The 72,089-nt window shown below is 40.2% G+C and overlaps 1 protein-coding gene and 2 long non-coding RNA genes across 4 annotated transcripts; all 3 read right to left on the reverse strand.

The window, feature by feature from the left end:
• Nucleotides 1–3,018: 3,018 nt before the first annotated feature.
• LOC144581202 (uncharacterized) lies at nucleotides 3,019–7,483 on the reverse strand. The gene is made up of 3 exons (XR_013531758.1): nucleotides 7,295–7,483; nucleotides 6,993–7,093; nucleotides 3,019–3,172 (listed from the first exon to the last, which is right to left on the reverse strand). It is a non-coding gene; the product is annotated as an uncharacterized LOC144581202 (long non-coding RNA).
• A 3,773-nt stretch (nucleotides 7,484–11,256) lies between these two features.
• Nucleotides 11,257–16,399, reverse strand: LOC144580974 (uncharacterized). The gene is made up of 3 exons (XR_013531384.1): nucleotides 15,599–16,399; nucleotides 14,929–15,080; nucleotides 11,257–12,528 (listed from the first exon to the last, which is right to left on the reverse strand). It is a non-coding gene; the product is annotated as an uncharacterized LOC144580974 (long non-coding RNA).
• A 17,407-nt stretch (nucleotides 16,400–33,806) lies between these two features.
• VCF2 (VCP nuclear cofactor family member 2) lies at nucleotides 33,807–53,312 on the reverse strand. Of its 2 annotated transcripts, none has more exons than XM_003735742.5 (3): nucleotides 53,262–53,312; nucleotides 49,925–50,021; nucleotides 33,807–37,614 (listed from the first exon to the last, which is right to left on the reverse strand). In XM_003735742.5, exons 1-3 carry the CDS (start codon nucleotides 53,279–53,281, stop codon nucleotides 37,387–37,389), a joined length of 345 nt encoding a protein of 114 aa, XP_003735790.1. In that variant the 5' UTR covers nucleotides 53,282–53,312; the 3' UTR covers nucleotides 33,807–37,386. The 2 variants fall into 2 exon arrangements, with proteins under 2 accessions (XP_003735790.1, XP_035144432.1); XM_035288541.3 differs by having other exon boundaries at nucleotides 50,370–53,312.
• Between the last annotated feature and the right edge of the window lie 18,777 nt (nucleotides 53,313–72,089).

A 72,089-nucleotide genomic window follows, 5' to 3' on the forward strand; every position in this document is an offset into this window, starting at 1 on the left:
CCTAGGGCTGTGGTGCAGCCAGCTGGGTCACTAGGCCTGCTCAGGGAAAGAGAACCCAGAAGCCTGGCATGCCAGCAAAGGATCAGAAGTTCTTATCAGTCAGATTTCTGGTGTCTCTTTCTCTCTCTCTCTCTCTCTGTGTGTGTGTGTGTGTGTGTGTGTGTGTGTAAACTGGATGTTTCCCTCTGGTCAGTTATGCCTTTGGAAGCTTGACCTTGTAACCATGTGGGGCCCTTTCTCTTTTCACAATGGCGGCCTGGGCTCAGGGTTCAATTCCCGGCTTAGAGGATGATACTTTATCTTCTGTCTATGCATTTATATGTATTATGTGTGTGATTTTTATATATGAATGAGCTTTAATTAGTTAGTTTGAAAATAATAAGAGCTTAAATCAAATATTTTATCAGAAAAGTAAAAAGTATAAAGCGTTCAAGTTACATTTCAAGAATTGTGGTACACTTGTTATTAAATTCTAGTGTCAGTTGTTTTTCAGTTTGTTTATGCAATTTAGGCTAACCCTGCTTATTCCTATAAACCAACGTGATCTCTGACTGCTGCTCAGAAGAAAGAAGAGGGATGGGTAATGTAAAAATCTAGATCAGTATTCTAATTTTGGGCACATTAAATCAGCTAACAATCCCATATCAGCTTAGTTCCAACAGTTGCCCAGTTCATGAAAAACCTTCTAATTTAGTTTAATTGGAATAATTTTACTGATTTTGCTTTACTCTCGTGGAATATATTGCTGTTATACTCTTTGTGTAGGAATACAGGATAAGCTTGCTGAATGTTTTCTTAAATGAAATACTTGTTAATCTTCCAGATATCACCTCTTGTCAAAACTCAAGAGTAAATGGCCCTCACCATACTGATGCTTTCTAACTGAGTCCCTCTTTACCCCGAACACAAGAGACCCTAGTGTCTAGGCAGGAGTGTCATCGCCCCTATTCAGCCTGAAGAAGTTACAGAAGATGCATCTTCATTCCTCTGCAACTCTCAGGATAAAGGGTTCTCTTATAAGAGGGAGCGGGGAATGTCAGAGGCATGTGAACCAGAACAATTCCATCTTGAATAGGAGCTGGGTAAAATGAGGCTGAAATCTACTGGGCTGCATTCCCAGATGGTTAAGGCATTCTAAGTCACAGGATGAGATAGGAGGTTGGCACAAAATACAGGTCATAAAGACCCTGCTGATAAAACAGGTTGCAGTAAAGAAGTCGGCCAAAACCCACCAAAACCAAGACAGCAATGAGAGTGACCTCTGGTTGTCCTCACTGCTACAATCCCAGTGTCATGACAGTTTGCAAATGCCATGGCAATGTCAGGAAGTTACCCTATATGATCTAAAAAGGGGAGGCATGAATAAGCCACCCTAGTTTAGCACGTCATCAAGAAATAACCATAAAAATGGGCCACCAGCAGCCGTTGAGGCTGCTCTGTCTGTGGCGTAGCTGTTCTTTTATTCTTTTACTTTCTTAATAAACTGGCTTTCACTTTGAAGAAAAAGAGATGTATTGTACATCATGTTGACTATAATAATGACAATGTGTTGTATTCTTGAAAATTGCTAGAAGATTTTGTGTTCTCTCCACATACAAAAAATGCTAAGTATGTGAAGTAATGCTTATGTTAATTAGCTTGATTGAGCCATTCCACAGTGAATACATATCTCAAAACATCATGTAAGCCAGGCATGGTAGTGTTCGTCTATAATCCTAGCTACTCAGAAGGCTGAGGTGGGAGAGCTGCTTGAGCCCAAAAGTTTGAGACCAGCCTGGGCAGCAGAGTGATACTCCATCTCATAAAAAATCATGTTGTACTTGATAAATATATACAATTGTTCTGTGTGCATTAAAATATATAAATAATTTTAAAAAATAACAAAACAAGAAGTTCTGATGATACCAATACTGGAGATTTAAGTTTAAATAATTTCTTGGGTGGAGTGGTAGTGGCAGAATGATGTGAGGAGAATGATACCAAGAAAAATTATTTACGGTTTATGAGCCACAGGTGGCATCAAACACCACTGCAGAAGTAGCAACACATCTAATAGTATGGACTATTCTAAGCACTTCATATATCTTCTCTGACCTACTGTAATTCAACCCATAAAGAATCAATTAAGTGTTTTGTAATTCTTTTGTGCATTGATTTTCTGCCCCTGAATAGAATATCTATGCTTCAAAGACAGGGATTGTGTTGTCTTCTGGTTCTGGCTTTGCCCCAACAAATATCTAGCAGAATAGGTACAAAAGCGTTTGAGCTTGTCGAAGAGAAGGGATAAAAGATTGGCTGACTCAATGTGGCTTCTAGAACGAGGCAGTAGATCCCTTCAGAAGTGCCGGATGGTAGAGAAAACACCCATAAAATCCAGAGCCTCAGTCTCAGCTTCCCCATGATTCTATCATGAGATCTCTCTGAAATGTAAACATATTTATACACTCGCACCTCTTGTGTTGAGGATTATGATATAAGGAATATAAACATTGGTGCTTGCAAGTATAACCTCGACTCATGAAACTGTCTCTTAGCCCTTAGTGTCCATTCGTTAGAGGCAGTGGGGAAAGCCATCAGGAATGCAAGCTCTGGAGCCACAGCCTGGGTTTATAACCCAGATCACAACATTCACAAACTGTGTCTTTGAGCAAGTTGTGTGACCACTCTGGGCTCCGGAATCTCATTTGTCAACTAGGGATAATGATTGAACCTACCTTTTAGAATTGGAGATTATTAAATGAGGTAAAGCATGTGAAATACTCTGTGCAGTGCCTGGCACACAGGACAAAATTGCTACACTTCCGCTTAGGGCAGCATATCATGATCAATAACATCTCCCCACAGCATACATGCAGCCTCAGTCCTCTGCTCAAATTTAGGCCTATGAGTTAGGAGTAGATATATTATTATCCTTCCCCATCTCTCCATGAGACAAGGGAAAAACCATTCAGGGTCACTTTAATTCCCAAACTGTCTGTTAAGCTCCCAACAGAGGAACTGAGTTCACATGAACTTACCTGTTCAGATGTCTTTTCTGGGTACACAATAAGTTATTTTTTTGCTGCCACAGACTCCTGGATATATGTCATCACAAACAGATTTTCCCAGAGTAGTAATTATTTTCTAATGGGGAGTCTGTCGTTGTGACTGGCTGGGTACTTTCCAGAGGGCTCTATGAGGAAAACAGATTTAATCCTTTACAGGTCCTAAAAAGCAGGACCCACATCTTAAATTTCATACCATTTTGAAATGGCACAGTGGTGCTCTGGACACCCTGCTAGAGTCATAACAGTGCTGTTTATAGTCATCACATAGTAGGCACTGAACAGAGAAAGAAACATGGAACATCTAATTGAAGGACACCAGCACTAATATGAAGGTGAAAGGTTCACGTGCCTCCAATGCTGTTTCTTCTTCAGTATCCGAACTTCTGACCTGTTAACTCCATTCACATTTGGAATCCCCCCTTGAGTTACTGTGTACTTTCACAGCTCTCTTTTCCTATGCCTCTTTAGTATTTGCTTGGGATGTCTCAGTCAATCTGATTCAGGAATTGCCCATAACTTCTCAGGTCTAAGGCTCCTCTTCCTTATTTTGCAGTATAATTATGATTCAAAGGTAAATCTCTATTCTGGCATGTTCTGAGAGTTATCCCTGGAGCCAAAGGGTAGAACCTCTTCTCAGGCCACCGTCTGGATTCACATCCAGGTGGCATGGGAACAGGGCATTTCTGAAAACCATTGCTAGAATGGCTATGTTATGTTGCACTTTTGTATTTTTAGCACCACTGATGATCATCAGGAGCATGACCCAATTGATACACTGTAAGGTAAGACCTCTAGAGAATACTGTAACATCTAATCTGACTCTTTCTCTCTCTCTATATGTATGTGTACACACACACACACACACACACACACACAGACGTAATGGCAGGGGGAGGAGTTCAAGGAAACAGACTGTGAAGGAGTGGCCGAAGAGGCCCGAAGAAAGTAAGCAGAGTGGCCTTTCTGTAGAAGTGGAAAAGGTTACCTGGACTTTACAAGTCCCTTAATTACTGGGTTCACGTTCTTGAACCTGCTGAGATAAGCCTAAATTGGATATATGTCTCCCATCTACAAAATAAAAATAACAGACTTAGGAATGTTGCATTCTTCCAACAAGTATTTATTGGAGTCCCACTCTGCTATATCAATTCACTGCATGCAGGAAAGCTCCAAAGAAGTACTACAGCAGCTCTAACCTGCACTGTCCAGGATGCACTATGAAAGGGAAAATGTGTTTTTTATACTGGTATGATAAGTTTCTGAACAAAGTGTGGGGATAAAAGACACATAAACCCTCTGGATTAATAGAAAATTGAGCTAAGAGATTTGCTGTATTCAGTCATGCATAGTATATTATTTCCAGTACACAAACTGATTTTCGTTAGTTGTATAACAATAGCTATACTGTACTGAATGAGTAGCATGGGTCGTCATCACTCATACATAAATGTGTCAGAGCATCTGTGAGCACTAGGCTCCAGGATCTGTGCTTTGGTGGACTTTTCTCACACATCCATGTTTTCCGCATGATAACAGACCTCAAAGAGCTCATAGTTGGTGGGGACAGGGAGCCACACTGACGATAATGACAAAACAAGGAATGAAAACTATGGTGGGCATGAGACAGGGGAGGCTTGGAACACAGAAGCTGTTCCTGACCCCTTAGCCCGAGTGGTCAGGAAGAGCTTCTCTCAGGACACGCTATGATACATAATATTATCATCCCCACTTGCAGATGAGGTAACTGAGGATCAGAGAGGCTAAGGAACTCAAGTGGTGGAACACATTTTCAGCCTAAGTCTCTTGAAATGCAAAGTCCTTTGCATTGTGAATGTTATACTAATCTTCCCATCATGATGTGGTCATCTGTTTTTATTCACATTCGCCACCCATACTTCCTCCTTATCTTGATTCACTCCTTTACATTCTTTGAATCTGCTAAGTATAATAAAGACAACTTTTAGTTACATGAGGCTTTTCTTCTTTTATAGCCTGGATTGTTACTAAAACGTTAATCACACGGCCACGTGTGTACCTACGCAACTGTCTTGCATGTTCTGCACATGTACCCCAAAACCTAAAATGCAATAAAAACAAAACAAAACAAAATAAAACAAAAAAACCGTTAAGCTTTAATTCATTCTCCATCCACAGAGTGGGTTAATGAAACATGAATGGATCACTGCTGCCAAAGTATTAACCAGCCTGCTACGCTGAGTATCAAACACAAATTAAAAATGCTATCCATATGCAGGGATCAATTGGAAACCCACTGCTCCCCTCCAAAGCTATTGACAACATCCTGCAATACTGGATTTTATCAAAGGCCAGGAGTTCCCATGCAGGAGATAACACCTCTTGGATTTTCCATATTCACGCACACTTATTCCATATTCACGTTATTGGGCATTGTTAATAAATACTGCTCATTGCCATGTGGAAATTCTTTCTTATTTTTCTTGGAGCAATAGAGCCAAGCAAAGCCATGAACACTTGATTGTTTCACATATTAGTCATATGACCAAATTTCCAATAACAGTACAACTCTGATGCCCAGTATCTGCTCCCCACAGGCACACTGGTTATCCAAGGAATCATCCGCTCACTAGATATTCCTGACAAACTTGTTTAAAGAAGTATAAGCTAATGCAGGAGACCAAAAACATTAAAAATATGTCTAATGATACCTCATATATTCCAGAATGAGATTATCTGCTTACTTCAATATGAGAAATGTTTCCATATTAACCTTCCATTGCTGCCATAACAATTTTTCACAAACTCCATGGCTTTAAATGACAGAAATTTACTATCTCACAGTTTCTGTATGTCAGAAGTCTGGGTAGGGTTGATTGGGTCCTCTGCTAAGGGTCTTAAAAGGCCAAAGTCAGGATGTCCCCAGAGCTGCATTCCTTAATGGAGGCTCTGAGGAAGAACCTGTTTTAGATTGTTTGCAGAATTCAGTTTCTTGCAGCCTTAGCAGTGAGGTCCCCAGGTTCCATTCCCTTGCTGCCTCTCAGCTGAGGGTGGGTTTTTGCTCGTAGAGGCTGCCTAAATTCCTTTTCATGTTCTCTCTATGACCTTCTCCAGCAACAACAGCTTGATCCTCTCTCCCTCTCATGCAGATGTCTCTCTGACTTCCGCTTCTGCTCTTTTTTTTTGAGACAGAGTTTTGCTCTTCTTGCCCAGGCTGGAGTGAAATGGTGCAATCTCGGCTCACCACAACTTCCGCTGCCTGGATTCAAGCAATTCTCCTTCCTCAGCCTCCCGAGTAGCTGGGACTTCAGGTTTGCGCCACCACGCCCAGCTCATTTTTGTATTTTTAGTAGAGACGGGGTTTCACCATGTTGACCAGGATGGTCTCGATCTCCTGAACTCGTGATCCGCCCGCCTTGGCCTCCCAAAGTTCTGGGATTACAGGCATGAGCCACCGCACCCGGCCCCTCCTCTGCTTTTAAGAGCTCATACGATTACAATGAACCCACTCACATAATCCAGGATAATCTCCATAATTCAGTCAACTGAATTATGGCAGAAAGTTCCTTCCCAGCAGTATACCTAGATATGTACTTAATGGAATAGCCAGGGTATGGGAATCTGGGCAGAATATCTGTAGAATTCTACCTACACCACACATAAACACTTAAATTATTCTTATCTTTTCTGTAAGGTGGTGGCAAGTTGTCCAGCAAGGAGCCAAGGAAAGAATGATCTCTGACACTGATTCAAGCCCAATTAGCTCTTCAGTGCCATATAAATTCTAAAGATTCTGTTTCATCCAACCAGAAAAAGACAAAACATTCCATACACAGAGTCATAAAAGCTGTGACACTTGAGATAGGGCATCTGAGGAATACAATTGTTTAGTTAGGAAGTCCCACTTACGGTTAGCAATAAAGGTTACATTTGTGCATGGTATTATAGAAACAGTAACTCATACCTGACCTGTGTTTAGGAGATGCTGTTTCTCTGTCTGGATCACCTCTGTGCCGTGTCAATACCAAGTGGTGCCTCAAACCTTCTGGCCACAAGATGAAGAGCTGCCCCTAGAAAAGATAGGCATTAGATCACCCAGAGAAGAAGTCCTTCTGAGATCCTAGAGAAGCTGCGTCCTCCAGCAGCTGTCCCTCAGGGAGTAGTGATTGAATGTGGCAAGCGATTCTTGAGAAAAGCAGGACTCCCTAGAAGAATGGAATTTTCCTTACAGAGATGGGACAAATCAGATAAATGATGTCCTAAATTCTCACCTTATAGGTCTAGAGAGACTGAAGGAGGAAGGTCCAGCAGGTAAATGGTGAATAGCTTCATGGTGTGACAAGCTGGTTAGATTTTTTTTTTTCATTTTCATGTGAAATAAAGCACTACTCCCTGATTGAGACCCCAGAAACAAACACACTCCCCACGCCCCACCCCTCACAGGACAGTGTGGCAGCACTAGATGGAGCCTCTTCCAGGTTCTGGTTGTTTGCTGGGACACATGACTCCTGATGACAAAAAAAAGTTTCCAAGGCCCCAGAGGTGATGTAACAGTGGAGTGATAGAGAAATAGGTCATGAACTCCAACCTTCTAGTGGTGGGTGTGGGTGTGGTGGGGGGAAGGTCCAGGCAGGAGGAAATCATGTGAGATTTAAAAGAGGTGGGCATTTTTGTGTGACTGGCTGGAGATTTTATTTCTTTTAGAGTATACATCGAAGAATAAATTTATTCTCTATTGTTTACATCTGTTTCTAATAGGAACATACATCTGTGTTAAAATACTCAATGCATCTTGTATGCATACTCGAGCAGATACATAAAAGGGAAATTCCCCTTTTGCCAAGGGAATTGAACAGCCATTTGAATTTGACAAAATGGAACATTATTTTATGCTAAATGATTACAACAGACAAAAGCGATTCTTACAAATTATCATCATCCTCATTGATTAGATTATGAAACCGAGATACAGAAGGCATATGTGTGCTGCACAAAGTAACACATGTCGTAAGGGTTAGAGCCTAAAGTCAAACCCAGGCATTCTGGATCTTACCCACTACACTGTGCTGTCATTTGCTGATGACTCCCAGACCCACATCTTCAGCTTATTCTCTCTCCTTGGTGACAATACCTAGGTACCCACTCACCTCCTAGACACTTCTTTCTGATGGTCCCATAGACACTTGACACTCTATGTGCACAAACTTGAATTCACTGATGCTCTCCAGCAACTTGGAGAAGCATGCCTTCTCTGGTGTCAGCAATTCTGTGAAAGACATCTATCTACCTGTATGCACTGTCTCAAAGTCCTCTACTGCTTTCACCATCCCAACATATCCAATCAATCACAGGAACCTGCCAATTAAACATTACTCCACTCTCCCCTCTTTTTTCACCTGCCAAACTTTTACTGGCCTTGGGTGAGTTTCCCTGGCTATGAGCTCTCAGAACCCACTGAATGAATGACCCTGTGATAGAGACCTCTTCTCAGGTTGTTGTCATTGCTACCTTTATTGAACCACACGTGTGCATGCAAACAAATGCACGTGTGTGCGTGCGCGCGCGCGCGCACACACACACACACACTCTCACACACATTCTCCAACAGTTTGTGAGCTCCATGAGTGAAAAAGCCCTAAATTCCAAGAGACTGGCACAATACCTGGCACCTGGTTTTGAATAAACTATATCGCAGTTGAAAATCAGATGTTAACATGGGGACAGTGGGCAGATGTGAAAACAAACATCAATTTTCTAACCTTCCAGTGATGGTTATACCTAAACGAGAAAGCAAAGGGGAAGGATATGAAAATTTAACTGAATAAAATCTATGCATTGCACCACTGGACTAAGATATTATTCAATTTCAGAATTAGCTCAGTGGAAAAAGAGTCTGGCTGTTTCTAGGAAAAGACTCTTTGCTCTTAGTAGGAAACATGATTAAGAGTCAGCTCCATATTTTCCACTTCACATTACTGTTTTTTGACAATGTATCCTGGAACTGTGCAGTGAAAAAGAACAGCAATGATTGTGATGTCATCGAAACCATGATTTAAAGTCTTAGAAACTCTATTCGTGGATGTGCTGTTACATGAGATAGTATTTGCCATAATTATTTAAACTGTTTTCATCAAGATGTCCTATTCTGGCAAAAGAAAGTGGCCTATCTGAGATTCTTACTGTGCCAGGGGGACTTGTTTTCTTTTCACTCTGAGTTACCAATCAGCTGCCTGCTGGCTTCTCAGATGCCATTCAGAACTTTAAAGAGGCCTCACCCATACCATGGGCACTTACAAAAGGTCCTACAAACCCACAGAAGAAATGGCGCCAGTTTCTCCGGACATATCTGTGAAATCTGTCCGTGAGGTCTTCACTTACAGTTATTGTCATTTTAATTCCTCTTAGCACAGCACAATTAAGAGTGGTAGCATCTGCAGAAAAAAAGGAAATGAAAAAATGACATAAATCTTGCCCCTACACTCAATGCCCTTTTTCTGGATGGAGGATAGACTAGAAACCCAGGTGTCCTGGCATAGTTCTTCATGCTGATGTGTGGATTACCCAGGCACAGTGTGAATGACTTTTCCCAGGCCATAGCTGGGCTGTTTGGGTCTCCATGTTTCCCGCCTTCAGGAGAGCAGGAGAAATGGAATTAGGTCTCAGGGCCTCACCCAGACAAGACTCATGGAGGCTATAACCAGGGCTGGCCTCCCACAAGTCATCCTGCAGAGAAAAGCTTGTACCTTCCCTGATCAAGGAGGAGTGGAAGAGGGTGATACGGATCTAGAATTGATGACATATTTCAGGCAGACAAGAGGAGATTCAAATTGCTTTTGGCTAAAAAATGCTTATATAATTAAAACAATACCTAGAATATATTGGGCATTTAATAAATCACAATACTGCTGCTGCCACTGCTACTACTACTAATAATACTGATAACAATAACAGTTCTCATTTACTTACTCCTTCTTATGTAGGAGACACAGCATGAAAAGATGTGCCTTCACTTATCTTTTAACTGTTCCTATCATTCCAGTTAATCAGGAAATGGAGGCCCACAGAATCATAGTAACTTGCCGAAGTTCACACAAGTAGTAAGTGCTGGAGCTCATATTCGAACTCAGATCAGCTTCATTCCAAAGCCAGTTTTATCAACCCTGTGCTCTAATGTCTTACCTCAAGGAGTAGTAAAATATGTTAGAAGGTTTTACTGTTTGGTCCTGAGGTTCTAGACAATGACACCTTCTGAATTAAACAAGGGCATAAAAGATATTCTACATATGGGTAAAATATGATCATCTTCCTTATACCTACTCACAGTGTAAGATAACTAAAGAGACAAAGTGATGGTGAATGATCCAGTTATCTGTTGCTACATTTTAAAAAATGCTCCACCACTTGGCGGCTTAAAGCAAGAAAATGTGCCTGTGTCCTACACAGTTCCATGGGTTGGCAGGTATCAGCTCACTTGGGGTCTTTCGTGCAGTTGTAGTCAGTTATGAGTGGCAACTATGGTGTTCCAAAGGCTCTACTGTCTGGACTTCCAAGTAGACTCACTTACATGACTGGCTTTTCATGCTGACTGTTGGCTTATTTGAGGTTTACAGCTTTGTAGCCTCCACCTTGCCTCTCCCTATCTTTTGGGATTCTCTTAGCATGATGTTTGTGTTCTCAGAGGGAAAACCCCAAGAGTGAGAGTTTTAGGAGACATGGGTGGAATTAAGTTTTCTTATCACCTAGACTTGAAAGAAACATGCATCACTTCTGCCATGTCCTATTGCTCCAACACAGTCCATATTCAAGGGGAAGAGAGTTAGTCTCCATCTCATAGCATGACAATCAATGAGTGCAGAGAGGGAAGGAAGTTCTTGATAGTGGCCATCTTTAGAGAATACCTACCACAGTGAGGACGTGGTGAGCCAGCATTAGCTTCCTTGCAGGTAGGATTGTACAGGCTGGGAATAAGCACCAACAGTATAAACACAAAAACCCTCAGATAGAGTAACTTTCCTTCAAATTATTTATTCCTACCTGGAGCAGTGGGTTATGACCATAATCCCAGTACTTTGGGAGGCCTAGGCAGGTGTGTAACTGGGTGATGGGATGCAGGGGTTCAGCTCCCTCCCCAACTGGATGTGCTCAGTTTCTTGGCCTCACTTGCCCCAGGAGTGGGGAAAGGGCCCTGGAGGTGCAGTGAGCCTACCATTCAAATAAATATTGGACCCAAAGAGTTTAGCAGAAAATGATTTATTAGGCAAAGAGTTTGCAGACAGTGATTTATTAGGCAGAGAGAGAGAGAGAGAGAGAGAGAGAGAGAGAGAGAGAGAGAGAGAGAGAGAGAGAGAGACATAGAGAGAGAGAGAGAGAGAGAGAGAGAGAGAGAGAGAGAGAGAGAGAGAGACAGAGAGAGAAAGAGAGAGCTCCCAGGCTGCTGTGGGAGAGGATCCAGAGAAGGAGTCCCTATATATAGAGAGGGACAGACAGCTCCCACACTGTTGTCGGAGGGGATCCCAGAGAGGAAAATCCATATAGGTAAGGGAGCAGGGGGATTTTAACCCTGGAGTTACCCCTACCCCATTCATGTTCTTGTCCAATGAGAGGAGTTCTTTCAGACTTCCTCTGGAGTGATTGATTTTTGACTCTGATCCTGAATTGGTTGCTTGGGCATAAAAGATGGGCAGGTCACCTGGAACCTGCAGGAGTCAGAGAGCAACGCCCCCGTCGAGGACAGAGCCCCCCGGGCACCACTTCACAGGCCACAGAAGCCCCAAGAAGAAGCCTGGGATGTGGAGGACGTGGCCCCCACAGGGGTCAGGCAGGTGTTCGCTGAGCCGCCCTATCCTGGTCATGTGCTTCCAGAGCCTCGGTTTCCAGACACAGACCCCTCTCAGGTTTATAGCCCCAGCCTGCCCCAGCCCTCAAGCATCCCACCCTGCGTGCTGGTCAGCCAGCCCATGGTCCAGTTCATCCTGCAGGGGAGCCTGACCCTGGTGGGCTGCAGGGCAGCATAGACCCTGGCCCCAGTGCCCACTGCTCTGACCCCAGCCTCAGAGCCAGGCGGTCAAGCCACTGAAGCCAGCAACAGCCCCTCCTCCCAGAGCATTTGGTGGGCTGTCTGAACAAAAGAAGCTCACTTGGAATTTTACCTAGCCTGTGCATGGGAAACTTAGACAAAGAACTTTACATTCCTGGATGGGGGTGTGGATGGAGGTATGGTGCTGGGAAATTCCTGCCTTTGTAACACAGGCAGTTTTCCTTAATACAGTTCCTCAGTCCCCACTCTGAACAGGAAAGTCCAACTGCTGTTGTGACAAGGGCATCGATCACTCTTTAATTGCTTCCTGCTGAATTGGGGCATAGAAGGGGCCCTGCAGTTGAGGTTTCCTCCAGAGGGAAGTCTTCCAGGGGTGCAGGTTGATCCAGAGGTCCACGATAGGACTTATCAGCCAAGGACATCCAGAATTCCATTTGCAGGATCATTTGTGGCCTTACGGCTTTAATTCTAGAAGAAATGAATGTGACAAGAAGGTTAAAGATGAGAGGCCCGAAGGCTAGCAATAATAGAATGGTTATAAACAGACCTAGAAGAGGGTAGGGCCAGGACAGCCAGTTGTTAAACAAGCTTTAGGATCCTGTTTCTTGAAGGTACTGTCTCTCTCTCTCTCTCTCTCTCTCTCTCTCTCTCTCTCTCTCTCCCTATATGGACTCCTTCTCTGGATCCCCTCCCAAGGCAATGTGGGATCTCTCTCTCTTTCTCTCTCTGCCTAATAAATTGCTCTCTGCAAACTCTTTGCCTAATAAATAATTTTCTGCTAAACTCTTTGGGTCTCATACTTATTTGAACAGTAAGCTCACCTTGCTGCCAGGGCCCTTTCCCCATTCTTGGGGCAAGTGAGGTCAAGAACCTAAGCACATCTGATTGGGGAGAGGGCTGAGCCCCTGCTTCCTGTCACTTGGTTTACATCTTGATTGCTTGAGTCCAGAAATTTGAGACCAGCCTGGGCAACATGGTCTCAAATATAAAATGGTCTCAACAAAAAATATAAAAATTAACTAGGAATGGTGGCATGTGCCTGTAGTCCCAGCTACCCAGGAGGCTGAAGGGAGAGGATAATTTAAACCTGGGAGGTGGAGGTTGCAGTGAGTTGAGATTGTGCCACTGTACTCCAGCCTGAGGGACAGAGCAAGACCTTGTCTCAAAAAATTTATTTATTCCTAGGAAATAATAACACAGGCATACAAAGATTTTTGAACAATGTTATCACCCTAGTTTTCTTGACAGGAACAGAAAACTTCAAATGACCTAAATACCCATCGGAAGGAAGTTGCTTGAAAACATTGATACACATCCATACACTGGAATGTATTGAAAACTCTACGTAGGCCATGAGATCTTCAGGTCATATCCAGGAAATAGAATGTGGCCCCTGTAGAGAAGGGGTTGAGGCAATCAAGGCCATCAGGTTATCTGTGTTGTCTTTGGCTCATAAAACCTTAGCCATGTTGTTCCCTCTTTCTTTAATATTCCCGCCAAACACACTCTGCCTTCCTCTGAGGATCTCCTGTTATTTCAGCTTGCAGAGCACTTCCTCAGGCAAGCTTTCTTTGCCACCCCTCCATTAGGGTAGTTTTCCCTGCCAAATTCTCTTTTAGCCTACCCTTATTCTCCTGAAGTGTTAGATAGAGCACATCAGTTTGTTGTAATTACTTGCATAATTATCTGTTTCTGCACTCCTATTAACTGGAAGCTCACCCTTTTGCTATTTTATCCAGGGCTAGAGTAGTTTTTGAAGAGTCTGGGACTTACACATTAGAAACACGTTATCCCCATAGAGTCTGCAGCAGTAGACTCTACTACTTGGAGCATTACTCCGCAGATATCCTCCCAAATAAAGTATTTCATATCTTTCAGCAAAATGTATCTTTTGAGTCTTGAGATACTTAGTGTTTAAAAAAAATTTCAGCTGTGTAGGTTTCTGCGGCTATGATTATATGATTATTGTAGGCTTCCTGTTTACAGCTTAAAAGCAGTTAGAAAAGAATAAAATATTCCTGGGAATTTTCAAAGAAAATGAGAATGAATTGAGAGACAAGCTAGTATAGCTTAAGGGTAGTTGTGGGGGTTTGCTGCTCACTGGAGGAAGCTACTGCAAGGGCTCCCCCAAATAACAAATTCTCCACATCCCAGCCTCATCATGTAACATGTACAGAGCTGTTGTGTTCTCTTGTCCCATCAGGGGTGCTTTTTGGTGGTTATGTAATCACAGTCGCATCATGGTGTGTCCCACTCACCTCAGTGACTCTGGTGTGGGCATGTGAGAGTAGGGAATAATGAAAATGGAGCATAATGGAATTTGTAGCATTTGAGACTTCTCAAAGCTACTTACAGAGACAGAATCAAGTTTGGATTAGCAGAGCCATTGCTTATTAATAACTTTCAATGCTTGTAAATTGTCAGTCACTCCCCTAAAGCTACTACTCAGAAAAGGTACACTCCTTGAGGGTTGATTCCTCTGTCTCTTTTGATCACTGTTGTATGCACCACAGCTAGCACAGTGCCCAGCATACCATAGTCCATCACAGGTAACTCTTGATTGAATTAATGGGGCTCTGCCCCCAGGAGACTGCGAGACCCTTTGAAGCAGCCTCATTGTCTGGGCTAAATACCAAGGTTCTTCGTCTCATGGCCAAGGAGATGGAGGTTGTGGACACACACACAGACAGGGAAAGTCTCGAGCAGGAGTTTAATAGGCAAAAGGAAAGAACAGCTTTCCATCACAGAGAGGAGTCCCAAGCGGGTTGCCAAATTGTAGTAAAAATGTGGTGTATACAATATCCAGTATTTCTCCCCATGTTATCCCTCTCCACCCTCCCCACAACCTGCTATCCCTCCCCTACTCACCCACAACTGCCCCCAGTGTGTGAGGCTCCTCTTCTTGAGTCCACGTGTTCTCATTTTTCAACACCCACCTATGAGTGAGAACATGTGGTGTTTGGTTTTCTGTTCTTGTGTCAGTTTGCTGAGAATGATGGTTTCTAGATTCATCCAGGTCCCTACAAAGGACAAGAACTCATAATTTTTTATGGCTACATAGTATTCCATGGTGTATATGTGCCACATTTTCTTAGTCCAGTCTATCACTGATGGGCATTTGGATCGGTTCCAGGTCTTTGCTATTGTACAGAGGGCTGCAACGAACATACGTGTGCATATGTCTTTATAGTAGAATGATTTATAATCCTTTGGGTATATACCCAGTAATGGGATTGCTGGGTCAAATGGAATTTCTATTTCTAGATCCTTGAGAAATTGCCATACTGTCTTCCACAATGTCGGGGTTTTTATAAATGGGCTAGTGAGGAGGGGAGTTGGGAGGAGGGGCTGTCTTATACGCCTAGGGCCTGATGGTTTAGTTGGGACCAGGTGTGCTATCTGTACAGAGCAGAGTTTTTTTTTTTTTTTTTAATCAGCTCTTATCCCATTCCCTGACCACATAAGCCGACTGTTAGTGTTTTTGTGTTTCGTTGTCCTACTTATCTGGGAGGGAGAGTTTCTGTGTTTGTTCCCGTACCTCTTCTTGCAGCTGCAGGCATCCCCCGGAGTGTGTTTTTAGCGCCCTTATTTTAGTGTGCCTAAAAGGAAAGGAATGTGCTTATTAAGGCCCACTGTTTTACTGGGGTCCATTGTATAAGTGTGAAGTTTGGTAATTACATAGCAGACTACCCCTACCTCCTTCTGTGTCTGAGCTGTCTTATCTGTGTTTTACTGTCTGCTCTTTCAGGCTGCTTGTTGTTAGAAGTGACTTCTTTGAACTGCAGGAGGTTAGAAAGGAAGCTATTTTTGAGCTGTTTTTTGTTAAAAGGAGTTTCCTGCCAGAGACTCACTTTATCTTGTCTACCTAAATAATTTCTTTCTGCCTCCTATAACACCTTGAGAGCAAGAACTATATTTAATTGGTCTTTGCAGATCCAGCATCAGTTGGCTGGATGGTAAATGTCATCGAATTCTTGCTTCTTGAATTAACTAACTTCACTTGGAAGTAAGACTGACAGAAACCTCCCTTCAATCTTCCCGTTCCAATCCAGAGTTTGTATATTTATGTTATCCTGCAAACACTTCTAGCCAGCTGTAAGATTCAAGGATGAAGATGAGAACCTGATTCACTTTTCCATGAACTCTACACAAAAACTGACATAATTCTTAGCAGAGAGTATGACTTATGATAGCATTTCCTAGAACCCTGCAATTCAAGAGTCACTTTTACAGTTGCTGCTTACCCTACACTTCAGCTGTACTGTTTTATGATGATGCCATACTTAATTTTAGAAAAATCTCTTGGCATAAAGCAAAATGATACTATAAAATATTTTAAAATAAAGTGCCAAATAAGCATAAGTTATGGGATGTTTAATTATTTGTGCTGTCTAAACCTGTCATGTATCTTCTGCTGGTACCCTCCAGACAAAGAACATGAGGAACACCTCTGTAACTGAACAAAATCTCAAGGAGGGAGAAAACATACACTGTGAAACACATTGGGCATCTCATTAATATGATGCTAGAACGTACTTCTTAGAGGCTTTTCTATAGGACTTGGGTTTATGTTAGGTGATTTGCAGGAGGACTCAAAAAGTGGGGCTTTTCTCTAATTGAACACTGTCAGGAAGTGGGGGATAATTCTGTGATTAAGTATTGCTAATGTAAAAAAAAATCACAGGATTATAAATTTGGAAAAATGAGATTATTTCTTATAAGCGGTTACAGCCTGCAAGGTGGCCTTCTCACAGGCTGGGAAGCACAGCATCTGGCAAAGATCAGAGAGAGGCACTTCAAAGGAGGAGGGGTTGGGGTAAGGTGCTTTATTCTGAACAAGTTGGCTAAATATACGTATTCGTCAGGTTACAGGAGAAACTATGAATATTCATTAAGGTGGTCCTGATGCATGCTTACTGAACAAACATGTATAACATATGACACATGTTCACCATGGGGTGGAGACTTAACATTTAAACAATCACAATTAAGCCCTATATGTCAAAAGGTCTTTTCAGGATGCAAAAGCACTCAAGGGTGAAGCCTCTGTAAACTGACCAGAACCAGTCCATGATTGGTGGTCTTATCTGGAGAAAGTTACTGAAGTCAGTCTCTTTTCCAATCAAAGTTGTTGTTATGGCTTGTTGAACAGAAGGTCAGTAGTGTCTGGTGATGAGCTACAATTGTTTCAGTATTGCTTATCACTAGGCCAATGTTCCTTTAGCTGCTAGAGAAAAATCAACACCTTGTAGCAGTTAGAACAGTTTATTACTCTTGTCTGGCATGGCCTTAGGTCTTGTTTATAGTTTGGTATCTTGTTGCTACAAAGAGTCCATTCTGTCAATCTTATGATCTCTGTTTTAACATTAATGCTGGGAAGCTACTGTGTCTTAACCATAAAAGGGAGAGGGGTTTAACGGGGCATATCTGACTTCCCTTCCCTTCATGGCCAGGAACTCAGCTTTGTAACTGAGTACCTTCATTTTTCTAGAGGTTGTTTAATTTTTTTCCCCTCTCTCTCTTTTCCCATTTCCCCAGCTCTCCTTTTCCTACTTAGTCCTTCAGAACTACAAATATAACCTTTCACCTCCCTCTCACCAGACATTCCCTACAGGACAAGGTCTTCTAACTATGTGCTCCAAGACAGATCTCTCCTCCAGAGCTGATGGTTGGTTTGCAGACCAAAGCATGATGGAACTTTTACCTCCAGGGGGTAGCCTTGGAACTTCCATCTTCCAGGGATTGCCTTGGAATTTTCATCCACCAGGAGGGCTTATTGCAAGCATGCCCACTTAGCTACTTTTATGACTTCTGCCCAGGAAGGCATCAGCTCACTTGTTCCATATATCTATGGCCAAGCTAGCGGGGGGACCACTGCCCTTGCTCACTCCCCCCTCATAAAAATGCCCACTTTCTGCTCCAAAGGTGAAGTGGCACATTTAAAGGCAGGATGATTTGTGCCCCTTCCCCCAAGCTAGCTTCAGAATAAATTCACTTTTTTTTTTTTTTGGTATTAGGCCTCGCTCTTGTTAATTAAACTCTACATGCAGCAAGCAAATAACCAGCTTTTCAGTTACAGTTTTAAAGTTTTTTTAGGGTCCCCTTGGCCAAGAAGGGGTCCATTTAGGTGGGGGCTGGGTTGGGATTTTAATTTTAGTTTACCTCATCTTTAAAATTTTTATCTCCAAGGTGCAAAGATAAAACTATGGTCAAAGATTTAGTTGGAAAAAAAAGCTGCAGTCACTTATTTTTACCATTGCTGCTAGCAGTGAATCTGTATGGATCTGCAGCAACTTGATCCTTGCCTCCTCAGAGGAAAGAATTCGGCTGAGGGGCAGAAGTAGGTATGAGGCAGAGGGAGAGACCAAAGCAAGTTTTAGAGCAGGAGTGAGCAGGAATGAGCAGGAATAAAAGGAAGCAGAGTACATTTGGAAGAGGGCCAAGTGGATGACTTGAGAGATCCAAGTGCCCTGTTCAGCCCTTGACTTGGGCTTATACATTGGCATGGCTGTGGGTTTGCATTTCTTCTCCTTTGATTTTTCCCTTCTGGAGGACTGTCCACATGCACAGTGGCCTGCCAGCACTTGGGAGGGACCGTATGCACAGTGTGTTTACTGAAATTGTGTGCATACTCACTTGAGGCATTATTCCCTTACCAGTCCAGCGTTCACAGAGGAAGGTCATATAGTGGCAACATTTTGCCATTTTGCTTCTTAGTGCACATGCTTGAGCCCACTCACCCAACTCCTGAGATCTTATCTGGAAGCTGCTGATCACCAGTTCCAGGTGTTTTCTATCTATTAGGAGAGACTGTCTTTCCCTGGCACCAGCTGTGCCCAATTATTATTTTATAAAAATAGTTTAACTGCCTGACCATCACCTGATCGTTGCTCGACATTCCTGGGGGGTGGGGGGCTCTTCTGCCCTGCTCATGTCTGCCTAACTGCCTACTCTAACACCAGAATAAACAATTTTAATTGTTAAAGGGAAAAAATAGGTGCCAATGAATTGGACAACTGATGGTGTCTTGAACAGAAATTGTCTTCCTTTGGACAAAACGGTGCTGTTAACAGTACCTGATAAGGTCTTTTCCACTGAGGCCTAAGGGCAGTGCTTCCTCAATAATGTTTTTCCAGAAGACCAGATCTCCAGCTATTAGGTCATGCAGAGGCTGCTTAGGTGTGTGTTTTGGAAATGCAGCTTGTATATGTTGGTAGCAAAGCTGGAGGCATCATCTGAGTGTGTGTGGCAATAATTATAAAATTATCCCATCAATGTTGATTCTATTAATTGCCAAATCATCTTTGCTATTGTAATACATAAAATAATTTTTCTAGACTCCACTTTTATGATGGCAATCTCTTTAAGTTAATTAGCAAGCATATCTAGTTTCTTTATCTCACTAATGTATATAGAGATAAAACTCTGTTTTTAAAACATTTCAAAGTTACAGACTAACCCTAAACCACACTTGTGACCAGCATAAATATTTGCTCATTCATATTTTGTCACATGGCAGGACCAGACAAGGGCAAGTAACTTAACCAAATGAACAGATTTAATTTATTAGAGATACTTACATTTTAAGGGTAAATTCCAGTCTGGGATAGCAGAACCCACTTGCCAGTTACTAGCTTTTCTTTTTCAGTACGAACCACCAACAGAATAAAACCAAGGATATCTTTAGAAGGTCTGTGCAGGATACGATTAATTGCCTAACACAGTTAAGAAACCATATACTTCTCTTCGTCAGGCAAAGGAGGAAGGTTCAGTAATGCACAGGGATGTGTTAAGGGGAAAGCGATGTTTCACAGGAGGGTAGGTGACTAGCCAAGAAGTGTTGAGGATTTTCTGTCTGTAGAATATTCTACACAGCTTGGGATGAAGAGGAAAAATTAATAAACATAAAATTAATGCATGAAAGAGAAGCAAAAATTGAATTTTTCTTTTATAAGCAAAAGAAGTCCTTTTATAAGTCCTTCCCCCTCCTGTGGGATTGTATCCTCCTTTGCAAGTTTAATAAGTTTATAAATTCTTGTATTCTTTTCTCTATAGCTGATAACTGTAAGTTTCTGTAACACAGCGAAGGTCATAAGAAATCCCCAAGCAGGCAGGACTCCAGCCTTCTGGGCACTGTAGCAGAAGGCAATAGATAAGGCTGGTGCTAGAATCCTTGAGCTCTACAGGTAGCAAACATCTGGGTCACATAGCAATAGTCATCTGTAAGCCTAAGTTAGGTGCCTATAATGGCTCAATGAATTGCCTTTGTTCTACACCTGCAAACTTGTTTTAGCGTCACTGTGTACTTCATGTATAAAAAGTCAAGCCCTGCCTTTGTTAAGGCCTCAGCCATTTTGTTCCCAGTCAGGGAACCAGCCGGGCCGGTGTACACCTAAAATAAACACCTTCTGTAACCTCAATGGTCTTTCTAGTCTCTGAAATCTTGCAACAGGGGAACCAGTAAGTTTAGTGGAGACCCAAGAACTAAATTAGCTAAAGTTTTTACACCTTTAATTCTTGCTGCTTTGGTTTTAGACAAGGTAGATAGATATGCCTTGGCACCCAGATCTAGTAAAAGACTGGAATAAGTAATTGGCCTCTTACGATTCCTATGTATTCTTAAAAGGACCTTGAGTGCTTTTGCAAACTTTTAATTTTAATGGACAAAATATAAAAAGAATTTGTGAACCCAGTCTTCTAAAAAGAATTCTCTTCATAGAGAGTTACTACATCAGTCTTTGTGCTTCAACTTGCATATACTTTTTTTAACCTAAAATGTACACAGTCTTTGAAATATATTTTGTTAGGATATTTTATTTATGGCAAATTAACATAGGAAGAGACATTTTCCTTTTCAGTGTTTTCCTGTGATGTTGGTAAAAAAAAGATCGTCGTTATTTTGGAATTAATTCTCATTTGTAGAATTTTAGATATGCCTAATTAATCTCATTGTCTTTCCTTTTCTAGGGCAAAGGAGTAAATCACTGTGTTCTTTTAAAGCCATTTAGGAAAGCACAGAATGGGTTAGACATGAAAGTCAAGGAAAGGCAAAATCAAGAATATTTGGTAGAGTAGGCAATATAGAAGTTCTAAGCATCTTAAGGGTAATAAATATGTATAGGCAGCATTGTAAATTACATGGTAATCAACAACGATATGTATGAGAACTTAAATTTTTTCAACAGTAAAGAATCATTTACAAAATGATTGAGAAGTATCTCAAGATGCACTAAGAAGTAATGGAAAAATTTGGTAACAAATAGAGTCTACCAGTCTGGGCATAAAAATAGCATAGTTATTTTATGTTAAAAAAGAAAAAGAGGCCTATTATCTAATTTTACTGTTATTTTTGTGCTTTATTCATGTGACATAATATGTACATAAGGCATATGCATCATACATATGTATAACAACACATACATTTTGAGAATATATATAGACATATATACACATATATGTACGTATTGTCTTAAATATTACATATAAGATATATATGACAGATCCTATATATGTGTTCTAGATATCATATGTGTTATATATATATATTTTCATTGGGAATGAATATCTTAATGAGATGGATGGAGTAGGCTTACGGCAGCGGTCTTTGAATCAAAGGATGTTTGCTAACATCAATATTCAAATTCTTCCTTTGGTGCCTGGAGATTTTAAAGTCTGAGTTCAATCCAGCATTATACCATTATGGAGGGGCCAGAAGTAGAGTTCTCTTTTGTAAAGCACGAAGAGGAGGGTTATGAAAAAGGAAGGCGAAAAAGTGTAACCGATAAATCATCCTCCAGCAGATGAGTCTAGCACTTATGGAAGTCTGAAGACTTGGAAATGGAATTTTTGAGGCCACCTGGTCTCACCACATCTTGGAAAGACTTTGTGCATTCCCAAGTTCCCATGAATGTGAGGAACACAGTTTGAAGACTGCTGCTTGCTCTACGAGATCTCACACCCTAGGCAAGCATGGAAGTGGCGAAGGTCCAGTGACCAGCATTAACACCACACACTGATACAGAAATCCCAAATGGCCTGTTGGCGACCCACCTCTGGCAATGAATGAATTTTTCATCCTGAAATTTGGGGTTCCCTCTTGCATTTTACCTAGTCAAGTAAAGAACTTATTGGGCAGTCTCTCCATAAGAGAGAACATACATGCAAGAACCAAAAGGGAGAAGAGAGAGACTGGAGGATCCATTCTCCAAAGTTTAATTTTGTCTTCCAAAATTTTGGACATAAAGGCAGCTATGAATTGGATGGACATAGGGGAGAACACCTGCCTCTAAGATGGTTGTGCTAGTCACTCTGCCCAGAGGAGGAGCCCTTCATTGGGTGTGAACTCCTCTGGGCAGGAAAAGAACCCAATCAGATAAATACCACTAACATGGAGAAAGTGCTTTTTTTTTGAGCTCAGAATGTCATTAATATTAATGGGGTTGCTTGACTGTTGGGATTCTCTGTGAGGCCTGGAATCTCTCCCAGGCTGGGAGAGTAAGTAAGCAAAATTCTCTTCTCCCTCCTTTCCCCTGGTTTCCTTGCAATAAGTTCTTATTACCCAGGTTGCTTCAAAACCTTAAAAAAATTGACCATTACCTTCACAGAAGAGACACTTTTCTTCTCCTGCAATTGCTTCTAGGTGTTATACACTGATATTTTATGGATGGAAGAAATCTACCTTCTGTGTGGGCAACCCTAGAATCCCTCACCTGATCACAACCCTCATAGAGATCAGCGTCATGAACTTTATGTTGAGAAAATTGTATCTACTCCTCTTTAATTCTGTCTCATGATGCCAGCAGTGAACAGATAGTTTGAGGTCCACCATCAAGGAGACAAGGAAGGCTGTTCTTCCAAGGACATGGTTTTTTCCACCAACGTGTACATCATCTATATATTACTTAACTTCCCATCTGCCCGGAGCTTGCATCTTTATTGCACAATGGGACTCTGAGAGACCTCTCTGCAAATGGGTGTAATTACATGTTCACACCCATAACTTTACAGTGGTGATTTTACAAGTTAAAACTGTAAATATTGGTGTTTGTAGGTGTAACATTGACATATTGAACTTAACTCTTAACCCTTGACATTCATCAGGACTATGGTCATTAAAAATGAGACTGAAGTCAGACTCCCTGGATTCCCATCCCATCTTGGCAAGATCCAAGTTCTTTAAACTTGTGCAAAGTTCTCAATTCTCTGAGCTTGATTTTTCTCTTCAATAAATTGAAGATAATGATAGCACCAAAATTATAGCACTTTTGTGACTGATTGACTGAGGTCAAGCAGGTCAAATAGGTGAAATAATGCACCCACTGCTGTATACACAGGATGCAATCAGCACACCTCAGCTATTATGATCAGATCCTCCACTACTTTCCCCACACATGCACCACCTAACTCCCATCCTCTCATTCAATGTTAGGTCTGTGAACTATATACATACAGCAATCCTTTTCTTTTTTCCCTTCTTTTTTTTTGATTTTGGGAACAAATGTTGCAAAGTCATTTTAACTCCCAAACTGTCTGGTGTGGAATATTTTGCTCATATGTTTGAATTCAAATCTGAGGGAAAAACCGTTGATGACTTTTTTTTTTTTAACTCAGCTCCACGAACTACATCAAAATGCATGCAGCCACAGGGAAGAACTTACTTGTTCATCATGGAAACATTATAGCTTTGTTTAGATTCTGCATATAAATGAGATCATGCAGTGCTTTCCTTTCTGTATGTATCTGGTTTATTTCACTTAGCATAGTGTCCTCCAAGTGCATACATGTTGTCCTAAATGACAAGATATCCTCCATTTGTAAGGCTGAATAATATTCACATTTATACATATATACTGCAATTATCACAATTTCCTTATCATTCTTTCATCAATGGACACTTACGTTGGTTCCATATCTTGGCTATTTTGAATAATCCTGCAATGAACATGGCAAGGCAGATACCTGTTAAAGGTACTGATTGCATTTCCTAGAATAGTGGTTCCCAGAGGTCTAGGGTGAGGAAAATGAAAAGATGTTGGTCACGGTGTACAAACCTTCAGTTATAAGGTGAACAAGTTCTGGAGACCTAATGCATAGCTATTTGTCAATTATACCTCAATAAGTTGAAAAATGTTATCACCGAACACAGGTTATCTATCATTTAGCTCTGCAAAAGAAAAAGTAATATTTTTTATTATGCCATGAAAATGTAAAATGCAAAATACATGCCAACACATTGATATTATTTGTCTCCTGCAGAAGGTATGGGAGTGACATTCACATGAACCACATGAGGGATACCAGACAACAAGGAAGCCTGGAGCCTCTAAGCCTGGGACACCAGCACCAACCTGCAGGAACTCATGCTGTGGGCAGAGGACTCTGCATCTCTTTGCTTCTTGCACTGGAGGATGGGAATTCCCTGCCTAGATAGTCTGACTGCTGGCCCTACCACAGAGTCTCACCCAGGGAGATGACTGTATTCTCACTCTGTTTATAATTCCATCCTGCAACTTAAACCTCAGAACACTCTTAGAGCAAATCTTAACTCTGGAAGACATCCTTTCCTTTTCAGGATTGGGTGGTGATTGCTTTCATTTAATCTCATGTCTGAAGCATTCTGATGTTCAGAAATTCCCCCTAATTCATGGGCCATTTTATTTTCAGTCCCAGTGGTGACATATCTATATCTAACACATGCAGACACATACGCACAAACCCAATCCGTCATCTCCACCCGATTTCCTGATTAGTCTTCCCTTATACACAGTGCGGACTGCTGGGGTTTCTGGAATGAGCACCTGGGAATACAGGGGACAAGACCTGCTAATGGGAGCTGGAAGGGTAGGAAGCTCTAATAATCAGAAGTGAGGGAGCACCACGTGGATTTCCAATCAAGGAGGTGGAGTCTGGAATCAATCATGCCTCCTTTGGCTGTATTCTATCTTCCACAGTATTAGACTGTTTCATACCTGTGACAACAAGCTCCCTTCTCCAGCACTTCACGTAACACCTGTATTCCCTTCAGTCTTAAATAATCACTTCGTATTTTTCTAGTTATGAGACCTGACTTGGGAAGGACTGAGGCAGAAGGGCTTTATCAAATATCATTTCTATGAATGTCCTTTTCCCCACTGGTGTTCTAACTTATAAACTCATGGAGTCCTGTTCGTGTACCAACGAGAAGAACTGAATTGGTGGGCCACTGTTACTTATGTGGAAGCGCCTTATCCTTCGAATGTGTTGGGGGCAGAAAACATAAGAAGAAACATTAGTCTCATAAACATTAAACAATTATTTAATTGTCTACTCACTAATACTAGTCACAGAGAAGGGCAAGAACAATATATTTGGTGGCAAGACATGTAGCAAGGGTACATGCAGGTACAACTGAAGAAGTTTTTTTCCCAAGGGGTTGGCGGATGTATGTTACAAAAGCGCTTACATCAGCAAAGAGGCAATAAGGCCTCTGATGACAAGGGCAGATACGAGCCAATTGGTGGTGAGAGTTTGAGCAAAATAACATGTTTACCTCCTTTTTTTTTTTTTTAACAAGACAGGGCCACAGCATTTTGTGGCATCTGAGTTGTAAGTGTTTAGTCATAGAAAGCACCCATAAGTAATTTTTGGATGGGTGGATGCACTGATTGATGACTGTGCTATTTGGAAACAAGGGCAGCCATTCTACCTAAAAGCCCAAGGAAGGAATGGCCCATGTAGAGACCTATGGCAGTTGTAATGTTGGCAAGTCTTGAGACAAATGGATAAAGAAAATGTGGTGTATATATACACAATGGTATGGTATTAATCCTTCGGAAATGAAGACATTCTGTCAACTTCAGACAACATGGATAAAATAGGAGGACATTATGCTAAGTGATATAAGCTAAACACAGAAAAACAAATGCTGCATGTTCTCACTTACATGTGTAAGCTAAAACAGTTGAACTCATAGAAGCAAAGGGTAGAGTGGTAGTTACTAAAGGCGTGGGAGAAATAGGGCTATGATAGTCAAAGGGTACAAAGCCTCAGTTAGACAGGAGGAATAAGCTGGATTGTTTAGATCAATTGCACAGTATGGCAAATATAGCTGACAATTGTGTTCTGTACTTTTTAATATCACTAAGAGAGTAAATTTCTAATGTTCAAAAAATGTTAAATATTTGAGGTGATGGTTATGTTAATCAGCTTAAAGTAATGCATTAAGAACCTGAAATCCAGAGAAAGAAGTTATTTCACTAGATTGTTTTTTTTTTATTTAGGACACCTGGGGAAGAAAAAGGCATGGCCAGTTCTCTTATTCAGATAGATCAGCCCGTGAAACTTCTTGCAATTTCCCAATCATAGTTGAGTTCAATTCAACTTGTACGAACACTCCATCAAAAGTCTCAGCCATCCTTTGTGGCCCTGATGTCATCTTCCCTCCTGGACCTGAGTATTTCTTCGGTTTTTGTTCTAGGATATGACCTTCTGGACATTGGTAAATGCCATTTGATTTGAGCACTTATCTGTTACTTATCAATACACACTCTCAGAAGTGGTCCCTAGATTCCTGCACGATGATCAGAACTGTCTCTATCTCTTGTTAATGCTCTGTCTCTCTCTCTCTCACACACACACACACACACACACACACTCAAACACACACATACACAATGTAGTCATGGGCTTGTCAGGCCTGGATCTTTCTCTGGTTGATTTCCCCAATATCTTTGTCCCTTCAGTCCCTGAGATTGGTTCCATTATTCAGCACAGGTGCTCAAGAGACAGACAGAGACATGCAGTAGCCATGTTTTCAGACATGTCCAGCACAGGAGAATGAATGTACTTTAGGCTTCCACTATGATATGTTCTCATCTGACCAAGGATAGATGGAAATGAGGCCACTCTCCAGGGTACAGAACAAGTCTAGTGGGAGCTTTCTACATAAGGACCTTGCAGCTGTTATGGGACACTGTTAAACATAGAAATGGCCAATAGGAGAACTTCTCACAACATCACAGCTTGGTGTTTCTAGCTCTTTTGATACAACCTTTCAGATGGAAACCAAGTAACTTGATTGGAAAAGTCTATTTCAAGAAGGAAGAGATGCCCCATATGGGCATTTTATCCCATATAGGAAGAGCTGCCTTGGGACAAGGATGAAGAGCTAGAAATTATCTCAGCAACCACACATCTTGCTAGGGACCCTATGGGTGAGAGCATCTTGCAAGAACGTACATGGAAAATGCCAATGGGAGATTCTAGTGGTCTTGCTTGGCTCCCCCACAAAGAAGTATCTTGGTTGGGCCTTCATGCCAATCACAGATTGAGAGAGTCCAGGGCATGGGATGTATTTTCATATATTTAGAACATTAGCCACATGCCCAAGACTTCCACAGAGCGGAAATTGACCATCTGTCTTTTTCAGAAGGGAAAAACCGACCAAGACAGTTTTGTGCCCAGTAAGACTGCACCACAGGCTCCTTTGTATGAGACCCACAGGCTCTGCTTGTGAGCAATAGCTTTATTACAGGTCTTCTTGATCCTCATGCCCCAGTGGGCAACCAGCACAATCTTTTTAAGAGAGGAATGGAGTGCTTCATTTTCTCCATGGCATGCATGACTCATGGATTAAGTATACTTGGTTTTGTTTTTAGCAAACTGAAGTCCCATGGGTCTCTAACATGGTCCAGACAAATCAGAAGGCAGGTAATTGGGTGCTGAATAAATACTTACAGACAAATCATATGAAGAAATGGTTGGAGACATGGTTTTACAACATGTTGCTCCTTCTGTGTTCTAGTTCACTACAATCCTTTCCTTTCCACTCGCATTCCATATATCCGTCCAGCAGGTGGCAGGAGCCAACCACTTCCAGGAGTGGGTGTAGCTTAAATATTTCTGATGACAGTCACTCTTTAGCACAATAGTTCTGTGGTATGTGTCTTCTTTTGTGACATACCAATGTCCTTCTCCTATGACCTTTGTCATACCCTGGCCTCCCTTTGTCATCCAGCATATCCTTTTATTGGTCCTCTTTAGGGAAGCAATTTTGAGTGAAAGCAAGTTACTTCTCAAATGTTGAGCTGTATCTGACCAAGCTGCAGTTCAGGCCCCATGTTCTATCATGCTGTTAGAAGAGAGTTCTCCTTGCTAAGTCATGTCAGACTTACTGTTGGCTAGAAAAGCAGTCATTCAATTAATTCCCAACCAGACTCAAGGTATCAAGACTCAGCTTTGTTCACTAGATTAATTGGTGGCCACCACTTTGAATCAAACTCTTTTCAACACTTAGTCAAAAGGCCTGCTGCTAGATCCATCCCTGTTGTGAGTTGCTCTAATCCATTCTGGAGGCCATCCTACAGGTGGAAGCCCTAAATCATCTTTCTTTTCTGGTTCATTCAACCAGCAGTTACTGAGGGTGTGTATACTGTGTGTTCTGGAAATATAGCAATGAACCAGACACATATGGATCCTTTTTCATAGAGGTCTTAGTCTGGAGGGGAGGCAGACATTTAACTCATAAATAAGTATCTATATCAATATTGATGACTGCCATAAAACAAATTTATAATCTGCCTTAGAAACATATAGCAGAGAGACATCACCAAGCTTAGAGGGCCCAAGAAGGCTTTCCCGTGGAAGTGACATCTAGACTTCAGCTGAATGATGAATAAGAGTTATACAGGTGAATAAGACAAGGAAAGAAATTCCAGGCAAAAGGAAGAGTGTGTTTAATAGCCTGACTCAAGAAGGATGTTGGTGCATTTGAGGACGTGAAACAGTCAGTGAGGTTGAGAGCAGTGCACATAGAGAATAAGTGGCATGAGATGAGCCTGGAGAAATAGAGATTGTGCCTGGCTAGATCAAGCAAAGCCTTGTGGGCCAGAGTAAGGGTCTTGCACACTGTCCTAAAAGCAATGGGTAGCCTTCCCTAGCCATCCAGGCCCTTAGAGATCCCTCACTACATATCCCGAGAATATCTTATTTTGTATTTAGCAGCGTTTATCACAATTAAACAAATATTTTCACAGTTGTTCTCCAAACAGAGGAGAGTAACATAATCAAAACTGCAATTTTTACTTAAATTTTAATGTAAAAGTCAAAATTTAATTTTACATTCATGTGATAGTGGATCACAGTGGTGCTGCAGTAGATGTTGGGAAGTCACAACAAAGCTCTTACCTTAATCCACGTGAGAGGTGATCATGGATTGGATTCGTGTTAGCAGTGAAGACGAAGCTAACTGAACCAATTGTAGGTTTAGTTCTGAGGAGAGGATTTAGTAATGCCTGTGGAGGGTGTGGGAAAGGAGGTGTCAGAGTTAATGAGGAAACTGTATAGTCCGAAGGATAAGACGGTAAGATTACATATGAAAATGTCAAGTTTGAGGGGGTTGAGACTCTCAAATAGAGAGGAGGAACAGGCTAGGGGATTGTATGACTCTCAAAGACAGAAGTGAGAGCTCAGGCCTGGCAACACACATTTGTGTTCTCTCAGCATAGGACTATTATTTGAGGACGTGAAACTGAATGACATCCCTGATGAGAAGAAAAGAGGATCAAGGACTGGAGAACTCCACAATTCAAAGGTCAGATGGAGGATTTGGTTATATTGACTGAAAAGGAAAAGGAAATGGCAAGAAGAAAACAATAGAATGGGATGACACAGCCATGTAATCATTTTGTGAGAGAGATGCGGTAGCATAATCTAACTCCAGGGTTCCTTTGTCCTTAAACTAGGATGCCACTTTCTGATGTGTGTTTCCTCAATACCCCTACCTATAACAATATGTCCCTCTCTCAAAAGCTGAGTATTGATGAAGTTGTCATTGTGTTAGATAAGAGAAGTGCCAGGGATCTTAAAAGAGTCTCTGTTACACAACTCCAGAGGGCACCGTTCACATAGAATGCAATGTGAATGGGGCTTCCTAGGGCTCTAAGGCTCAGTGCAGCTCTATTCTTGAGGAGTCATTTGTCCTCAGCAAATCTGTTTACTCCAAGAGTTGTGTTCTGGAAAAATCAGTCTTAGAAAAGGGCTAACTTAGTTGTTTGGGAATAAGCCCACATCCATTATTATTGGTCTCCTTTTTCTCTACCAAAACCATTCTGTCCTTCTCAGTGTGGAATGAGGGAATTCTGGCTGCTAGGAAAAACACTGACTTGAGACCTCCTTGAAAGACTTATCTGAGAATTTTTCTCTAATACTCTTTCAGGCTCTGATAAAAGGATGCCAAGACTCGTTCTCCAGTAGCTCTGTTCAAAGAGCTCCTGGTTTTATTTTTGGCAGGTTCTTGACACCAGAGCCAGCAATTCTACTTCAAATAAACAGACCTAAATAAGCAGATCAAGCATATCTTTCTTCCTCCAGTTTGAGAATTCTCAAGACCTGCCTTCTAATGCTACCTGGGTCAATATGACAAGGCAGGTCTACTTGCCAATAATGGCTTCTCCACTAATGCTCAGCTGTTAGTCCTTGTGAGCAGAGCTTCCCTTCAACCCTAGATTTTAAGTTGAAGGTTAAACTGGATTAATTTTCTGGCTTGCCTTCCCTCTGATGACTCCTCCTAACACAAGGAGGTTCTCACTACGCAGGTTAAAAACGCTGCCATGTGTGTACCTATGCAACAATCTTGCATGTTCTTCACATGTACCCCAAAACCTAAAATACAATAAAAAAATTGAAAAGTAAGAAAAAAAACCTCTGCCACTGACAGATCTATAGACACTAGGACTGTGCAAGAAATGCTGCTCCAGAATCACTCCCTAGCATTCATTAAGCACATCTTGTACTGCATGTGGATGGAGATGCAGTGCATTGAAGAGATTATGCAAGGATGACAAGATGTCCACAACCATATTGAAGTGCCAATAGTTCTTTCCATGGTCAGATGCTGCCAGTCACTGGGGAAACAGTGTTCTCCTCTGATATGGTTTGGCTGTGACCTCACTCAAATCTCATCTTGAAATGTAATCCTCATAATCCTCACGTGTTGAGGGAGGGACCCAGTGGGAGGTGATTTGATCATGGGGGTGGTTCCCCCATGCTGTTCTCATAATAGTGAGTGGGTTCTCATGAGATCTGATTGTTTTATAAGTGTTCAACATTTCCTCCTTCACACACTCATACTCTCCTGTTGCCTTGTGAAGAAGGTGCCCGTTTCCCCTTTTGTCATGGTTGTAACTTCCCTGAGGCCTACACAGCCACATGGAGCTGTGAGTCAATTAAACCTATTTCCTGTATAAATTACTCAGTCTCAGGTACTTCTTTCTATCAGTGTGAAAATGGACTAATACAGGAAATTGGTCCTGTGGAGAGTGGGGCAGGCACTGCTATCAAGATAGCTAAAAATGTGGAAGCAACTTTGGAACTGGGTAATAGGCAGAGGCTGAAACAGTTTGGAGGGCTCAGTGAGAAGACAGAAAGATGTGGGAGAGTTTGGTACTTTCTAGAGACTTGTTGAATGGTTTTGGCCAAAATGCTGATAATGATATGGACCATGAAGTCCAGGCTGAGGTAGTCTCAGATGGAGAATGAGGAACTCACTGGGAACTAGAGCAAAAGTCACTCTTGCTATGCTTTAGCAAAGAGACTGGTGGGTTGTTGTTCCTGCCCTGGAGATCTGTAGAACTTTGAACTTGAGAGAGTTGATATGAAATTGGAACTTATGTTTAAAAGGAAAACAGAGCCGAAAAGTTTGAAAAATTTGTAGCCTATGATGTGATAGAAAATAAAAACCCATTTTCTGGGGAGAAATTCAAGCCAATTGAAGAAATTTGCGTAAGTGATTAGGAGCCAAATGTGAATTGCCAAGACAATGGGGAGACTGTCTCCAGGGTACTTCAGAGATCTTGGCAGCAGCCCCTCCCATCACAGGCCTGAAGGCCTAGGAAGGAAAAATGGTTTCATGGGCCAGTCCCAGGGTCTCCCTGCTCTGCGCAGCCTCAGGACTTGGTGCCCTGTGTCCCAGCTACTCCAGCTCCAGTTGTGGCTAAAAGGGACAAGGTACAGCTCAGGCTGTTGCTTCAGAGGGTGTGAGCCCCAAGCCTTGGTCGCTTCCATGTGGTGTTGGACCTGCAGGTGCACAGAAGTCAAGAATTGAGGTTTGGGAACCTCTGTCTAAGATTTCAGAGGAAGTATGGAAATGCCTGGATGCCCAGGGAGAAGTTTGCTGCAGGGGTGAAGCCCTCATGGAGGACCTCTGCCAGGGCAGTGTGCAGGGGAAATGAGGGGCTGGAGCCCCCACACAGAGTCCCCACTAGGACACTGCCTAGTGGAGTTATGAAAAGAGGGCCACTGTCCTCCAGACCCCACAATGGTAGATGTACTGACAGCTTGCATAGTACACTGGAAAAGCCACAGACACTCAATGCCAGCTGTGAAAGCAGCCAGAGCAGGGGACGGTATCCTGCAAAGCCACAGGAGTGGATCTGCCCAAGGTCATGGGAGCCCACCCTTAGCATCAAATGTGCCCTGGATGTGAGACATGGAGTCAAGGGAGATTATTTTTGAGCTTTAAGATTTAATGATTTAATGACTACCCTGCTGGATTTTGGACTTGCATGGGGCCTGTAGCCCCTTTGTTTTGGCCAATTTCTCCCATTTGGAATGTAAGCATTTATCCAATTATTGTGCCACCCATTGTATCTTGGAAATAACTAACTTGCTTTTAATTTTACAGGCTCCTCGGTGGAAGGGACTTGCCTTGTTTCAGATGAGACTTTGGACTTGGACTTTTGGGTTAATGCTGAAGTAAGACTTTGGGGGACTGCTGGGAAGGAATGATTGTGTTTTGAAATGTGAGGACAGATACAGCGGCTCATGTCTGTAATCCCAGCACTTTGGGAGGCTGAGGTGGGTGGATCACTTGAGGTCAGGAGTTTGAGACCAGCCTGGCCAATGTGGCGAAACCCTATTATCTACTAAAAATACAAAAAATGAGCCAGGTGTGATGGCAGGTGCCTGTCGTCTCAGCTACTTGAGAAGCTGAGGCAGGAGAGCCACTTGAACCCGGGAGGCAGAGGTTGCAGTGAGCTGAGATTGTGCCACTGCACTCCAGCCTGGGCGATGAAGTGAGAATCTGTCTCAAAAAAAGAATAAAAAAAAGAAATGTGAGGACATGAGAATGAGATTTGGGAGGGGCTAGGGCAGAATGATATGGTTTGGCTGTGTCCCTACCCAAATCTCCCATTGAATTGTAATCCCCCTAATTCCCATGTGTCTAGAGAGGGATCTGGTGGGAGGCGACTGGATCATGGGGGCAGTTTCCCTCATGCTGTTTTCCTGATAGTGAGTTCTCATGAGATCTGATGGTTTTACGAGCATTTGACATTTCCTCCTCCACATGCTCACATTCTCTCCTGCTGCTTTGTGGAGAAGGTGCCTGCTTCCCCTTCTGCCAGTCCCTTTCTGCCATTTCCCTTCTTCCATGACTGTAAGTTTCCTGAGGCCTCCCTGGCCATGCAGAGCTGTGAGTCAATTAAACCTTTTTCCTTTATAAATTACCCAGTCTCGGGTATTTCTTTACAGCAGGGTGAGAACGGACTAATACACCAACTAAAGAAATGCATTTGGGGCACCGCAAGAAGCTCAGAGAAACCACAGAAGATATGAAAAAAAGAATCAGGGCCAATGAAACATGGACAAAATTGATCCTACTTAATCCAAGTGACAGGAAGTTAAAGACCTACTCCTTAGTCTAATGGAATACCAAATCTGGAGTCTGGGGATTGTCAAAGTGAGTGACGTGTAAATTTATACTTCCCATGTTGATCAGTTAATCATCAATTTGTTTTATTATGTTACACTCTTGCCTACTTCAAAAAAGTCTTTTAGTAGTAAGGGAAGAGCAACTCTAATTTCATACAATTATTTTCACTTGGTGCCTAAGAAATAGCACAAATATAAAATCTTTTCTATTCATTTTAATTAGATTTTATAGACCAAAAAGTTGGATTTTCCCCCTTTCATCAGATGAGAATGAATGAATGACTTTCTCCCTGGAGAAGGCTATGTATTTTCTGCGCTTCAACCTAAATATTATTTTCCCCATAGTCTCCATCAATATCTTAATAATTGGCAACTGAATTTGTAGTTTTGTTGGTACCCAGAAAATTGCCACTTATTATAACAATATTGTGGCCAGAAGATGCATGGAAATTACCAACCAGTCAAATGTGCTCCAGTGTAGAATCCCACATGTGATTTAGGTAGGTACACCATCTTTGTACAGTTGGTCTCAAGATAACTGTCTTAGTTTAAACAAAATATAAAATAGATCTGAATGGCTTCCTGGTCAGAATATTTGCCTGTTTTTTCCAGCCTCAGTTCATGTATTCAACTAGTTGTTCCATTCAGATGATATAGGTTATACTTTGACTACAGCCTCCAGCCAGAAGGAACAAGAAATCCAGGAGGAGACAGAGTCTGGTATCAGTGTCAGCTTTAAGATCTGACTCAGTCTGTAGGGACTTAAGTGACAATATTACAGAGTATTCATTTGAAAATGGGGAAAATGCTGCTATGTAAAAAGGAATGCATTTAGAAAATCATTCAACATGCAGACTCTGATGAAGAGCTTAAACTTTGTTTCATTCTACTGTTTCTTTGGTTATATAAACAGGGAATTGTTCCCTAGAAAAAAAGGTGGCCTGGCAGCCCTGGTCTTCACTATAAAAGCAGAGATGCCCTGGCACTGCTGCTTGGCCATTGTATTCCTTTTAGCAAATCATTAACCACTCTCAGTTTTCTCAGGATCGCATGTAGTCATAGGGATAACTTACTGTCAGCCTCCCCTCCTCACCTATGAAGTGGAGAGCCCACACCAACTACCTCAGGAGTTAATAAATAACTCACACAGAGTGTGGTACAAGGGTGGGTTTGAATTTAAGGCAGTTCCTTTCCCCAACCACCACCCCACCTCAGTATTGGTGTGGCATTCTGCCCTTGCTTTATACTCTCATTTGAAAAAATATAACAGGGTCCAATTTCACCTCTTAAACTAATCTGGCTCCCTTTTTTCAAACTTCTAATTTTGGAAAGAAAGCCAGAGTAGTCCTTTCTACTTTCTTCTGATATTCCTTGAAAATACTTCTCCTTCATAGCAAAGATAATTAAACAGCTTGGTTCCTTCCCTACTGTGAAATATTGAGCTTCATTTCAGGACCAAAGGACATAAACCGGTTTATGACATAAACAGGTTTAGACCATCTGCAAAAGACAGGACAGAGATTGCATATTGTATTTACTAGGAAAAGAGATTTACACTGACACTTTGGAATAAGATTGTATGTACTTAGTTCAACTAAGTACTGAAAAGTCTTATATATTATATATATTTTTTACTTTGAAAAAATAATGCTTTGCCATGGTGATAGTTTTATGTTTCATATCTTTAAATAGGTGGGGGAATGAATGGAAATTTGCTTTCGCAGCTTTTCAACTATACTGTGTTTTTAATAGATACTTTCTTTCAGTAGTATGCTGTGTATTTAAGCCTGCAAAATTCTTCTAGGGTATTTCTGAATCCTGTTGTGTACGTGTGGGTTGAAAGTTCAAACATCTCATCTCCTTTAGTATTTAGTTGCTCACTTTATTGTTAGAGAAACTGGTAGCCAGGTATCCTTTCTCTATTTTCTGCCATAAAGCCTTTTATAATTCAATTTCTTCTCATCACACCTCTGATATTGACTTTGGAAGCAATGGCCATAGAAAAAATGTTCTTACTCAAACCATCTAATTGAGAAATAACTGACTCATGTCTACTCTCTAAGTTCGGGGCCAGTGTGGTGCTGTAATTTTTTCCCATAACACTAAAATTCCACTACAAGTGGAATTAAAATCCTACCCATATTTAAGAAAACAAACATGAAAATGTGTGTGCATGTGTGTGTGTGTGTGTGTGTGTGTGTGTGTATTCTTTTCCTAGGACAGTGTTCATCTTCATATGTTAATTCTGTCATTTAGTAAAATCTCATTCTCCTTTCAGTAAACCTGTAACCTTACGTCTTTCCCAAACCTTGCCAATTGGCAAACACCTCTTTGTAGAGGTTCCATAGTTCTCAGATCTGCTAGCTTCACTCTGTGGACCTCCAAATACAGTGAAAAAGAGAATGTGACCAGGGAAGAGAGGACTGTTAGACTCAAAAGCATTTTTGTTTAAATCTAGCAACAGGTTGTACTCCATTGCATATTTCAGGGCAGATAACCTGATGCATCCTGGTTCCTTGTTCGCACAGCTCACCACTGAGGAAGCACATCTGTGAATTCCCTATTCAAATTTGGTTGCCTCTTTAGTATGACTAAAACATGGGGACATACTCGTCTCTAAATAAACAGTACTGCTTGTTTCTTCTAATGACATATCAGCTCATTATTTCTAAGCCATGGAAATCTTTGCAATTTTAATAATGTAAACTAGCTCCCTAATCTCTGTGAAAGGGTCCTTGAAGCATGAAGTATATAGCTGTCCAACCCACTTCCATAATTCATGTTACTTTACACATAAGTTTAGTAGCTTACACTGTATTAGCATTAACTCTAGACATAATAGATGGAATTATGAGATCACATGTGCTAATGTAATAAATTTTTGTGTAAGACAAAATGTTATTACATATTTCTTGTCTGACAGAATTGTACAGTGTTTCCTACTAGGTCTGAAGTGCACTCTAGAGGATAAATGATACAGAAGGTATCTAAGTATTCAAGAGCCTTACAAACATTCTCCCTGGAAATACAAAGAGTAGAGACAGTTATTAGATGGAGGTTTTCATGCTCACAGTCTAAACTGGGTCTAATTGTTGCCATTACAACTAGAGAGCAATTTCAATAGAACATCTACCTTCTGAGGGGCAGTATGGCAGTTCATTTCAGTGTAAGACTGAATCTGGCTTTGCATATTTGGGAAAAAAAACTTATGGTTTTTGAGTGTAGATTTTTTGTTTTTTTTTTTTTAAATGAAAGCTACATATACTTTACTAGGCTATTGTCATTACATTTTTTAAAATGATGACTTACTTGTATTTTAAAAAGATGTTTAACATAGAGTTTCTAACTGACAGATCTGGAAACCAATCTGAATTGGACATACTATGGCTTCAATGCACAGTATAAGTTTTCTCATATTGCTACCTTAACATGAATTTGATACCCAACTTGAAAACAATCCCATAAAAATTTATTCATGGCCCGTTTAAAATTGCAATAGTTCAGTAAAACTCCAATTAAACAATTGCCCATTAACTTGTTATTTAAAATACAGACTTAAAAACCAATAGACTTTTTTTGGTGTGTATGCAATTGCTTTTATAAGCACAGGTTAGGTTGGAATAAGGAAGTCCTAGTTCATCATGCTGGAGCTTGTCCTCGCTGCTGCAGGCTGTTGAAGTGAGCCTCCTTCAAGATCTGGTTGATGTGGGAATAAAGACCTTGGCATGGTGCATACCCCTCGTGCAAGAACTGGGGAATGTTTGTATTGGGTTCAGTAACAATCTGGTTTAAGTTGCCTTCTGGTCCATTTCCTCTCTCTGGGATATTAATGTAGCTGCTGCTCCTTTCCTTATCATTGCATGAAAACTGGAAGGAAAAAGACAGAAAGGGGATTGCTATTATGCTATTACAATATTTTTCCCACTTGGCTTGGAGAATAGCAGCATAAAAACTCTATACTGGGCTTAATGGTTTTTATAAAGTAGAGCCATTTAAGATAGTTCATTCTATCCTCACAACAATCCTTCAATTAAGTTGGGATTAACAGACCCCATTTTACAGATGAGGAAACAGATCACTACCTTGTCCAAGGTCACAGAGCTAGGAAGTGGCAGGGCGAGCATTCAAACACAGGCCTTCCAATTCCAAATCTCTTCACACATTCTCTACCCTTGCGTGTACCATTTATTCCAATAACTAGATCAGAGAAGTAAATACTTATCTTCCACCTGAAGTATCAATTAATATTAAGGATGTAGTAGAAATTATGATCATAACAAGTAAGATGGACTATGGGTAAAAGTTACAATAAAGCAAATAAGACACATACATGCATACACACATAGATACAAATAAACAATGATTTTGTACACATATCCTGATAGTGGACATGTATGGTCCTCCTATATCAATTCAATACTACATACATATCCTGAAAGGCATTTGATCTACTTTTAGTCAAAGTTACATGTTACTTGTTCGCATTTTATGACTAGCATTCATTGTTCTTCTATATTTATGGATTTAATAGGGTGCGTATTTCCTCTTAAGATCTTTTTTTTCATTGAACTAATATGACTCAGTATCTTTTTTATGGTGGAGAAGGTACTCAGGGATCCCTGTAAACAGTCATTTCCAAAAATTTCCTGCCTTCCAATGTTATAATTCTCAAAAGAATAAGGTAATGACAAGGACTCTTGTTCAAATTACAATATTAACAATGCTGGCATTATGGTTCTTCTAAGTAAGTATTTTCCAAAGGTAACATTAGTAAGACTTAAACCAAGAATGGTCATAGTCCATAGGTCATTTACAGCTGCTCAACTTAGGTCACACAGTACACTGCCCACAGGTACCAAGAAACAACCTATGCTCATCATCATCCAATTAGAAACATACGTTAAAAGAACTTGTGCAGGAAAGAGATGGGAAGGACCAAATGAAGCCAGATGTGAGAGTTAGCAATAGCAATCACATTGATTTAAGGAATAAATGTTAAGGCCAATTCAAAAAGAAAATTCAAAAAAATATTTTCCTAGGCCTGAGTATAAAAATCTAGAACTCCCACTGTCACAAAGTAATGACGTTATGAATATTCCAAAATTAAATAAGCTATTACATTGGATAAGAAACCCAAAGTCCACACTTTGGTTCCTCTTAGTTAGCTTTCCTTGTTTTTTCGGTTACAAGTACTGCCTGAAAAATCAGGAAAGAATTAAAAATCATTTCTGATGAATCAAATTTTTATTTCCAATGACAACATATTGATTTTACACTGCAGTGCAACACTGGGGTGATGCTATCCTGTGTACATTAAAAATTCATAGGCTAGAAGGGATTTCTTTAGAATAATCATTAAGAAAAAAATAGATCTACCTTTAATTTGCTTCATTTAAAAAGTTTTTAAACTCAATTGTGTACAGATATAAATAGGAATGCTCATTAACACCTTTGTATATTATCAATATTTTTTAATAGCTAAAAATCAGAAACAACTAAATATTTAAAAACAAAGTAGTTATAGTACATGCATTCATACAAGAGAATCTCATCAGCCATTAACAATAATAATAATATGTCATTCTATATCAGAAGTCTTTATACTTCAAGTTCTTAGAAAAACCTATATTTACAGGCTATAAACATAGTTAACAGAAATAACTAAATAATGACTTTCACAGCTTTCATCTGGGTAAACCATTTAAAAATTAATTAATTAGGGAAATGTAATGGAATAAATGCCTGTAAATAAACTTGTCATATAATTTAAAATCTAAAGTTATAGTAAGTTAAATAATAAATACTCATTAAAGGTCTGGATCATTTCCAATTTAAAAAAATATAGGAAAATATTTTTCTAATAAATGTTTTGTTATTTAAAAGAAAATAATTTTTGTCTAATTCAAAGGTTATTTAAAAGTTATTTGTGAAACAAGGTGAAAGTAACCAGTAAATAAGAGCAATGTAAAGAAATACCACTTTCTTTACATACTATATATTCACCTCTTTATAAATATAAAGGTATTTTTGACAAGAAAGGTTAAAGGGAAAATAATTTTATATGAGAAAGAATCTTGTATGGTAAATTTCTGTCCTAAAATAACTGGTTATTTAAGAAAGAGAGATGTCTAGGGTAAAACAGGAAGTCCAAGCATCTCATTAATGATTTGCATCAAGTTGTCTATAAAGGAAAATTATTTATAATAGTCTTTTTTTTAGAGATTAGGTTTTGATTTTTTAAAAAAAACGCTTATACACTAAAGAATTGTTAGAACAACAAAATTTTCTTAAGGTATTGTTTTACAAGGGATTTTAATTTTTTTAACCCAATTTTTAACTTTTATTATCTTGCTGTTTTCAGCTTTGTCTCCACTTTGAAAAGGCCTGAGATAATAACCATCTCCTTCAACTCATTTTCAGCTTCTGTAATTTTTTTCCACAGGTTCTAACTGTTTGCCATGGCCTGACGCTAAAAATGTTTTATCTTAAAGGTCTAAAGAAAATGTTTTCTTCCAACATAACATTCTGTACTCTTGGCTTTGAATTTTATAAATTCAAAAATTTTCACTAATTACCCAGGAAACACTCTCCCTATGTATAAATAATTCAAGTATCCTTTCCATTAGCTTTGATTTTCAGGTTACCTAAATGGACTCTCCATAGGGAACAGCAATTGCACTGCAAGAGGATTTTTTTTTTTTTTGCCTTTTGGCAACAGTCCTAACAAAGAAATTTTACATTTTATCAAAATAACTCCCATGCCATTGTTATTAAGTTTTGATTTGCTTAGAAAAAAAATGAGGTTAAACTGTTTTTTTAAATCAAGGTTATTACATCCATGTAACTTTGTTGCTTTTAAAGTCCTTGTGCCTTTAAGTTATAGGGCTTTGACTCCTGAGCATTAAAAAGAACACCAAGTCCTGCTAAATCTTAAACAGTGACAGCAGTTAAAGCCTTATCTTCAGGCCCAGTAGAAGATGCCAATAAAAATAAACTGTTCATAAGACACAGGGCCAGAAATTAAAACTATTCAATTGCTCAAGGCCCAGGGACTATTATGGAAGAGGTGGGTGTATGAGATTCTAATGGCCAATTTTGAGAGATAAATTAGTTCAGTTTCTCTATAAATTAATCATTAACATTGAAGGCACGCTGATGCAAGACCAGCATCCGGGCCCCAAAGTCACAGTAACAAGGTTCTCTTGGAACATTAACCCACTTCTTAATTTAAAAAAATATAAAGGTTATAAAAAAGCTTATTGAAATTATATCTTATGGTCAAGATGACCAAGTCTTAATAAATTTGTTTATAAAATTTTAAAAGAGGATTTAATGGGCTTTATGCCATCTTTATTAAGGCTTATTGTTTGAGAAATTAAGTCTCCTCTCTGAAAAAATAAAGGGTTTTGTCTTTTTTGGGGAAATCTTTGAGTCATCATTTGGCTGAATAAATGACTTATTTTACAATGACCTTTGATTCTATTTTGTGATATCAAGTATTTTTAACACTTTATAGTTGACAAACTTTCCAAAATAACATTCTAACTTTGGTCCTCATTAATCTTTTGATATTAGGTCCCCTGAAGTCCAAAAGAGACATATTCAAGTTATTTGATATAATAAAATCATATAAGAAGTATTGTCAAGTATGAAATGGCATTTAACCTTTTTTTTGATTATATTTATATAAATGTGTTACTAGTACGTGTTTCGAAATTGTATGAAATTCATGTGATACTGATATGTTTTGGTACATATCAGCAGTCCCCAACCTTATTAGCACTTGGGACCAGTTTCGTGGAAGACAATTTTTCCATGGATAGGGGAAGGAAGGTATGGCTTCAGGATTAAACTGTTCTACCTCAGATCATCAGGCATTAGATTCTCATAAGGAACATAGAGCCTAGATCCCTCACATGTGCGGTTTACAATAGAGTTCGTGCTCCTATAAGAGTCTAATGCCGCCACTGATCTGACAGGAGGCAGAGCTCAGGCAGTATCGCTCGCTTGCCCACCACTGACCTCCTCCTGTGCAGCCTGGTTCCTAAGAGGCCATGGACCAGTACTAGTCTGCAAGTCTGGCGACTGGGAACCCCTGGTATATGTTATCAGTAGTAATTATGATTATGTAAAATTGTTGTATGCCACAGAAGTAACCAAATTTCCTTGTCAATTGTGTCTTTAATTATGACAATTTTAGAACTCTTGTCATTCATGGTTGTTTTACTTTTATCATTTTTCAAAAGGTGGTTTTACAATCAGATATAGGACTCTGACAGGTGCTCTTTAATGCAGGTTTTGGATAAGTATGGAGATTGTAATACCATAATAGAGGAAAAACTTCCAAGACTCCCACAGAGAGCTAATGTGTTCATAAACATTGAGAACAGGAGTTACTTACATAGACTAGACAATGGAAAACTGAAATAATCTTTTTGTGACTTTGAAACATTGTTTGAAATTCAGAAACTTTTGTTTCTGAATTTCTAACTTTATTTTTCTAACTTTTGTTTTTCTTTGACCTATTTTACCACTTTTTAACAAGTGGGTAAATTATGCTCTTGTGAAAAAATCTGAAGCATATTTCTCTCTACCTGATTTCTCCAGAACTTGAAAACTATTTGCAATTATATGTAGTTTATGGTAGTATAGTTATTTGCAAAAATTTGATAAGACTCTCTTTTCTTTTGTAACATGACACAATTGAAGACACTGATTAGTTTACTGAGGCTTTGATTGGAATGGCATACTTTCAGATACAAACAGATTGTTTTAAGGAATCAAAGTTGACTTATAGAACCAATAAAATCCCCTTGAGAAAGCTAGCCTCATATATTGTCTATACAGTTCCTGCACAGGTTCCTGACCTGTGGTAAGTAAAGAATGGCACTTTCTGATAGGCCCAAAGAGTTCCAGAATATCTTGGGACCTCAGTAAGGAATTCACCCAATTAATATAGGTATTTACAGGCATAGATAAATCCATGGCTGGGCTAAAGGCTTTGAAGTGTAATCTGAGATTCCTTATGGAATGAAGTTCCAGCAAAGCCAACTCAAAAAACAAAAGAGCCTGCATGGCCAATAGGTATTCTTGCTGAGTTTATGCAAATTGTAAAACTAACACTTACTTTACACATAAATTTGTCATATGGTTTGTTTTTAGTGAAAATGGGGGTCAGAGAGAGAAAAAATATGTTTCAAAATGAACTGTGGTATACCTGTTGTTAGATTCTAGTCTTGCCTAATGTTTTTTCAATTTTTATTATTTTCTAGTTTAGACTGAATTCTACAATTTTTCCTGGCTACAAGTCTCCAAAAATAATGTTTATTTTTTTTTTACTTCTTTCCTTTCCTTTTTTCCATTTTTCCTGATTTGAAATCACTAAAAATTAACCTGTGCTTTCTTAAAGCCCTGTGAACTGAAGCTAGACAATTTAAGCTTCAGAAAAAAATAACAGCAATCTATTTACATACATAAAACACTTTCATACCTGCCTACTGATATATGGACTTCAGAGTAATATGTCCTATATTGATTTTCCAGGATTGTTCTCCATCTTCTTGTTTGTTGTATTCTTTCTCTCTTCCTCCCCCTATTTTCACTTCATAGGACATGATACTTCACAACCTGCTAGAAATGAGATTTCCTAATAATGTGTGACTACCCATCTAGAAATAAACCATTCTTGCCACAAGAGATCAAACAAAATCTGAGACCAGAGACTCATTTTCTTCTAAAATGCTTTCTCCAAAAGATTTAAGAAAGTGGGAGAAATGTGAAGTAAAATAAATCTCAGGGTTCTAAAATCATTAAGCTGAGGGAAAAGTCAAGCTGAGAACGACATCAGGCAAACCGGCTTCCCATTTTATTCTTAAATCCGATAGGTACAAAATTTTTTTAAAAGCAACATACCTTTCTCACAATTTGCCAATAAGAAAATCCTTTGTGGGCCTTAAGATCTTACCCTAAAACAGTTCTGTTGAATTTTGCCCTGGCAATGTAAACTGATAACTTACCTTCACAGGTGCCAGACAGAAAGTCATCCCTGTGCTCACCTGAGACAAATGTGTATCTGATTGTTCCCTCTGCCCTTTTGTTTGTGTAAAAATGCAGATTCACCAAGCCAGATTAAATTGTATATTCAGTGAAAGGCAGATCAAGGGCTCAAAAGAATTCAACCTCTTGTCTCTTACCTACCTATGACCTGGAAGCCCCAGCTTCAAACTGCCCTGTCTTTCCAGACTGAACCAATGTTTATCTTACACATATTGATTGGTGTCTTCTCTCTCCCTAAAATGTATAAAAGCAAGCTATACCCCAATCATCTTGGGCACATGTTGTCAGGACCTCCTGAGGCTGTGTCAAGGGTGTGTCCTTAACCTTGGCAAAAGAAACTTTCTAAATTGATTGAGACCTGTCTCAGATATTTTGAGTTCACATATATATAGTTGGGACTTTAATTTTTTTAACTTTTAGTTTTGCATCTTCACTTTCTAACCCATCTACTTCAAATATATTTCTTTTGTGAAAAACAAACATGTTATTTGTAAGTAAGCAAACTAAAGAATGCTACTACAAAATGAAGTAAAATCTGCTTTTGGATTCAGTTACTTCTGACTTCAAAGCAAAGACTTAAAAAGCACTATGATTCCATAAAGGAGGTTTTGGCAAGAGGGTTTAATCTCCTTTAGCCTACTAAAGAGCATCTAAAAAGTCACATACACTAGCATTTTCTAGGCCAATAATGCTGTTCAGTTAATAAACATAGCCTATATCATGTAATCTGGGCTTTGTTACACTTACCCTGTGAATCTATTTCATGTGAGATATCCCACTTAATGGATTGTTTTATTGTCAGAATGACTGAGAGGAAAATTTGCTTCTTGATGGTATATGGTTTTGACACTTGAAACTGCTATCTTAGCACAGAAGCATTAACCTTACTACACTTTATTTTTTAAGAGACAAACTCTCGCTGGAACACCCAGGCTGGATTGCTGTAATCCCAGCTCTCTGTGGCCTTGAACTCCTGGGCTCAAGGGATCCTCCTGCCTCAGCCTTGCAAACTGCAAATTCTTTTATCAGAGAATAAATAAGACTTTTAAGCACTCGAGTATTTGGAAAGACTCATAATATATAAAACATTTTCATCATCCTCCTGATTCCTCATAAAAATGTCTTACCGGAATGCTTATCCTATCTGACAGTTACAAAGCTTTCTTTTTCTCTTCATTTTCAATACAGGTTTAATGCTGGTATCTGTGCAAGGCAGATGAAGAACAGAGCCCTTGCAAATTTACATACATAGCAAAATAAAATTATATTTATGAAGACACTAAAGAAGGGTATCTCATTATGCAAAATTCACAAAGGCACTTTACAAAAACCCTGGAGTCCATGTTTGTGTGAAAAAGCAGGATTTAGGTTAGTTTGGGCCATAACAAAATCTGCATACTTACCTGTAACCAAAGAAACTTTGAGGCCAGCAGGGATTTGCCATAACGTATTCTGTTTTAGAATAGGCATCACAATCACCTGTGTGGCTTTCTGACACTTTGACTCACATGCACATGCTGGGGCCCAACCTCTGAGAAGCTCTCAAGTAGGCACAGATTGTTCTGATGTCCAACCAGTATCTAAACAAATATTTGCATGTCTATTATACAGTGTATAAGGAGGCACTTTGCTTCGGCTACTTAGGGATTCAACAGGGAATTTTTGAGCCTAATGAAGAAAAATACAATACTTTGAGAATGACAGCATCAAGCTATTGCAATGACAAGAATGTAGCCATGAATGCTGACTGGGGAAATAGAGGAGGTTTCTTAAAATGAAAGCCATCTGTGCTAGGCCTTGAAAGATACAGAAAATATTAACAGGAAGGGTGTGACAAATGGAGAGAACAATAAGAGTACAAGTAAGCTGAAGAAGAGATTTTGAGTAGACAAAGCCACAGATGACGTGGCTGATATCTCCCAGAGAGGAGTTAGTGAGAGCCAAAATATGCAAGAGAAGATATGGCTAGGTTATCAGGGGCCTTGAATGTCACTCTAAGAAGTCTGTACAAACAGGTATTTGAGCATAAGGTAAACGCTCTGATCTATATTTAGGAAGAGCATTGCAATGTATGAATCAAATAGGGGGTGGATGAGACCACAAAAACCACTGGGAAATTTTGCAATGTATCAAGCAAGAGACAATGCAAGCGTGAATTAGGATGGTGGAAATGTAAAGAAAGGGATGTATTTGATACATGTGGAGGTAGAATAGAAACGAGCCATTGAGGAAATGACAGAGACATCTAAGTTGATGCCAAGCACCCAGGACAATGATTGCCAAATGGTAAGTGCTCAGTAAATATTTGGTAATGAAATTCAGGAAGTCTCAGATGTTTCCTGACATATGTTATAGCAAAAGAGTAGGGAGGGGATGGAGGAGGTAAGGTTTAGTGAGAAGCTGTATGAAGGGAGGTGAGAAATAAAAGGGAGTGAATGCAGATTACAGTTTGGATTTAGAAGAGAGAGAAAAGACACAGTACTTCAGAGAAAAATAAACCAGATGCAAGATTAGTTAGGAAGTGAAAAGAGAACCTTAGCAGGCTAAGAAAGAAAACAGTAGATAAATAGAACTGAGGAGATGAGAAGGAATATCAATTACAGAATATCTTCATAAAAACAGAGCCAAAATTCGTGCATGTATCTATGATATAAAATTATATAACCCTTTCTAATTGTAATAGCAGATGAACCTGGTAGTTTACTTTCTTTCAAGCCTTAGCTTTCCTCTCAATTCTATCCCCCCATGCCTTAGAGCTTTTCCTTTATATGAACCTCCATAACAAAACATTCATTCCTAATACATATTCTATCCCTGGAATAATAATATGATGTTTATTCAAAGGCACCTGTAGAAACTTGAGTAAGTAAAACAGATGATCCTAACCAAATCCATCAGAGGGCACTTAAAATATGTGCTCCCAAAGATCCAGTGCATTTAAAATGACACCTCCACATTCCCTAATACTAGAAACATTGTGGAATCTTATGAACTGTAAAATACCAAGTTAATTAGGTTGTTGAATTACAACCACTTTCCAAATTAGCAAGGCAATGATATTAATATGTTAACTTCTCTGCGCTGATGGGGTAAATAATCTATGCTTTTTGTAGCTCAGTTTCTCTCATAAGATGAAGTTAGAACAGACACTGAGCTGTAAGTTATTTTTCACCTTACAAATTAAATTTATAATAGAATCGATACAATTATTTAAAAATCTATGCAACTCACCTTGTCTCAATTCAGTAAATGGGATTTGAACAAACAAAAAGAAATGAAAAAAAAGACTGATAGGTAATCCTCATCTGCAGAAAAAAACATGTGGACATATTCATCTTCAATTCATTAAAACAACTGAGATTGTAAGATTCAACTGCAAAATGAAAGTGCTTGGGATGTTTAGTATGCTACATGAACAAGGCTTCTTAAAATGCACGAAACAGATTGGGCCGTCTTTGAAAAAGCTTGTTCCTCCATTTTGAATGTAAGTAGAACCTAATTTCGCAAGGTTCCCATTTTGCCATAGTGTTTAAAACCACATCTAATGACCATTATTTTGTTCAACAACAATTTCATCCCTAAAAATGTCTCCCAAAGTAGTTCTGTCTCTTAGAATGTATGGAATCAAACTTAATGAGAATGACTCTAAACTACTAAGAACCTAAGAGAAAATGTTCTTCAAAAAATTTCACCAATGGTGGGGCGTGGTGCCACACACCTGTAATCCCAGCACTTTGGGAGGCCAAGGCAGGAGAATCATTTAAGGCCAGGAGTTCAAGACCAGCCTGGCCAACATGGAAAAACCCCATCTCTACTGAAATACAAAAATTAGCCAGGCACGGTGGTACATGTCTGTAATCCCAGCTACTCAGGAGGCTGAGGCACAAGAATCACTTGACCCAGGAGGTGGGGGATGCAGCGAGCGGAGATCATGCCATGGCACCTTCAGTCTGGGTGACCCAGTGAGACTCTGTCTCAAAAAAAAATGTCTCAGTTGTCATCTGAATTGATATTACTTAAAATAATCTGACAAGGGGAGATTTCCTATCAGTTAAAAAAAATAATAGGATTCATAGAACTCTAATTTTAAAAGTATGTGGGGCCTCCTGGTTCTGTTTTTCTCTCATTTGTCTTACTTCTGCTGTCCCCTTGGAATTGTAGCATTAGGACAGAAAATCTTTTCCTAATCTATACAGTAGGGAAAAGAAAAAGGCAGAGATCTGCTCCAGATAAGCCATTTGTGTATATATCTACATAATTTTCCACTCTTAATTTCTTCTATTATTCAATAAACCGGTGGGAGTCTAAATTAGTTCAACCATTGTGGAAGACAGTGTGGTGATTCCTCAAGGATCTAGAAATAGAAATACCATTTAACCCAGCAATCCCATTGCTGGGTATATACCCGAAGTATTATAAATAGGATTATAAACTGTTCTATTACAAAGACACATGTACACGTATGTTCATTGTGGCACTGTTTACAATAGCAAAGACTTGGAACCAACCCAAATGCCCATCAATGACAGACTGGATAAAGACACTGTGGCACATATACACCATGGAATACTATGTAGCCATAAAAAGGATAAGTTAATGTCCTTTGCAGGGACATGGATGAAGCTGGAAATCATCATTCGCAGCAAACTGACACAAGAACAGAAAACCAAACACCACATGTTCTCACTCAAAAGTGGATGTTGAACAATGAGAACACATGGACACAGGGAAGGGAACATCATACACCAGGGCCTGTTGGGGGGTGGGAGAGCTAGTGGAGGGATAGCAAGGGGTGGGGGGACTGGGGAGGGATAACATTAGGAGAATTACCTAATGTAGATGATGGGGGGATGGATGTAGCAAACCACCATGGCATATACCCATGTAACAAACCTGCACAATCTGCACATGTACCCTAGAACTTAAAGTATAATTTAAAAAATAATAAAGAATAAAAGATAACCAGGAAAAAAAGGTAAAAATGAATGCTCCTGGTAAGTAAGAGATACTTGTACAGAAATGTTTGGGTCTTTATCCAACAAAAATCCCCCAGCACCTAAGAGAACAAATTACATAAGTTAAATATAGTTACATTTTACCCATCCAAGTAGCTGCCCAGGATCTCGGATAATCATACCTGTGTATAGACAGGTACCAGGAAGAGGACATGGATTGATAATTGTTTCTCATCTTGCTCAAAAAAGGGAAAAGTATGCCATACATAGTTACTAACTAAAAGGATTAACTCAGAAAGACTTTACGAGGCTCCTTTAACACTCTACTAGTAATTATATCTCAATTAAAGCTATATTATGCTAATGAATACAAGTCATTAAAGTGAAGCACCTTGAAGTTAAAATTCAAGCTCCTTAGAATGGTGGTTACCAGAGGATTAGAAAAGAGGAAGGGGAGATGAAAAGAAGTTGGCTAAGGGGTATAAAAATACAGTTATATAGAAGGAATAAGTTATCGTATTCAATAGTATGGTAGGAAAATTACAGTTAATAATAATTTATTATATATTTCAAAATAGAAAAGAAGAATTATAAGATCCTAAGACAAATAAAAGATATATGTTTGAGGTGATAGATATCCCAGTTATCCTGATTTGATCATTACATATTATATACAGGTATCAAAATATCACATGTACCCCCAAAACATGTACAACTATTCTATATCAATAAAAAATTAAAAACTTCAAGCTCTTTTTCCAGCACCATTAAAGTTTTGCAAAATCATGAGACTGCCCCAGATTTTTCACTGAGAAAGCAAGACTTGCCTTCCAGCTAATAACATATCACTACATACTAGAAAATATGTTTTCCATAAGAAAAGAAGGCGAGTAGGACTACTATTCCCTGCTCATATGAGGGGCAAAATTACTGGGCGTAATTCCTCCTGATTATGTTTAGCAAACTTTTTCTGTGCTTCTTTCCCATCTTCCGTGAGATATTATATAGAATAATTAAGAGCTCCAGCTCAAAAGCCACTGTAATCAAGCAAGAAAACTTTTATGAAGGTTTCTTGGAATAATACATTTCTTTTCATTAGGGAACACAAGTTGGATTGTCAGTGTAGGCAATGAATGAAAGAGAGGTTATCTAATCATATTTCCTACCTCTGTATCTCGAGAATCCTGAAAGACAGGGCTTCTCTTACTCCTTTTGGGCTGGGGGGAATGATGGTTGCCCTCTTTATTGCCATTTCTTCTTTTCCTGAAAATAAATTGCAAAGAGAGAGGAAAATATGTCATCTAACAATTAATCTTTTGGACGCTTAAACTGCAAAGCAGTGACAACATATATATATATATATATATATATATATATATATATATATATATGAGACCTTGCCTGAAAAAATATGTCACTATCTGCTATCCCAAGATATAAAAGTCTTAAGTACTCCATTACCAGGCATGAAGATAAAAAATGTAATACAAGAACTATAAGTAAAGTCAGGCTATAAATTTCATTTCTAGAAATAATTTTCATAACTTTAAGTGACCCTTGAAAATAAAGTAAGAACATGAGGAATTTAATAGCTAACTTTTCAAAATCTACCTGATCAGTTTCATTGTCTTGACTCCATGAAGTTACATTTCCAGGGTAAGTGATGTTTTAATCCCTTCCACTAGATAACACTTAAGATATGTATAACTGCCAGTGTCTATTTACTAGTAATTATAGCTCAATTAAAGCTATATTATGCTAATAAATACAAGTCATTACACTTGTAATGGTGTAGGGACACTGAAGAGCTATTTCTTGTATGTTGAATGTGGTTAGGCACTTACTGTTGCTATACCAACTAGTATTATGACATAGTAGTTACTCCACTAGATTGTCACTGATTACTTCCTTCAGATTGTGGCCTTTTACTTCCTTGAGATACTCTTTTTTCAAAATTGTTTTTAATGATTGGTAAGATTACATCTTCAGTCTCAAGTTCCTTGTCAATAAGTAATCAGATTGCAGCATTTGACATAATTTTCATAGCACTCTATTATGAATCAGACATTCTCCCCAGCCATCTGCTTAGAGACTACTTTTGAGTTTTTGGTACTTCTAAGAATGGCTGAGTTTACCCATTTTTATAATTTCATTACTCTTTAATCAATTCTCACCTTTGGGACACTGAGTACTGATCATGTAGCACAGTGATTTCCAACACTCTGTTAAATTAAACCACTTTCTTTAAGAAACTAAAAGCAACATATAATAGGAAAAAAAGGAGTTCCTGTACTAGGAACAGGGGCTCTTTAACCACATCCCTCCCTAGATCTGCTTTCCTGTGACACCCACTAACATAGCCTGAACTCTTCTTAAAATTGAGGAAAGAGCAGGCCCAGAGAAGCACAGTTACTCAGACAGTAAAATGAGGAAGGGTGTAGAGCTAAGGCTGGAAGGAAAGGTTTCTTTAGCCTTGGCCCAAGGTCCTCCACAAAAGTTTCAGGAAGTAAAAGCTAATGAAGAACTGCATGTCCCAATCAAACAATATCTTTATGATAAAGAACTTGCCAGTATAAATGAATCCAGCTTATTTGTATACAGTGTTTAAAAAGGCACTTTTTTTTTTTTTTTGCAGGAAATGTGATTTTTTTCCCCCAGACATGTGTGAGGCATGCCAAAGCAGTTTTAGTTGGATTTGGGGAAAGACCTTTGTAGTCAGATGAGGCTAGCTTCCTATATACTGTTTACTGTCATATGTCTGTGCCCCTAATTCCAAGAGCATGTTGGTAATTTGGCCCCTGAATTCATAGTTAGTGTATTTTCCTTTATATTGCAAGCTCCTCATTACATGATCTAAATCAGTGCAGCAGGCTCTGTTGACTAGCTTTTCACCACTGGCCTAAATAACCTTAGGATGCCTTCCAGAAAATAACCTTAGCATGCCTTTCAGAAAATAACCTTAGGATGCCTTTCAGAATCTCAGTTCTATGAATTGATCCAGGGTAGGGTCTTTTTTTTTGAAAGATAGGCAATATACTAACAGCTGATCAAAATATGGAGCAGCAATAAAAGATCCACCGCATCTACCAAGGAAATTCTAGGCTACATCTTACAAAAGCCTCAGTGAGATTATTATGAAATGAAAGAAAGAGCTTCGAACCTAGAAAGATCTGGGCTCTGTCCTGAGTCTGTTACCAACCAAGTAAATGCACTTTGTCAACTGAAATGGCTGAGGCCAATAAAACGGATTTTTAAGATATCCTAATAACACAGGCAAATGCTGACTACAAAATGCCAAATAAAAAATCATGTAGAAAACTTGCTATATTATACTCCACTACGAAATGAGTGATTACATACAGAAAAAATGACTGGATGTAAATATTATTTTATTTCACAATGTTTATTTTTTATTTATTTTATTTTATTTTTGAGATGGAGTTTCGCTCTTGTTACCCAGGCTGGAGTGCAATGGGCGGGTGGATCACGAGGTCAAGAGATCGAGACCATCCTGGTCAACAAGATGAAACCCCGTCTCTACTAAAAACACAATGTTTATTGAGCATCCAGTAAGTGCTAGGCACTCCTCCAGGTGCCCAGGATAAAATAGTAGAACAAACACAAGCCACAGCTCCTGCCTTCATTAGGGAGCATGGTGATGGTTGTCTTTGATCATGGTATTTTGAATATTTTGCGCTCAAGTTTTACTGAAACTTTCAACAGCTCACAATATGTTTGCATTGTTTTTAAAACAGACTAAAACTATCAAAACGGTTTTTCAAAGTGTGAAGCTGAGTTTAAAAAGCGGGATGTTTAAATCATCATACGACGTTAATCTCATTTGTTTAGAATGCAACTTTATGAATGAAAAACATCCAAGGAAATTTATCACAAAATACGATTAATGGTCATGGCTGGGTGATCAGACTGTGGGTAAGACTGGCTTTCTTATTGCACTTTAAAGTCTAAGTTTTCTACAATGAGATTCAAAGACGTTTGTAATGAAAGAATACACTGATAAAGGTACATAGAACCCCAGTATCACGTAGAGAAAGATGACAAAACCAACCAGGGAAACAAAAATACTAGTTGCCAGGGTACCTAACAGCCTCACCGAAGAAATGCCAATTTGAAAAACAGAATGGTATTATTGTCCACTGACTGAGTTTTCACAAGGGGCCACGTCTCCCCACCTCACCCCCGCCTCCAGGGCTTGTAAGGCACCGACCACCAAAGAACCAGCATTTTCTTTCGGAGAACGCTTCGCGGCATTTTTTTCAAGTGCGAAGGGCTGGGCTGAGGCTAGCAGGGCCGTTTCGCGGAGCAACACTGCTACCTCCAAGTCCTGCGAGCCGAGTGCCACAAACCCCGGAGGAAAACACATCTCCGCTGCGTAACCGCCCCGAGCCAAGCCCCGAGATCTTGGCTGAGAAAGCAAAGCGTGATGACGGTGGGGACCAGAGAATGGACTGGTACCGGTCGGAAAGGCCCCGACGAACCTACCGTACAGGGCAGCCTCCCATAGTCTTGCCCTCAGAACCATAGCAACCGCGCAAGAAGTTTCCGCGCCGCCGGAAAAACGCAGCCCGGAGGGCGGGGCTGGCCTACGATTGACGGGCTCTGGGCCTGCGCTTCGGAGCCCGGGGAGGTCCCTGAGGGTGGGGGACAGATGTGGAAAGTGGCTGATTCGAGACCTAAAGATCCGTACCATAAAGGAAACCTAACCCAGCTAGGGGCTAAGTGACCCTGCAGCTGAGGCTGCGGAGCAGACAGCCCTGGACAGGGAACTTTTAGACTTCCATGTTTGTCTCTGCATTGCGCAATTTTAACAAGAATCCTGCTAAGTCAGTTTAGTTAGAATTCTCCACCCTCAATATCTCAGTTAGGTTCCTCATCCCACAGGTGATGTCTGGTCACCGGAGTCCACCTTCACCAAGAATCCTCTTAGCTCAATTTAGCCAGAATACCCCCTTACCCTTGGTGTTTCTGCTTGGTAATTTTCCATCCATTGCTCCCCACCCTGCTTTTTGGCTATAAATCCCCGCTTTTCCTTGTTGTATTTGGAGTGGAACCAAGTTTCTCTCCCCTCACTACATAACACCCCATTGCAGTGGTCCCTACACCTATCCTGATGGATAAAGTCTGCCTTACCATTCTTTAATAAATGTCTTGAATAATTTTTTCCTTAACCAATTCACTTGGATCCCCATGCCTTTCCACATTCTCAAGGAATAAGCTTTCGTAATGATTATTCCTTTTACTTGAATCACCACGTTCTCCATGTCTATCGGATCATGCTATCATCTACAAAGTGGGCAAATAGATGGTTAGAAGTGAGGGATTTTGTGTTTTAGAGCTGATCGTGGTTACTGCTGTATGGTAGGTGAGACCCCATGGGGCTGAATTATCTGAGGAAGGTTGTGGGTGGGGGGAGCTGGAGGGTATGCAAAGTGGCTGATTCAAGAGCCAGGAGTGCTACCATGAGGCAAGCCTCAGCCAGATAGGGGCTAGGTTACCCTGCAGCTGAGGCTGTGGAGTGGACAACCCCGGCCAGGGGCGGAACGGAGGATGAAGCTCAGATTCAGAGGGGTCTGCCAAAGCTGGCACAGATGGGTCGAGACTGAGTCAGCCAAGGAGCACCAGATTCTGACCAAGATGAGAGACAAAAATGCAAGTTACACCAGCCACAGACATGTGTGAGCAAATGAACATCATCAGCAGGATTTGGGAGATAAGTTAGCCTTCCTTCAGAAACCACTGAAAACACTGCAATCAACATGAGACTCCTAAGCAATGCAGACCCTGTATTAGGCCATCTTGCATTGCTGTAAAGAAATACCTGAGTCTGGGTAATTTAAAAAGAAAAGAGGTTTTAATTAGCTCATGGTTCTGCACATTCTACAGAAAGCATGGCACTGGCAACTCTATTTTGAGTGAGGGATAGGAAAAATGAGGCTGGGACTGGCTTAGCTGCATTCTCAGAAAGTTAATTATTTCTAGCCTCTAGAGGTTTATGGTTAAGGGAACAGATTCATAACATTTACTGAACAGACCCAGACTTAGGAGTGTTCTGATATCCTGATAGCTTGAGAACAGAAGCATTCGTAATTTTGCTTTAAAGACCATAATATCGATTCTTGCAAAATATAGTAATTAAGAAGATTAATCCTTTATCACAAACCCTTGTAGAAGAGCATATCTCCCCATGATCTTTTTTCATCCTGTATATAAATGAGTATTTTACCTAGGGTGGACACATTCCTTCTCTTACTTTTGGGAACACCCTACTCTGTCTATAGAGTAGCTGTACTTTTCACCACTTTACTTTTTTTTTTTTTCTTTAGATGGAGTTTCGCTCTTGTTACCCAGGCTGGAGTGCAATGGCGCGATCTCGGCTCACCGCAACCTCCGCCTCCTGGGTTCAGGCAATTCTGCCTCAGCCTCTTTAGTAGCTGGGATTTCGGGCACACGCCACCGTGCTCAGCTAATTTTTTGTATTTTTAGTAGAGACGGGGTTTCACCTTGTTGACCAGGATGGTCTCGATCTCTAGACCTCGTGATCCACCCGCCTCGGCCTCCCAAAGTGCTGGGATTACAGGCATGAGCCACCTCGCCTGGCCCACTTTACTTTCTTAATAAACTTTCTTTTGCTTTGCACTGTGGACTCACCCTGAATTCTTTCTTGGGTGAGATATAAGAACCCTCTCTTGGGATCTGGATTGGGACCCTTTTCTGGTAACAGCTTCTGCTCAGCTTCTAGGGAGGTCTCAGGAAGCTTTTGCTCTTGGTAAAAGGTGAAGTAGGAGCAAGCACTTCATATGGCAAAGGCAGGAGCAAGAGAGCTGGGGGAGGGGAGGCAGGTGCTACACACTTTTAAACGACCAGATCTCATGATTATTATATAATGTTCAATTTTGTCCCTTGTAATAATCCCCATTATGAAGTGTGCTTTGTGAGGTATTAATTGGACACATTGAATTTTTACGTGATTCATGTTCGCAGGGTATATCTTCTTCCATCCTTTACTTGTTTAGTTTTAAAGTGGGGTTCTTTTTTTCCCCAAGATACAGGTTAGTGATCAATATATTGTGAAAATCAAGATCTTCTTGCAGCTGTAAAACAATAGCAATAAAAATACCAAAAAATTAGATGCAGAAGCCAATGTGGAACTGAAGTGTTTTGCAGAAATCCACAGAACAATTTGTTAGGTGCCTCAAAAGAACCTCAATGAAATTTACTGACAACCATTATAGAAAGATAACTTGAAAATAAAATGACATATTTATATGAAAAAATATTACTTTATTGCCCCATTTTCTGCAGTAGGGTTTTAGATGAAATTTCATTTCACAAAAGTGTTCTGTTGCTAAAACAATATTTTGAAAATGGCTATATTCTATAGGATGATCTTTCAGCGGTCTCTCAGCTTAGAAAATTTGGGATTCAAATATCCTTCTCTAGACTGAATGGAAAAAGTAAAAAGAGAACAATAATATCATGGGGGAGGAAATGTTGATCTCCTGTATTTTTCTTTTCTTTTTCTTCCTAAACTAACCAGTCTGTGTTGGTTCTCAGCTGCACTGTTAATCCAGGGAAAAAGTGCCCTTCAAGAGAATACATGGATTCATTGGGGCCCAAGGCAAGTTTGAATTGCTCAGAAACAACAGCTAGAATAACAGAAGGCTCCTCCTTGCCTTCTGTCATGATTGTGAGGCCTCCCCAGCCATGTGGAACTGTGAACTCTCCATTAAACTTTTTTTTTTTTTTGTAAATTGCTCAGTCTCAGGTATCTCTTTATCAGCAGCATGAAATTGGACTAATACATCCTCTGATTTATGTTACTTCTCATGCAAGTTGCTCAAAGTGCCTTCTCATGAAGACCTGTTTGGGTAGAGACAGACACATTTGTTCAGCCCTATTTTTCTCTTTTTCTTCCCCTCCCTCCCTCCCTCCCTCCCTTCATTCCTTGTACAAAAATAAGTGAATTTATTCTTCGAAGTAGAAAGATCAGACTATTTCCTAAATTTCTGTGAGGTCCTTTTGAAACTTATTTTGGGTTGAGGGGTATATGTGCAGGTTTGTAATATAGGTAAACACATGTCACAGGGGTTGGTTGTACAAATAATTTTGACACCCAGGTATTAAGCCTGGTGCCCATTAGTTATTTTTTCAGATCCTCTCTCTCCTCCTACTCTCCACCCTCTAATAGGCTCCAGTGTGTTGATCCTCGCTATGTGTCCATGTGTTCTCATCATTTAGCTCCTACTTATAAGTGAGTACATGTGGCATTTGGTTTTCTCTTCCTATGTTTGTTTGCTAAGGATAATCACCTCCTGCTCCATCCATGTACCTGAAAAGGTCATGATGTCTCTCTCTCTCTCACTTTTTTAACAGATGCATAATATTCCATGGTGTATATATACCACATTGTCTTTACCCAGTCTCCTATTGATAGACATTTCAGTTGATTCTACTGTTTTTGTTATTGTGAATAGTGCTTCAATGAACATACTTGTGCATGTGTCTTTATATACCCAGTAATGGGATTCTGGGTCAAATGGTAGTTGTGCTTTTAGCTTTTTGAGGAATTGCCACACTCTTTTCCAAAATGGTTGAAATAATTTACACTTCCACCAACAGTGTATAAACATTGCCTTTTCTTCATGAACTCACCAGCATCTGTTATCTTTGTTCTTGATTTTTCATCCAGCCTTATACAGTTTGACTATTATTTTCTTTGAGACGGGATCTCACTTGTCTGTGGATGTGGATTCTACTTATGTCTGAGACTTCCAGGGATTCCAGCTCTCTGAGTAGCCTATGTTTAAACTTTATGTATTTGTTAATTTCGAGGGTTTTCTTCTTACCCACTTTTATGACTGTCACTTCTTGCACACATGTTCTGCCAGAGGTGACACAGTTTGTGTGTCTCATCTTGCCTCACAGGGACTAGTCATCCTCTTATATCAGTTCCTGTGGCTACCTTATTACCTCAGCTCTCTCATGATCTAAAAAAATGATAATATAGATTATTAGGCTTTTTTCTTATTTTCAGGGCTAAAGTGACTTTCTCTTGAGCCTTTCTAAATATTATGTGGAGGTAGAGCTCTCCTTTGTTAATATTTTGACTACTGGTATGAAAATGCAGCATTCAAATATTTGAATTAAAAGATAATCCAAGGGCTAGCTGACTATGACTTGCAAGCTAAATCCAGCCCATGGCTCATTTTTGCATAGCCTTTGAGATAATATTTTTTTTTTACATTTTAAACACTTATTTTTTTAAAAAATACACAACAATATGCCACAGAATCTATGTGTCCCACAAAGACTAAAATTTTTACTGCCAAGCCTGTTAAAGAAAAATCCATGACCCTGTATTAATTTAATATCTACTATTCTGCATTGCATTAAGGCTTACATTTTTCTTTTTCTTTTTTTGAAGAAAGGGGAAGAAAAAGAGGGAGAGAGAACGGGAATACTGCTTTATTCTAAAAATGGGTATTAATAATGGCCGATCAATATTTTGTGTATTTAAAGTGGAGAATGTATATTTTGTGTATTTAAAGTGGAGAGCTCTATAAATATTTATTAAGTTTACTTGTTCCGGATCTGAGTTCAAGTCCTGGATGTCCTTATTAATTTTCTGTCTCGTTGAGTCTAAATCTCTTTATGGGTCTTATGTACCTGGGTGTTAGGATCGTTAGCTCTTATTGTTGCATTGATCCTTTTACCACTATATCTTTGTTGCTTTGAAATCTGTTTTATCAGATGCGAGAATTGCAACTCCTGCTTTTTATTTATTTATTTATTTTTCATCCATTATTTAATTTATTTACTTGAAGATTGAAAAGTATGGATTACTTTCTGATCTTACCCTATCACCTCAAAAAAGCCTCCAGCTTTACCAAACTATGTTTCCACTCTGAGAAACCTGTCCCAGGGCTTAGATGAATACGCAAACATATATCTGAGGTAGAAGACTGGCAGGACTTGTTTCCGGTCATAACTCTGCTGACTAAAACAGGATCTGATTCAGACAGAATAAAGTGGAGAAACTGGCAGAAACCAGCAGATGGCCACAGTGGTGATCCCTGGCTGCCCTCTTTGCTTATTAGCATGGGAGACTCCCACCAGCACCATCACAGTTTACACATCCATGGCAATGAACTGGAAGTTACAACAGCTTCCCATGGCAATGGCCTGGAAGTTACCACCCCTTTCATAGAAAGTTCTAAATACTTTGCCCCTCAATTTGCATTAACCTGCCCTTAATGTACATATAATTGAAAGTGGGCATAAGTTAATAGAAATGCATTTCCAAAGACCCCATTGGTTGCTGACTCTGGGTGTAGTGCCTATGAGTTAGCCCTGCACTGCAAGGAGCAGTTCCATTCAAGAGAAGATTGCTGCCTGATACCACCAGCTCACACTTGAAATCTCTCCTGGGCAAAGCCAAGAGCCCTCCCAGGCTAAGCTTCAATTTTAGGGATGGCATATCCTGCATCAGTTTCAAAGGGAGAATTTTTCCAAATATTTCATGATTGTGTATTTCTCAAGGCGATTTGTTAAAAATGTCAATATATCAGAATCTTTCATTCTATGTCTTGGTCAATGTGTCATTTGTCTAAGCATAATGGTGACATATACCTCAAGCATAATGACTGTTAGTCTGCTTAGAAATGCAGTATAATTATTGCCCAGTAGGGTGTAACATCAAATATGTACATTTAATTGCACTGGACTCCCCCAAGTACCTACAGGGAAGTTGGTAAGAATAAATATTAATGCTTGAAAATGTTTTGGAATATGTGCAAAACAGATCAAATCTGAATACCACAGATGGCACTGTCACAAGATGCTAACAAATTACCTAATAGGAGCCATAAGAGACAGTCAATAACAAAGGGGTGAAATGAAAGGGAACACATCAAAGCATCATCAGACGAGTGCAGAAGCACACACATTAAAACACCCTGCAACTGCAGAAAGACATGGTAGGAACTAAAGCCCCACCACTAATCAGACTTCTCACCAACTTACGAGTTCACAAATGAATTTGCTAAGCGTCAAATGCCCACAATAAAATTGACCAATTTAAACATCACTGAGGGCTACTTAAAGAATTACGTAGAAAGCTACAGACAACAGTGAATTTATTCTGAGTAAGTCTTAATCCATCATTTTCACAGATGGCTAAAGGAAGGGCCTCTAAACATTTTGTCTCATAACCTCTAAGGTAGTGACCTTCAAACTCTTTTATTACAACCATGAGAAATACACAGTTTGTATATACTTCAGCACACAAATAAATATAAGTATGTGTATGTGAATGTGCAGTGTATTTGTATATTCTGTATGCAGTGGACACTATTTACTAATTATTTTATCTAATTTCTTCAAAATTATCATTCATTGAATTCATCCAGCTGGTCAAGGGTTATCTCTCACAAGAATGGTGGTAAGAAGCTTAAATTTGGCATGAAGTTAAACACCGCCCTTTGAAGCTGGAGTGTGACTACTCAGCAATCATTAAAATCCAGGTCCCAGTGAAGCACACATGCTGCCATCTGATGCCGTGACTTCGATCATGTGCTAATTAGTTGCTGACGGAAAGTCTAAATTCAGAAATCACTATCTCCCATTCTTTGAGAACTTCTGAGTGCACCATACTAAAAACTACAATTAATAAAAGAAAAAAAGAAAGTAAAATTTAGTAACGATAGTGTCCTTGTCAAGAAAGTACAGGAAAGATAAAAGATATACTAAATATTAGATCAGGATTATGACTGCTCTTACTCCTTAAAAAAAAACCCCAAATCTTGAAGAACCACAATTCCTACACAAGCTGCTTTTTAGAGACAGAGAAATTGAGAAACCTCTCTTTTCCTACTCAAGATAGTTCCTTAAGGGAATCCCAGCTGGATGGAATATTCAGGAGTCAGCTCAACAGTATTTCCTAATTTACTTACAGAACGATACATCTGATCAGGGCCCCTTCCTATGCTTCCTTTTCATTTACTATTTCCCACGTTAAACTGCTAAGTAATATAAAAGTAATGACAACAGGAATCATGCACACAGCTGACTGTCTATGTTAATGTGAGTTTATACTCCACTGGTTTCATCAAAATATGTTTTCTAATACAGGAATCTCTTGCCTAGGAAAATAAACATTGCAAAGAACTTTACCGTTCATTTCAGCAACTGCCTGAAAGATCCATCAACTCCTCAATAAAAAGTGTCAAATGACATTTTTCAATTCCCAAACTCTTTGAATCCCTAGTCTAAAAATATTGTCTTGTTGGCTCCATTGATCCTAAATCATTATGATTCATACCAATTCTAACAAAACTGTCCCTGACTTTAAGAGACCCACTTTACACTAGATTTCAAAATCAGAAAAACTGTGCCTAAAGCCAGTCCACAACTGACATAGTAGTGGTTCTTTGGAGGTAGTGCTCTTCCTTACAGTGTTATGCAAATAATGTCAGAGCTGTCTTATGAACAGGCTGCTATCTGGGGAGTACAGTTTATGATGAGCATAGTCACCACTGCTGTGCATCATGTCACAGTACACTGAGCCTAGATCCTACCATCAATATCTATGGAGATTTCTGAACTATACACTGCCTGAATGACCTACAGATATATTCAGGTAAATCTGTTACTAGTCCAGAGACTTAACTGTGCAGTAACACAACCTAAAAAGTAAACAGGTGTGTATTTATTTAGTCTGCATTAGAATTTATTTAGTTAAATTCATTGCAAGTGTGACAGAAAACAGAACCAAATAAAAACAGATTAATCAAAGCATGTATAAAAATTGGCCTAGGTGGGAGGATCACTTGAGCCCAGGTATTCAAGACTAGCCTTAGCAACACAGTGAGACCACTGTCAAAAAATAATTACCCAGGTGTAGTGCTGCCCATAACTGTTGTATCGGTCACCAGCGGGGACTGCATGTTGAGGATTGCTTGAGCCCAGGAGATCGAGGTTGTAGTGAGGTATGGTCATGCCACTGCCCTCCAGCCTGGGTGACAGAGCAACATCCTGTCTGAAGAAGAACATTTATAAATATAGATATGAAAATAATTTATTTCTTTCACAAAAGGTCTTTCTGAGACATGTCCTCCACTAAGGGTGACGTGCGACTGTCTGTTTCCAAAGTTTCTGGATGCATGAGAATGGTTGGGCAAGAGACAAAACAAAACAAAGCAAAAAAGATCTCTCAAGTCTCTTTCTTTGTGTTCCTGAGACCCAGTAGATGCCAGTCTGGGGACAGCAGGAAAACCCTGTCTGGCTCTGCATGTGCCTGACTTAATAGCGTGCATGTTCCTTGCTGAGCAAGTCCTTTGTTGCCCATATGCCTTGATGTCTGTCTCTTGTCCCTGCAGAGCCCTGACAGATAGTGACTTCTTTCATTCTTGCCAACTAGGATCCAGCTGGTAGGTCCCCAGATCAGTCCTCCCAGGAGTTGAAGGGGGAGTGAGTGTGAGGAGGGGTGGGTGGTCTTTGCGTGGATCAGGTGACTGGGTTCATGGCCACGTAGGGAAAAGGGTTTCGAGGTGGTCATCCTTCTACTAAAAGGCGACACTGCCATGGCCTTGTCATCGTGGGGAGCCCAGACAAGGGAGAAACGAGGGCCCTAGAGGGGAGGAGGGTCAGCTGAACAGAGTGAGTTGTGAAGGGGTACACTATTTGAGGTCTTTGAGTCCTTAGAGCATATGAATCCGCCCAGAGAGGACGGATTCCAACATCCTTAGTGGGGACCTGGGAAGAAGCGGAGGATTGGCTGTGGTGAGACAAGGAAGGGCAACTCAGGCCGCAAGATAAACTCAGATTTCACTGCGCATGCTCCTTGGGTAGCCGCCTCAGTGCGCATGTTCTCTAGGCTTCTTCCCTCGACCCCTTTGTAGCACATTGCTGTTGCTGTGGAGCGTGAGGGTGTGAGGATCTCTTTCTCGCTGTCTGGACTCTTTCTCCCCTACTGAAACATAGCGGGTAGGTCTGTCCACAGGGCAGTCCTACCAGGAGGTGAAATTAGAATGAGTGTGAGGAGCCAGCAAGCTTCTGAATGGGACAGGCAGTGTGGCCCGCAGCTCAGAAGGAAAACTGGCTTGAGGTCAGCATCCTTCTCAAGCGGCACCACGGCCATGGGCCTTCTTGTCTTTGCAGGGCCACAACTAGGGAAGAAGGAGGGCCACAGAGTGGACGGGGGTCAGGTGGAGATGGGGCGAGTGCTGGGGTTGCTTTTGGAGGTAACTGAATCCTGGAAACACTTGGAACCCCCAACAGAGGACAGATTCCAGACTCCTAGGTTGGGGGGGGTCTGTGTGGGTGGAAAGGGATAAGAAGGGAAGTGGTGGGTGGTAAAGAAGGAGCTTAGAACCTGGGAACATTGCAGGCTAGTGACCACAGTCCTGAGTTCTGTAGAGTGCCCAGTGCTGTGTCGCAATTTCTGAACTCCACCATGGAGGCTCGAATGGGTGGGGCTCTGCATTCCAACAAAACTTGATTTTAGGGTGCAGATGGGCCTAGCAAATGGGTGCGTGAGAAAAGCTGTTGTCACTCAAATTTTAAATTTATAGCTGTATTTTCCTAAATATCTCCATGATGAAGAGTTCAGTTGTGACACCAAACCTCACTGGAAATTTCTTGTGTCTTTGCCAGGAGCCTTAAGACATTGCTGTGCTAGCTTGACCAACATAAGTAGCTTTGCAAACATACGATTCACAAGGCATACACACAAGATTCGATGTTTTTTATTAGCAGAAAGTTGTTTTTGTGATAATGTTGTTGAACAAGTATAGTTTTTATCAGCCTTCTGTGCTGATAAAATAATCATGGCATCTCATGAAGGACAGACTAATCCAAGAGGATTATGTTCTGGTTTTGTCTGAATTGATGATCTTCTGTTCCCCAGTTTTTGCCCATGACTTCCTTTTCATGCTTATTGATAACTGATTGCACACATCTGTACCAAGATAGGTTAAAATGGCTTCCAAAGTCCTTGAGGGTAACTGTCTTAGAGAAAACTGTCTGTGGGAAGAGTAACTTTATGAAGCATTGAGAATATGGAATAGTGGGCCAGGTGCGGTGGCTCATGCCTGTAATCCCAGCACTTTGGGAGGGCAAGAGGCAGATCACGAGGTCAGGAGATCGAGCCCCTTCTGGCCAACATGGTGAAACCCCGTCTCTACTAAAAATACAAAAATTAGCAGGGCATGGTGGCATGTGCCTGTAATTCCAGCTACTCAGTAGGCTGAGGCAGGAGAATTGCTTGAACTGGGGAGTCGGAGGTTGCAGTGAGCTGACATTGCACCACTGCACTCCAGCCTGGCGACAGAGCGAGACTCCATATAAAGAAGAAGAAGAGGGAGGAACACAAGATGGTGCTGTGAGAACAACCCAGGATTGAAGCTCTCAGTTAATCCGCGGAGAGGCGAGTCAGAGCTGCATTTTCAGACTGATCTTTGTTGCTCACAGAACGGGGAAATTCCCAAGTATAAAGGAGACGCAGGACACCAGGCAGAGGCTCCGCCTGGAGAAGCCGGCAGCCAGGGTGGCGGCGGCCGGCCCTACCCAGCAATCCCCACAGGCACGCTTGTCCGGTTGCCCTGTTGAAACGGCAACCTGAGACTTGAGAGGCCTGAACTTAAGACTGAAAGGGACTTGGGCAGTGGGCCAGCCCAGGGGATTGCAGGGACACAGCGTTTGGGATAGCGCAGTGGGACAGACAAAACGGCGATTCCAAACGCTCGCCGTGGAGACAGTCACTGAGACGCTCCGTGGGGGAGGGGCGTCCACCATTACCGAGGCAACCCACCCCGAATGAGACATACGCCCACTGCTGACACAGCCTGCCATTGCCGAGGCAACCTGCTACAACAGAGAGACTCCGCTGCAGGGCGTAGCCCGTGGCAGAGACCGCAGCAGAAGAGCAAGAGCCTGCAGCAACAGGGAGAACCTCACGACAGCAGGGCAGAGCCGTGGCAGTCAAATAGTGATTAGACTGCCTCCTAGCTGGGCAGGACACCTCAACAGACATCCAAAAACAAAGCCCCAACCCCCCAAGACAGAACATTTGAGAAAAAAGGGGTTTTTTAATGAGCCCTGTTGCAGCAGAATCAAACATAGCAGCCTAACAGCCCTGAATGAACAACGGAGCTCACAGCTCAGCAATTGAGCTCCTATAAAGTACAAACTGTCTCCTCAAGCAGCTCCCTGACCCCTCTATATCCAAAAGACTGACATTTGGCAGGCATCATCCTGGGACAAAGATAGCAGAAAAAGAAACTGGTAGCATCCCTCACTGTTCCGCAGCTGCTATAGGTGCACCCCAGACAAGCAGGGCCTGGAGTGGACCTCAGCAGTCGTACAGCAAAGGGGCTAGACTGGTGGAAGGTAAACCGAGTAACAGAAATACTTCATCACCAACAATCTGGGTGTCCACTAAGAGACCCAATAGAAAAGTCAGCAACTACGCAGACGACAAGTGGATAAATCCACAAAGATGGGAAGAAACCAGTGCAAAAAGGAGGAAAACACCTGAAACCAGAACACCTCGCCTCCTAGAAAGGACCAAAACTCCTCACCAGCAAGGGAACAAAGCTGGATGGAGAATGACTGTGATGAAATGACGGAATTAGACTTCAGAAGGTGGATAATGAGAAACTTTTGTGAGCTAAAAGAACATGTATTAAATCAATGCAAAGAAACTAAGAACCATGAAAAAAGATATGAAAAAAGATTTGAGGAAACGATGACAAGAATGGATAACTTAGACAGGAATATGAATGAATTAAAGGAGCTGAAAAACACGAGAACTTCGCGAAGCATGCACAAGTTTAAACAACTGAAATCATAACAAACAGCCTCTCAGACCATAGTGCAATCAAGTTAGAACTCAGAATTCAGAAACCAACCCAGAACCACACAGCTTCATGGAAACTGAACAACTGGCTCTTGAATGTTGACTGGGTAAACAATGAAATGAAGACAGAAATAAAGAAGTTCTTCGAAACCAATGAGAACGAAGACACAACATGCCAGAACATCTGGGACACATTTAAAGCAGTCTCTAGAGGAAAGTATATAGCAATAAGTGCCCATATGAGGAGAATGGAGAGATCCAAAATTGACACCCTATCGTCAAAATTGAAAGAGCTAGAGGAGCAAGATCAAAAAAACTCAAAACCCAGCAGAAGACAAGAAATAACTAAGATCAGAGCTGAACTGAAGGAGATTGAGACACGAAAAACCCTTCAAAAAATCAATAAATCCAAGAGCTGGTTTTTTGAAAAGATCAACAAAATAGACAGACCACTAGCCAGATTGATTAAAAATAAAAGAGAGAACAACCAAATAGATGCAATAAAAAATGATAAAGGGGAAATCACCACAGATTCCACAGAAATTCAAACCATCATCAAAGAATATTACAAACAACTCTATGCACATAAACTAGTAAACCTGGAAGAAATGGATAAATTCCTAGACTCCTGTGTCCTCCCAAGCCTAAACCAGGAGGAAGCTGAAACTATGAATAGACCAATAACAAGGTCAGAAGTCGAGGCAGCAATTAAGAGCCTACCTCACAAAAAAAGCCCAGGTCCAGACGGGTTCACAGCCGAATTCTACCAGACACACAAAGAGGAGCTGGTACCATTCCTTCTAAAACTATTCCAAATAATCCAAAAAGAGGGAATCCCTCCCAAATCATTTTATGAGACCAACATCATCCTGATACCAAAACCCGACAGAGACCCAACAAGAAAAGAAAACTTCAGGCCAATATCCATGATGAACATAGATGCAAAAATCTTCAATAAAATATTGGCAAGCCAATTGCAACAGCAAATCAAAAAACTTATTCATCATTATCAAGTAGGATTCATCCCGGGGATGCAAGGCTGGTTCAACATACGCAAGTCTATAAACATAATTCACCACATAAACGGAACCAAAAACAAAAACCACAGGATTATCGCAATTGACACAGAGAAGGCATTTGACAATATTCAACAGCCCTTTATGCTAAAAACCCTCAATAAACTCGGTATCGATGGAACGTATCTCAAAGTAATAAAAGCTATTTATGACAAACCAATAGCCAGTATCATACTGAATGGGCAAAAACTGGAAGCATTCCCTTTGAAATCCGGCACTAGTCAAGGATGCCCTCTCCCACCACTCCTATTCAATATAGTACTGGAAGTTCTAGCCAGAGCAATCAGGCAACAAAAAGAAATAAAGGGTATTCAAATAGGAAAGGTGGAAGCCAAATTGTCTCTATTTGCAGACTACATGATAGTATACCTAGAAGACCCCATCGCCTCAGCCCAAAAACTCCTGGAACTGATAAGCAACTTCAGCAAAGTCTCAGGATATAAAATCAATGTGCAAAAATCACAAGCATTCGTCCACACCAATAACAGACTTAAAGAGAGCCAAATCAAGAACAAACTGCCATTCACAATTGCTACAAAAAGAATAAAATACCTTGGAATACAACTCACAGGGAACGTAAGAGACCTCTTCAAGGAGAACTACAAACCACTGCTCAATGAAATAAGAGAGGACACAAACAGATGGAGAAACATTCCATGTTCATGGTTAGGAAGACTTAATATTGTGAAAATGGCTGTACTGCCCAAAGTAATGTACAGAATCAATGCTATCCCCATCAAGCTACCATTGACTTTCTTCACAGAACTGGAAAAAACCACCATGAACTTCATATGGGAGCAAAAGAGCCCGCATAGCCAAATCAATTCTAAGCAAAAAGAACACAGCGGGGGGCATCACGCTACCGGATTTCAAACTATACTACAAGGCTACAGTAATCAAAACAGCATGGTACTGGTACCAAAACAGACATATAGACCAATGGAACAAAACAGAGGCACCGGAGGCAACACAACATATCTACAACTATACAATCTTTGATAAACCTTACAAAAACAAGCAATGGGGAAAGGATTCCCTATTTAACAAATGGTGTTGGGAAAACTGGCTAGCCATGTGCAGAAAGCAGAAACTGGACCCCCTTCTGACACCTTACACTAAAATTAACTCCAGATGGATTAAAGACTTAAACATAAGACCTGGCACCATAAAAACCTTAGAAGGAAATCTAGGCAAAACTATCCAGGACATAGGAGTAGGCAAGGACTTCATGAACAAAACACCAAAAGCATTGGCAACAAAAGTCAAAATAGACAAATGGGACCTAATGAAACTCCACAGCTTCTGCACGGCAAAAGAAGCAGTCAGTAGATTGAATCGGCAACCAACAGAATGGGAAAAAATTTTTGCAGTTTACCCATCTGACAAAGGGCTGATATCCAGAATTTACAAAGAACTCAAACAGATTTACAGGAAAAAAACAAGCCCATTCAAAAGTGGGCAAAGGATATGAGCAGACACTTTACGAAAGAAGACATATATGAGGCCAACAATCATATGAAAAAATGCTCTTCGTCACTGGTCATCAGAGAGATGCAAATCAAAACCACATTGAAATACCATCTCATGCCAGTTAGAATGGCGATTATTAAAAAATCTGGAGACAACAGATGCTGGAGAGGATGTGGAGAAAAAGGAACACTTTTACACTGTTGGTGGGAGTGTAAATTAGTTCAACCATTGTGGAAGACAGTGTGGCGATTCCTCAAGGCCTTAGAAATAGAAATTCCATTTGACCCAGCAATCCCATTACTGGGTATATACCCAAAGGACTATAAATCGTTCTATTATAAGGACACATGTACACGAATGTTCATTGCAGCACTGTTTACAATAGCAAAGACCTGGAATCAACCCAAATGCCCATCGATGATAGACTGGATTGGAAAAATGTGGCACATATACACCATGGAATATTATGCAGCAATCAGAAATGATGAGTTCGTGTCGTTTGTAGGGACATGGATGAATCTGGAGAACATCATCCTCAGCAAACTGACACAAGAACAGAAAATGAAACACTGCATATTCTCACTCATAGGCGGGTGATGAAAGATGAGAACACATGGCCACAGAGAGGGGAGTACTAAACACTGGGGTCTATTGGGGGGAAAAGGGGAGGGCCAGTGGGAGGGGGAGGTGGGGAGGGATAGCCTGGGGAGAAATGCCAAATGTGGGTGAAGGGGAGAAAGCAAACAAAACACACTGCCATGTGTGTACCTATGCAACTGTATTGCAGGCTCTGCAAATGTACCCCGAAACCTAAAATGCAATAAAAAAAAAAATAAAATAAAAAAGAAGAAGAAGAAAGACAGAGAATATGGAATAGTGTTGGAGAAATGTCTTTAGGCTTATTTATGTTCAGAAATATCTATGTATTCTATATATTTATATTATTGACATGTATGGATAACAAAACTTTTTACTTGCACACTCTCACTCCTCCTGGTTCCAGGAGACCAGTCATGAAGAATCTCAAGAAGGGGAACCACCCACTGAAAGTCAGGATCCTACACTTGGTCAGGAGAGAGAAGAAGATTCAAGGTGCTGGGAAGAGAAAGAAAGGCCTCTTATGAGGGGAGGAGGCCTATGTGTGCATCATGCTTTATGCCATAACCAGTAACAGAAGGAAAGAAAACATTAGGAAAGGATCTCATACATTTACTGAAAGTTGGCTGGAAAAGTGAAGAGTATAGTTTGCAGCTTTATGCATTCACTGGATATAGTGAATCTTCTCTTTTTCTTTGAGATCTACTTTTTATGCTTGAAAATTCAGTCATTGCTAAATTAGGACTTAGGTGACCACAGCCCTGAGGTCTGTAGAGTACCTGGTAGAGGTGTTCAGTGAGACACACCCAGTGCTGTGTTGCAGCTTCTCAACTCCACCCTGGAGGTTCAAATGGGAGGGGCTCAGCATTTCAACAAAAGTTGATTGTTGAAACCATTCGATGTAAGAAAATGTACATTATTTCACTAGTTTAATTTGATCTTCTTAGAATGTTGTATCATCTTCTCAGCCACGGTATCCACAGTGTTGTAAGCACTCTTTAATAGCACGTAGAGTGCCAAGTCACCCTACCTATAACACCCTGAATAAAGCCCATTTGCATAGGGATGTTAGCCCCATTTTATTAATAAAAAAACTGAGGCTCATGGGTTGAGGCTTGCCAAAGAACACTTGAGTCATGGAGACAGACTTCATATATCGTTCTAAGGTTTGTGTTCTTTCTGTCATCTAGGTTGTAAGAAAATGTGACTGGTTTTGCTTAAGAGGCATAATACTCAAATATGTCTGTACTATAAGGTATTTCAGTATTGGCTTAGGACAAAACACAGTTCAGTGAAGCAGGACAGCAACTCCGGAAAAGAGCTCAGTGAATGACAGCCACTGTTTCCTTTCATTGGTATTTTTGACAGTATGTTTGGCAAAAGCTGGATAATTCAGGACACTGGCATAAGGATAGCTATATTGGTATGATTTTAAGGAGCTTTTAAAAGTTGTTTTAACACTTTTATAATTAGAAAACTTAAAGTGCCATAAGATTATCATGAAACAGAAATTGTTTCCTCAACGGGTAGCATTTTCAAGGTAAACATGGACAGAGTTTGGGCCATGGATTATTTAGTAATTCACTGTTCAGAGGTTTCCAGAATATGACTGTCTACAATGCTGATTTATATGTATATGTGCATATATATATATATTTTATTATACATGTGCAGAACGTACAGGTTGGTTACATAGGTATACATGTGCCATGGTGGTTTGCTGCACCCATTAACCCGTCATCTACATTGGGTATTTCTCCTAATGCTATCTCTCCCCTAGCCCCCAACCCTGTGACAGGCCCCTATGTGTGATATTCCCCTCCCTGTGTCCATATGTTCTCACTGTTCAACACCCACCTATGAGTGAGAACATGTGGTGTTTGGTTTTCTGTTCCTGTGTTAGTTTGTTGAGAATGATGGTTTCCAGCTTCATCCATGTCCCTGCAAATGACATGAACTCATCCTTTTTTATGGCTGCGTAGTATTCCATGGTGTATATGTGCCATATTTTCTTTCTCCAGTCTATCATTGATGGGCATTTGGGTTGGTTCCAAGTCTTTGCTATTGTGAATATTGCTGCAATGAACATATGTGTGCATGTGTCTTTATAGTAGGATGATTTATAATCCTTCGGGTATATACCTGACTACTTCTTTGCACTCAACTTCCTGTACTCTCACTGCAGGACAGTGATTTTGTTGTTGTTGTTGGTACTTTATTGTCAATGAGTTTCATTTATGGAAAGTTACATATAGGGTCTTTCAACCTAAGCATGACTTTTGCATTTTTAAGTGTGTGACCTGGAAGCTGGTCTTCAGGAGCTGTCTCAGTCAAAGACGGGATGAATGCGGAGATGGTCCTGACACCAAGGGGAAGATTCTGCCAAAACTAGACCATTTAGAAATGCCAGAAGGAGGTATGTTATCCTTTAAGATGCAAAATTACACGCTTTCTGTTTTCCACAATATTATGCTTTTGATAATAAAAAGAGAGAACATTAGTGCCCCTTTAAAAACAGAGCTCAAATGCAGACTTTCTTTGAAAGGTGGTTCAGACCCTGAATGCCTGACTACAAGACTTAAACACTATCAGATACAGAAACAAATTGGATCAAAGCCATGTTGAATCGTCAAATGTGAAAGCATTTTCTTCTGAGGATAACCAACAGTGAACAGTTTTTGAATTAGTTTTTAATTTCTGCTTTTAACAAATACATTGTGCGTTTGTAATACCAGTTGGTGTACAATGTGCTGAGAACTGAAGAGGATTCTAGTACCAGCTCTACCATAATTTGTGAGATTCTAGGTGAATCCCATATATTCTATGCCCTTGTTTGCTCTTATTGAAAATAGTGAATGCACATCAGATTGAATTCCGTTTTAGTGCTGATTTCTGCATGCTCTGGTTCTGTTGGATAGAATACAAAGATATTTGACTTTCATGATTTGTTTATCTTAACAATCAGCTTCAGTCCAATTATAATATCTGAGTTGAGACCTCATTGCTCCTAAGAAAATAAACGAGCACTCTGCTTGATATTTATTTCTCTAATGGAGACCTGAATGGCTGTTCTTGGATTTTTGTCAAATTCTGAATTCTGTGGCTCTTAAAGAATAATTGCACTTTAAGTCCTTTCCACAATGAAGCTTTGAATATCTGAATAATAAAATGGCAAGAGATGGGTTTCTGTGGCCCATGAAGTAGGGAGAATGCATGTAGGTCAGTGAGCATGCTCCTTGCCCTCTTGTCAGTCTTCATGAGCTACTGTGTGTAATTAGATTGAAGACACATATGATTGAATCACCTCTAACC

This window comes from Callithrix jacchus, chromosome X, assembly GCF_049354715.1.
Source record: "Callithrix jacchus isolate 240 chromosome X, calJac240_pri, whole genome shotgun sequence".
Taxonomy (NCBI): Eukaryota; Metazoa; Chordata; class Mammalia; order Primates; family Cebidae; genus Callithrix; species Callithrix jacchus.

Coding starts and splice junctions, on each gene's coding strand:
- VCF2 (XM_003735742.5), bottom strand. CDS start 53,281: ATGGGAGGCTGCCCTGTACG. Junction 50,022..53,261: donor ATGGGAGGCTGCCCTGTACG/GTAGGTTCGTCG, acceptor ATTTATTTTCAG/GAAAAGAAGAAATGGCAATA. Junction 37,615..49,924: donor AGGATTCTCGAGATACAGAG/GTAGGAAATATG, acceptor TTTTCCTTCCAG/TTTTCATGCAATGATAAGGA.